This window comes from Sciurus carolinensis, chromosome 4 (assembly GCF_902686445.1).
Source record: "Sciurus carolinensis chromosome 4, mSciCar1.2, whole genome shotgun sequence".
Taxonomy (NCBI): domain Eukaryota; kingdom Metazoa; phylum Chordata; class Mammalia; order Rodentia; family Sciuridae; genus Sciurus; species Sciurus carolinensis.
In genome coordinates this window covers 143,238,693-143,310,781 of record NC_062216.1, presented here as the reverse complement: position 1 = coordinate 143,310,781, position 72,089 = coordinate 143,238,693, and the positions used below count along the sequence as shown (strand labels likewise).

Below are 72,089 nucleotides of genomic sequence, written 5' to 3'. Positions count from 1 at the left end.
TATGATATGGAAAAAGCTGAGGGAGAAGATGTAACATATCCATACCATAAAAATGATAACTGTATGCAGCCATGCATATGCTAATTAGCTAGATTAACCATCTCCCAATGTACATATACCTTCAAACAAAGTTTTATGAACACACACAATTTAATCTGTCATTTACAAATATAAAGTAAAAGCAATTTCTTAATTTATACTAAGATCTTTAACCCCCAGTGTCTGCTCTCACACCATTAGGTTGATACATTCTTCCCTTTTACCAGTTTTTTTTTTATAATCAGAACTTGTTTTGTGAGAATGAAATCAGCACAAAAACTGTTAGATGATAAGAAGGGTTTCTGGTGCAAGGCCCTGGTAATTTAATAATGCTTTATCTTTACCATCATACTAGCTAATATTTATTGAGCCATTGGTTTCTCAAAATATCTCTATGAGGTACAATTATACACCTGCATTTCAATTGGAGAGGGAGTGTGAGCAACCTGCAAGTGGTAAAGTGGGAATTCAAACATAAGACCTGGCTCAAGAGTCCTGCTGCCAACAATTCTGCTTGGAGCATAGTCCAGTATACTGGTTCTTGGGATGGACAATACTTTCACTGAGATTGCTTGGACAGCTCCCCTATTTCTCTTTCCTTTTCCATGCTTCTCTAGCTGGAAAATGCCTCTTTGATTAAGGCATTATTTCTTAGATATGATAATGCTATCTATCATGTTTCAGTGAAGTTTGTCAGGTGTCTTTGAATAACTCTCCTTAGTTATTATTAATGTATGAGGAGATCTTAAACCAAAACACAGTAGGTGGTCTACATTCAAGAAAGTTAAATTTGGTTTTACCATTTCAAGGAATGTAATTTGATGTCACCCATTTGGTATATCAAGTTTTCACATTAAAAAAAAAATCAGATTTTAGGGTTTCTCTTTAAAAGATCAGAATCTTAGAAATAATAGATCCATTCCATATAGGGACAATCTGCTAAAGCTATGCAGGTCTGCATATACTTTAGTATTACTTGCTTTACCCTGTCAGATATTTCAGTCAGCAACTCTTGACATATAGTTTCACTTGCAGGAAAATAGCCACTGCTATCACGTCATAAAATTTTCTGTAGGTTTAAAATATGTTTTTAAATATTCATATCAAGTAGCCTGTAATCAGAGTACATTATTTATTTAAGCATTCTCATATTAAAGTACATTCAAAATATTTATTTAGCCAGGAACAGAGTACACACCTATCATCCCAAGGACTTGAGAAGCTGAGGCAGGAGGCTCACAAGTTCAAAGCCAGACTCAGCAACTTAGTGAGGTCCTAAACAATTTAGCAGGACCCAGACTCAAAATAAAAAATAAAAAGGGTTGAGAATTTGGCTCAGTGGTTAAATGCCGCCAGTTACAATCAATCATATCATATATATATATGACATAAATATGGCAACCTACTATAATTGTTACCAGCACAGCTTTAAATCTCTGCTCAGCCTCTCAGTAGTTTTATGACCTCAAGGAAATTCTCTTCCCTGTTCCTAGCATCCCTTATTTATAAAACAGCGATTTAAGATGAGCCCATCTAATAGACTCCTACAAGTTTCAAGAAAATGCCTGACATATAATGAGTGCTTGTTAGACAATTTATTTCTTACTCTTGCACATAATAATACAAAAGTGTACTTTTTGTTCACTTATGACACTCCTGTGGATGAAACTTTTAAAAATAGAAACATTAAGTAAAGCATTTAAGGACATATGTGCTTTAAATTTTTAAGATAGTATGTTTCCTAAATAGGGATTTTTCAATTCAATACCCATCAATAATATATACCCTGGTAAATACTGAGGAATACTACACTTTTAAAATGTGAAAAATTTAATGTTTAAGAAGAGATTTGTCTTTGTTGTTTTATTTGTCTTTCTCTGGCATTTAGTGAGCCTAATTGTAATACAAATTGAGTATCCTCAATCTGAAAATCTGAAATGTGAAAAGCTCCAGAGTCGAAAACTTTTTAGTACTGACATGATGCTCAAAAATTTCAGATTGTGCCAGGCACAGTGGCACATGCTTGTAATCTCAGGTACTTGGAAGGCTGAGACAGAAGGATCACAAATTCAAGACCAGGTTCAGTAATTTAGTGAGACCCTCGGCAACTTATCAAGACTCTGTCTCAAAAAAAAAAAAAAAAAAAAAAAAAGAGAATTTAAAAAGGGAAAAACAACTGGCATAGCACCACCCTTGGATTCAATATAAATTTGTAAACTTTCAGATTTTCAGATAAGCTATACTCAACCAGTAAAGTCAATGCAAGTAGCTCAAAAGTTGAAAAACTCCAAAATCTGAAATACTTCTGGTCCCAACAATTTCAGATAAGGGTTATACGACGTATAGTTATTTAACTTTGTGTGGTAATGTACCATGAATTTGTCATCTTAAAATATGTATTAAGTAAGGCAGTTTGTAAGAGTCAAGTGTCTGGGAACAATTCGGTTGGGTGGTTTTATCATAAAGTCTCTCATGAGATTTTGGTTAAGATGTAACCTAGGGCTAAAATTGCTGAAGGAACTAGAGTAGCTTACTGCTATAGTTTGGATTTAGAAGGTTCTCCAAAGGCCCATGTATGAAAGGCCTGGTCACCAACCTGTGGTACAATTGTGATGTGTTGCAAACTTTAGGAAGGAGCCTACTGGAAGGAAGTCAGGTCAATGGGGGAGTGCCCTTGAAGAGGATATTGCAACTCTCACCTTTCTGTGCTATTTTAACTCTCTGACTACTATGAGGTAATTAGTACCCTTGCCACATAATCCCAACATAATGTACACAGGCCCAAAGCAAGAGAATCAAGCAACCATGGACTGAGAACTCTAAAAATCATGAGCCAAAATAAGCCTTTTCACATATTAAATTTATTTTCTCAGGTATTTCATCATAGTGACAGAAAACTAACTTGTTTGTCTTAAACTAGCTCAGGTGGCCACTGTCAGGAGACATCAGTTTTTCACCATTTTTATCTCTCCAGAGGGTTTTTCACAGTATAACTTCCCCCAGAGCAAAATAGAAGGAACAACCTTTTTCTAACCTAATATTGAAAATGATACACTGTCCTTGTGCCATATTCATTATAAGTGTATAACTAACATCTGTCTATATTCAAGACAAAGGGAATCAAAATTTACCTTTAGGAGGAAAGAACATCAAAGAATATGTGAACATATTTTTAACACCTTCCTTAATCCTTCTGAGAATTTTGTATTCACACCTATGGTAATATTTAAATCAAAGTTTTTACATTTCTGCTACATATTAAAATCAACATTACCATATTAAAATCTAAGTCATTGGATTGGTACAGCAATATAGTTACATTTTTTATTTCTCCTATCAATTCTATAAACTCTTGTATTATCAGGAAATACAGCATCATTTCAAAGAAAAGTTAAAAAATGTGAACATCTTACTTGAGATTTTAACTCTTTAGCTGCTCTGTTTGTACTGTTTGTTATGATTTAGATATGAGGTGTCCCCCAAAGCTTACATGTGAAACAAAAGGTTCAGAAAAGAAATGTTTTAAAAGTCTTAACTCAATCAGCAAATTAATACCCTGACTAGAATTAACTAAGTGGTAACTGAAGTGGTAGGGCGTGACTGGAGGAGGTGGGAATTGGGCCATGGCTTTGGCATTTATATTGTATCTGGCAAGTGGGAACCTGTCTCTCTGCTTCCTGACCATCATGTGAGCTGGTGACTTCTGCCACACTCTTCTGCCATGATGCCCTGCCTCACCTTGAGCTCTGAGGAATGGAGCCTGCTATCTATGGATCCAAACCTCTGAAACCGTGAGCCCCTAAATAAACCTTTCCTCTAGGTATTCTGGTCGGGTCTTTCAGTCACAGCAGTGAAAATACTGACTAAAACTTTGTTTTTATAGGTTTTAATTTCAAAAATTAGGTGCACAAAATCAGATTTGTGATCACTAGTGAGTCTAACAATCTCAGATCGCTGGAGTACAGAAAAGGTAACCCTGAGGTCACAGGACCATGGATTACTTCCAGGGTCACACGTCACTTCCTAATCTACACTCACAAACTTGCACACTTAGCTATATTTCGCCAGTCCACAGAGACTATATTGTGAAAGGTTTCTGGGATGAATCTTTTGTCATAAGGCTACGGGTTTTTCTGTTAAGTCCTGGTGAGAAATTCTCAATCTTTGAATTCTCTTACAGTTTTATTAGTATTCAAATGTACTAAATATCATTCAAAGAAAATTTTATCAAAGGAGATATGATTTACCTTTAGTAAGTATATTTTTTCAGTCTAGCAGGACACTTCTATTTATTATAAAATTCTATAACATTGAAACTCAAAGGGAAGGTGTGTCCAAGACCCAGAACTTCCCAGAAGGATTCTAGATTTAAGTGCAAACTTGTTTGATTATTTCTGGAACACAAAGGGATAGTAAGAGGACTTTAGCTAGTTTTTTTTTTTTTTTTTTTCTCTTTCCCAAAGGTCAAAAGGTACTGTGGTGTTCCGCAAGGTACTTCTCAGTCCAGGTTCATCTGCCTCATATTGGTGATGTGTTAGTCTACACGGGCTGTCATGAGAAAATATCACAAAGTAGCAAAAACAATAGAATTCCTTACAGTATTGGAAGCTAGAAGTCCATGATCACAGTGCTTAAAAATTTTCAGTTTGTGTTGATGGCTTTCTTTGTGGCTTATAGATAGGAGGCTGACATCTGACTGTGTCCTCACGTGGACTTTCATCTGTGTCTCGCTGGTAAGAGAGAGAATTCCAGTGTCACTTCCTCTTTTCATAGAGATAGGAGTCCTATCTGATCAAAGCCTCATCCCTATAATTTCATTTAACTATAATTACTGCCTGAAGGCTTTTTTCTCCAAATGCAGTCACACTGGAGTTTAGGACTTCTTGTTGATTTTGACCAGAACATAATCCAGTTCATAACAATTGGTATTAATGCTTTGATACACATGAGGCTAATATATTCTCCACATCATAAGGAAAGAAACCTGGTATAGTGGTGAATTTAGATTACATCCACGAAATCTTTAACAAGTTCAAAAAGGGAAACAACTCTAAACCCACTTCCTATCTAAACTTACAAAAAATTAAAGAAATGTTTTTCAAAGGCTATGTGATCCATGATTATTAACATCTACAAAATGACTTCTCATAATGTGATTTTCCTCAACCCTTCTTAGTTTGATTTCTTCTTACCCTCCCCTACATCACTGCTACACTTTATACATTCTTGATTCAGGGAATGATATTTTATATCATAGTTTTCCCCCTTCATACCTAGATTTTGAAAGTCAGACCTGTGCCTTTTCATCTTTGAATAGCAGTCTTTTAATTCACTGCCTCACATACTCTAGATGTTCAATAAGTATTTATTGTATCAAAGAACAAATTAGATTCAAGTCAATGTGTCTGTTAAATATGAATCAAACATAAATTGTAAAGAATAATGATTTCCCATCAAATTCACTGATTCTGTTTCTATCTTTTTAACACTAATAATTTAATTACTTTAATATTTGTTAACAATTGTTCTTTGTCATCACATACTTTCTTCAAATTCCTACAGAATCCTATTTCAAATTCCAACTCATGTAATGCATTTCAAAAAGGAAAACCCCACATAAAATTATAATTTTTGTGTTAATATTAGAAGCAACCCCCAGAGTTTTAAACCAATAAATATAAATCCTTTGTGAAACTTTTAAATGTCCAGAATTGAAGAATGTTTGAATTATTTCTGCACTGCACAGATACTAGCTTCCAACACATTCTTTCTGGCACCTTTGTTTCTGATTCTCTGCAGCAAATCTCTCTGTTTGAATTACTTAAAATGGTGTTTAATATCCTAACTGAAAACCTGTTCCATATGCATCTATATTTATTAAAGGAGAATTCTGAACCATAAACTCAGTCTTCAATACATCAAACTGGGAAGAATACATTTCTAGTGATAAGAACACTGCACATCTCTATAAGACTTCTATGTTTTTGAGAGAAATTCAGTAGTGTTTTCTGGTTTCATAAACTTTTCGATTAATTTTATTTTTTAACTGAAAAATTATAATTTCACAATAAATGAGAATAAATTTCAAAAGTCTCATCATAAAAATTATAGGTGAATATGGTGAATGATAGCTTGATGTAATCATTACATAATGTATGTATGTCAAAGCATCACATTGTACCCCATAATCAAAATTTCTTGACATTGAATTAGAACTATATTTTTTCCTTATACACTATGAAGTAGTGGTGAGATTTGAACCTCAGGAATTTCAATATCACAAATTAACTGAGCATATACAGAGTTGTATAATTTTAAAAGAGAGGACCACCCCAGGAGAGTTGTGTACTAATCTTAATAAGATATAAAGTTTGGAAATTAATTTGTTCCCTTCTGGATTCAGAATCCTTGGTAGAAACATGAGGCCTTGAATGGATAAATTCTAAAGTCTGCTTTAGTCTATAGTTTTTAATATTGTTCTACTTCATCAATTCAAAGTAAGCTATAACTGATTTATGAACACAGTCAGCCAGGTCTGTTCATGTTTCTACTCTATGCAAACACATGTCCTTGAGGAAGTACATTTATCTCTGGGTCTCAGGTCCTTTATTTATATAATGAAGGATTTATGTGGAATGTGTCTATGATTCTTACCAACTGCAAAATCACCGTTGATTCTAGTTTGGCTCTGATTTTGCTTTGAATAAATTTTCATTCATCACATGGCTGTCAACCTCAATTTTCTTGACCATAAAATTCTGATAATATTTTCTTTCCTACTGACCACACCAGGATCAAGTAAGATATCACATGGAGAAATATCTCGTATAAAACACAGATGACATTATGGTATTACTTACTATGGCAGGTGAATGCATATTTAAAGGTATTTATATATTCATATGCCCATATTTAATTTTATTAAGCATCTATGTCTCACAACTTTCAAAACTTTCTTTGTAGTTGAGCAATTTCTAGCAGAAGCCAGCCTTATATGGATTTGTCACTTTTATCTCATTAGATTTAATAACAACCGTGGCTACTAAGTGAAGAAATTTGGCCTTTTATTTAGGACACAGGTATCTGACCAACACCCAACGAGTCAACTATTCAAATACCAAGTTTAATTAATTAGAAGCTATATTTAATGGAAGTACCTATTGAAGCTGGATGAGTAATTAGACACACTGGCTATGTAAGTCCTACAAAGCTTAGGAGTGTCATTCTAAACTTTTATAGAGAATCAAAAAACACTGCTACTCTAGAATCCTAGAGCTGAAATGGCATCTCTGCTTCTGGGCTTTACCCAAAACACTCAACTTCATTATTTTTCCCTTGTTTAAAACCTCTTGGGTTGTTTATTGTGTTAAGTTTTTTGAGTTCTTTATACATCTTGGAGATTAATTAGTGCTCTATCTGAGGTGCAGGAGGCAAAGATTTTCTCTCACTCTGTAGACTCTCTCTTCACGTTATTGATTGTTTCCTTTGCTGAAAAGAAGCTTTTTGGTATGAATCTATCCCCATTTATTGATTCTTGATTTTATTTCTTGCACTTTAGAGTCTGATTAAGGAAGTCAGGTACTAAGCTTGCATGGTGGAGATTTGGTTCTACTTTTTCTTTATTAGGTGCAGGGTCTCTTTTCTAGTGCCTAAGTCTTTGATTCACTTTGAGTTGATTTTTGTGCAGGGTGCAGTTTTTGCTACATATTGATTTCCAGTTTTCTCAGCACCATTTGTTGAATGGGCTATTTTTTTTCTACAAGGTATGTTTTTGGCACCTTTGTCTAATATAAGATAACCATATTTATGTGGGTTTGTCTATGTCTTCTATTCTGTATCATGCCTATTTTGATGCCAATATCATGCTGTTTTTTTGTTACTATGGTTCTGTAGTATAATTTAAGTTCTGGTGATGTGATACCTCCTGCTTCACTCTTCTTGCTAAGGTTTGTTTTGGCTATTCTGGGTCTTTTATTTTTCTAAATGAATTTCATGACTGCTTTTTCTAGTTCTGTGAAGAATGTCATTGGAATTTTAATAGGAATTGCATTACATTTGTAAAACACTTTTGGTAACATGGCCATTTTGACAATATTAATTCTGCCTATCCAAAAGCATGGGAGAGCTTTCCATCTTTTAACGTCTTCATCAACTTCTTTCTTTAATCTTCTGTAGTTTTCATTGTAGAGGTCTTTCACTACTTTTGTTAGGTTGATTCCCAAGTATTTTAATTTTTTGAGGCTATTGTGAATGGTATAGTTTTCCTAATTTCTCTTGCAGTGGATTCATCACTTCTGTATAGAAATGCATTTGATTTGTAGGTATTGATTTTATATCCTGCTACTTTGCTGAATTTGTTTATCGGTTCTAGAAGTTTTCTGGTGGAGCTTTTTGGATTTTCTTTATATAAGCATGTCATTGGCAAATAGTTACTGTTTGAGTTTTTCCTTTCCTATTCATATCCCTTTAATTTCTTCTGTCTGATTGCTCTGACTAAAGTTTCAAGGAATATGTTGAATAAAAGTGGTGAAAGAGGGGATCCCTGTCTTGTCCCAGTTTTCAGAGGGAAGGCTTTCAGTTTTTCTCCTTTTAGAATGATGTTAGCCCTGGGCTTAGGATAGATAGCTTTTACAAGTTGAGGTACGTTCCTACTATCCCTGATTTTTCTAGTGCTCTATTTTGTTCAGAGGTTTTTCCGTGTCTATTGAGATGATCATATGATTCTTGTCTGTAAGTCTATTGAAAAAATAACCCAATCAATAAATGGGCTAAATAACTGAACGGACACTTCACAGAAGATATACTTATAAAAAAAAAAAAAAAACTGTTCTTTAAAGATGAGAGAAATGCAGATCAAAACTATTCTAAGATTTCATCTCACTCCAATTAGAATGGCAATTATCAAGAATATAAGCAACAATAAATGTTGGCAAGGATGAGGAGAAAAGGTACAGTCCTTTGGTACTGCAAATTGGTTCAACCACTATGAAAAGCACTATGGAGATTCCTCAGAAAGCTTGGACTGGAACCACCATTTGACCCAGTTATCCTACTCCTTGGTTTATACCCAAAGGACTTAAAATCAGTCTACTACAGTGACACAACCACATCAATGTTTATAGCAGCTCAATTCACAATGGTTAAACTATGGAACCAAACTAGGTGCCCTTCAATAGATGAATGGATAAAGAAAATGTGGTACATATACACAATGGAATATTACTCAGCCTTAAAGAAGAATGAAACGATGGCATTTGCTGGTAAATGGATGGAGCTGGAGAATATAATGCTAAGGGAAATAAACCAATCCCCACAAACCAAAGGCAGAATGTTTTCTCTGTTAAGAGGATGATAATCCATAATGGGGGGTCATGAATGAACTTTGGATTGTGTAAAGGGGAGAGGGGAAGAGGAGGGGGTGTGGGGGTGGGAAGGACTGTGGGATGAGGCAGACATTACTACCTTATATACATGTATGATTACACTACTACAGGTGTGACTCTGCACCATGTTCAGCCAGAGGATGGAGACGTTGTGCTCCATTCGTGTACGATGTGTCAAAATGCATTCTACTGTTATGTATAACTAATTAGAGCAAATTAATTTTTAAAAATCTTGTTTTTTCTTATTTCACAGCTCATGATGCAGAAAGTATTTAAAAGGTTTTGTGTTAAATGCCTCATCCATTATAACATTTAGACACAGTTTCTCTTGTCATGAGAAAATTTAAGAAGGAACTGCGGAAGTTATATACTCTTTGCAGGTAGAAATAGTAGCTCTGTAATTCAACTGAAGTATTCATTCACCACTAACTTTTGATTTTTTCCTACCTTCTGATATAGACAACACTGCTTTCCTTAATTCCTTTTGTAACATCCTGATTGTCTAAGGATTTTCACACAAGTTTTGGTCCCAGTGTTCTTGCCAGCTCTGATTTCTGAGTTCTTCCCTTTTATGCAAACAAAGGAGGTTATTTATTATTTTTCTTTTAATTGGGAATGGGGTTTTGAGTAAATCAGATAAACTGATTTTAACAAGCTATCTAGCTTGTTATTTCCTCACAGATCACCACGTAAGTGGTGACAGATTGGCTCACAGTCAAGTAACCGTGTGTAATCCAAGACGCAGAATCGCAGCTCTGCTGTTCTTTTTTACGCAGGCCCTGGGGAAAACTGGCTCATACCAGCACAGATGCCGACGATAAATATACTAGTGAACCAATTTAATCATTAAAATGTGCAGAGGAAATTACTAGTAATAAGAATACATCATATCTGTATAAGACAGATTTTTAAAAAGAAAAAAAGTCCTATTAAACTTGCTTTTAGTGAAAAAGATGCGTTATTTTTACTTTTTGCCTTTTTCAGATCAGAAAACTGAGACTGAGAAAGTTAAATAATTTACCCAAGGTCTCTACTAGGAAATGGCATGGCTGTGATGTGGATCTTCAGCCTCTCATGCTTTAACTCCTGTTCCCTGTCACATGTTTTTTGAGAAGTACTGCATGCCACAGCCCAAATTGGTAAAGCTCATATAATAAAGAGCCTTGAACACCTCGCTACTTTGTACTTATTCTAAAAGAACCTAAAAGGATTATATAAATATATATGTATACATATGTATATATGGGAATGAAAATGACATTTTTCATTTTTATCATGTATATTTACATAGACAACATGATAAGATACACATGTCACAGGAAAGCAGGGAACTGAAACACCCAACCTTGCTTCTTGTGTTCCCACTAAAGAAAATTTAGTCAGGCATCAAAAGTCATGCAAGAGCACTTTATTCTAAGTGAAAGTAAAGAGAAAGTGAGGTGAAAGTAAAGTAAAAGCAAAATGAGGGTTCAACTCCTCCTTCATGTTGGGTGGTGGAAGTTTTGACTTCAGTTTTGACTGTCATGGTGGCCATCCTATTTAGGAGGGCTTCATCCACAAGTTAATCCCATGTTAATGTAGGCACTGGAATCAATAGCTAGTCAGAAGTTACTTTAGTGAATCTTCCTTCCCACATAAATAGAGACACCTTTAGCCATAATTCCTAGCTTCACATCAACATCAATGGACCCTGTTAAGAGTTAATCCCAATAATCCTTTTCTTTTGACGTATTTTCCCATTAGCTCCTTTGCTTCTGTTTATTTTCTACAAATTAACTACCACCTTTGCTTTCTCATCTACTTTGGAAGTAGTTTAAAGAAGACCCTAAAATAATTTAAAGAATACTTGTGACCTTGCCATGCATTTCACTGCTCAGTGCCAGCTACTACCAAACACACATATAATAAAATGATTACTGAAGTGGGACAAATAACATATGTATCATCTCACAGAGTTACACGTCTCCCTCTGTGGCAGGAGCAGTTATAATATACTTATGTAGCAAAATCCTGAATGAAATACACTGACTGTAGACCTCTTGTTGTACACAGACCTCCAGGCTTGTACAGTCTATGTGCTATGTAATGGATGCCTTGTGTTCTTTGTTTTACCTCTTCCCATTCCACCCCTACCACTTTTTTTTTTTTTTTTTTTTTGTGGTGCTGGGGATTGAACCCAGGGCCTTGTGATCAAGCACTCTACCAACTGAGCTATATCCCCAGCCCTCCATTCCTGGTTACCAGTAGGGGTGTTTTTAAAAGATTACTTTTTATAACATATTGGAGGAGGAGGAAGAGGAAATGTTGATGTAAATGGTGAGAGTCTGTGTTAAGATTGTGTGCTCTATATTGTGCATGCATAAGATCTAGTCAATAATTTTGCAATTGACTTGTCTGAAAGGAAGTCATCTTTTCTTAATAGAAACAGAGGTTAGAACCATCCTGTAAAAAATGAACTAGTCTAAGCTGGCATTGTGGCTCAGTGGTAGAGTACTCCCCTAATGCTTGAGGCCCTGACTTGTCTGAAAGGAAGTCAACTTTTCTTAATAGAAACAGAGGTTAGAACCATCCTGTAAAAAATGAACTAGTCTAAGCTGGCATTGTGGCTCAGTGGTAGAGTACTCCCCTAATGCTTGAGGCCCTGGATTGGATCCTCAGAACCATTTAAATATAAAATAAAGGTATTGTGTCCAAATACAACTAAAAAAAAATGTTAAAAAATGAACTAGTACAAGAATTTACACATTTATTTTCTTGGTTATGTGTTCTTCTAAAGGATTTTCTATCAGAATATGTTTTAACATTGTTTAGTTTTTGATACCAATTCAACTACAGATTAAATAGTCAATTTAATCAAGGAGAATGTTTACTTTTCATTATTAAGTGTAATATACTGTGTTCCATTTTGATTTTTTAAATGTTAATCTAAATATATAAAAGAATATTTATTTTCTATCTCTTATACTCAGAGATGAGCAAAAGGACATTCTAACCATATTCTGTCATCAAACTGTTTTCAAACATTTCGTTTTGGAGAAAGTAGGAATCATATAGCTGAATAATCATCATTTTTTAAGAAAGATTTCCTATTGTCTCATAAAGGACTGAACTAGTCTCATAATTTTCAAAGTGCAATTTACCAAAAGCTGAAATGTGTGAATGTTATGTGAATATATGGTGGAAAAGTGTCAAAAATTAACTTATGAATGAAAGATCCAACAACTGTAAAGCTGGTTTGAAAGAGATATAATGCATAGATAATAAAGACTGAATGCTGAGATAAAATTATTAGATATTATGAACTTGTTTGATATTATACATGAAAACAAAACCAAAACATTTTGGGTTAACTTTTCTACTGCACAAAAATCATACATATTGCTCCTGAACAAAAAATAACTTAGAACTTACTCATTCAATAAATGGTTGTTTTACAAGTTAGCATCATTCAATAAAGAGTTTAAAAATGCAGTATTTTAGAGTGTTGTATAATCTTTGAGATAGACTATTAGACAACACTCCACTCCACCATTCAATCCTTTATTTACCTTATTTTCAAGTTTCAGATAATTTTTCTTAACACCCTGTACCTGTAACAAAATACTTAGTATTTAGGCTAATTCTATGTGTCAGCATTTTCTATGGATTATTTAATTTAGTTATTAAATGAATATCTATGAAAATAAGACTTTTTATGAAATGAATTACTTCTTTGGGAAAAATACTTGAGAGAAAAAACTTGAATAAAAGTTTGAATATTTTGAGGTTATTGCTGTACCTGGCCAAATTTTTTTCTTAAAAAATGACATGACAATTTATACTCCTTATACCAAGCATTATATTCTGACCAACATACTGACAAGAGATGAGCATAATCTTTTTTCAAAATCATCATCTGTTTGATTTTTAAAAAATCTCATTTCAATTTAATTATGTAGTATCCGATTACTAGTGAAATGTGACTGTTTAAAGCACGGTTTTCTTACTTTCTTTGAAATTGTTGTTTGTTTACTTTCTATTTAGGAATTAGTGTCCATGTTTTTCATTTCTTTCTGATTTTAACATCTGAAGGACAATAACCATTTGTATTTTCTCCTGCTTTATTGAGGTATAATATGTACAATAAAAAGTGTATAAATTTTATGTGTACAAACCCCTCTGTGTTTAATTCTTACACATCAAAGAGCTGGTCATGAAAAGAATTAATAGGATATATTATGTGAGGGATAACAACATCCTAAATGAACCTTATTTGTGATAAGATGAAACTCAAACCAATATTATGCTAATAAACATGTAATACTGTTTCCTCTATCTCCATTAAAACTCTTTTATTGAAAAATTCAATACACATAACATATGCAAATGTGTTAATAAGGGTGGAGAACCAAAACCAGAGAAACACAAGGATATTTGCAAATGGAAAATTCTTTGCAAACTAGTGACTGCAATAATTACCTTCATAACTAAATAGTATAGCTTTAGGGGATTTTATTTTGAACAACATAAGAATAACTGGGCAAACTTCCATAATAGCTTAAGTCATTTTTTGTAATGTGCTAGCAGAATTAAATGTAGAATTGAAACAAAAGTACAGCCAAGATTATGTGGTTTTGTTGCATATAAAGATACACATGTATATATGTATACATACACATATATATGGTATGTAAAATGCCTATGTTTTGTTAATATGCTTATATACATAAACACAAAATGTGATTACTACTTCCGGTACTGTAAAGGTTTTCTCTGGTACCACTGACTATAGGTCTATCTTAAATGTATATGAATTTGTAGACTTATTCTGCCAGGAATATAAAAACATAACAATTATAACATTTGCTTTTGTAATTTAACTCCTAACTAGTTGGTCATATAGATACATATATATGTATATAAAATTATAAAATAATGGATTTTTAAATAATAAAATCACATATAAACAAAGATATATTAAGAGAAATGTATAAAATACAGGGAACTAGAAAGGAATTATGATAATAATGAAAAAAATTTTTTCTGAGGTTCTGTAGACTCCTGTTTGAATCAGTGGTTCTAAGAATTATAAAAGACTTTGAGGTCACATTTCATTTCTGTTATTGGGGTTAGCGAGGGTGGGGGGTGGCTAGCAAAGAAAGTATGAGCCATTTAGGTGCTTTGCAAGGTCCGAGAGCCTCACCAGCTTGAAGTGTTGCAGAGGAGCCCAGACCCTGGGTTTCCGTCCCTCCCTCCTCACCATCAGCCACCGAAACCCTTGATCAGAAGCGCGGCTGGGTTGGCAGCAGGGGCTGCGGGGGGCGTGGGGGAGGCGGTATTAGCAGGGGCGGAGAACTAGAAGAAAAGTCCTGGGAAACTCTCCGGGGCTTGGCGCCTGGACCACGCTTTCCCACGCGTCGCAGTCTAGGGCTCAGGGTCCGCGCTGCGCGGGGCCTCTGGCACCCTGCCCTGGCCGGTTCTGCCCTGGCTTCGCGGATCGTGGGTTCGAGCACCGGAGAACCAGGTGGAGCCCGCGCCCCTCCACCTGCACTGCGCACTTGAGTTCCTTGAAGTTCTCTCTCATTTTTCCATTTGAGAAGCAGGAACGGACAGTTCGCTTTTTATCAAACTCCCAGGGGCCTAAAAGCCCATAAAATGCCCAGTCGGACGGAACCCCCCGCGGGTTCCTGTGGCAGGATTATGACCAGTCAGCCCTGCGCCCATAGGTCTGTCAATCTTTGGAAGATGAACTTAAGAGAAGTGGAGTTGAAGGAACTCCTGTAATCATGAACTCAGGAGCTTAAAATCCCAAGTGGTCTGTGAGTCCACCTTGATCCATTCTCCAACAACACTCTACTTTAACTTACTTTATTGGCACCGGGGCAGGGGATTTTTGCATGGAGTGCATAGGCAAAGACTTTTTGGCCCTAACCCCTGCCTGCCATGATCAGATTACATTTCACAGAGGGGAGCTGACTGAGAGGTGGGGGTATTTACTTTTAAACCTTTTATGTGTGTTCACCTTGTGTGGTTGGGTGTGGAAAGCGGGGGAAGGGTGTTTCCAAATCGAGTGAATTTCCCATTCCATGGGTATTACCATGCCTGTGGGGTTGGCAGTTCTTAAAGTTTAGCTAGTCTGCAAATAACTACAGAACACAATAGAATTCCCCTCCCTTCCCCTCTTCTCTTTCTCCTCTCTTTTCCTGCTTCCAAACGCCTTCTTCAAGGCTGGAGCTGGGCAGGTCTCCAGAGGTGCAGCAGCCACAACAATCCCGCAGTTCAAAGTTAAGCAGCAGTTGCACAACTTCCAGCAACTCTCTCAGCCGACTACTAATGAGCTGAAAGCCAGGAACTTCTGAAGAGGTGAAGAGGAAGCTTCCAGACCTCCTCCCTTCACCCTAGAAATCCAGATACTCCAACCCCAGCCCCAGTTCACTGAGATACAGTTCTTGTTTTTCCCTTGCCGGATAGATCATGGCTCCCTTTGGAAGAAACTTGCTAAAAACTCGACATAAAAACAGGTAAAGTCGTGGTGTGTGTGTGTGTGCGTGTGTGTGTGTGTGTGTGTGTGTGTGTGTGTTTTCATTTAATTTCTGAAAAACTGCTTTTGTAGCACAAAACGCTAAGGACTTAGATCTAGTACAATATCTAGCTGGTAAGGATATTTTTCCAGTATTGATGATTGCAGTAGTCAGCATGAACTAATAAGTGAGTGTTTTTGACTCCCTTTTTCCCTTTTGGTCTTTTAATTCCACAGCTAACATCAGTATTATCTCTTCTTGCTCCCTGAACATTTGAGGGTAGTAGAATGACGTTTCATTTGGCCTGAACTGTAGAATATTGTATAAAGGGTTAAAATTTTAAGGTAGAACTAGGATTCATAGCCACTTATTAGAATGAGAAACACTGCTGCTGAAATAAATTCTGAAACAATGCTTTGGTTTCCCCTGGGAGAGGGGCATTCCTGAAGCCTGGAAAGTTCCCAAGTAAAAATAGTCTGTAGAGAAACTTTTTGTGAACTGATTCTCTTGAAAATCTTCAAGAAGTATAGGTGGTTTTAGGCACTAAAAAGGGATTCCAGTAGCTGTTTGCCTTAATCCTTATTATTACTAGTTTACTTTGATTTAATTTGATATTTCAAACCTGCAATGCCCACAATATAAATGTGTACTTAAAACAAGTGTTTGTGTGGGCGAGCGCGCGCGCGCGTACACACACACACACACACACACACACACACACACATACACACACACACTTTTCTTGGGTCAATATGTGCATTTAGGTCCTATGAAACAGTTTAACTATGACTCAAATACTACATTTTTATGCCAAAACAAGTGAGAATAATTTTAGAGGTGAGTTTTATTTTTTAATACAATTTGTTTTGGCACAGGGGCTTTGCTGATATGCTTCTCTCAACCATGCCTGTCTGTACTTGTCATAATTTGCCTAGCGTAAATTTAAAAGGATACAATTACATCGTAGGAAATGATATAATTATTTTAAAGTATCTGCATGACAATATAGTGAGACACTTTAAAGTAAATCTTCGTATTTTATTTTGTACACAACTATCTATTTTAAAAATTCTGTTTCTTCTAACCCATTCCAAATGAATTGATCATTTGAGTGGTTAAATTTCCTTAAAAACTCAAATAGCCATAGTGAATACTGTAAAACTTTCTAAACCAGTATTATTTGATAATAACATGATCATATATATGTTATTTATGAAATAATGCTTTGTTATGCATTTTAGAATGAAAAGGTTTGAGTATTTTCAAAAAATTAATAGTGGTTATGCAAATATGTTTGTGTTTTAATGACAATGTACTAAAAAATATTCCAGAATAGTCACAACCAAAAAATTCTTTTAGGTGATTTTTCTGTAGTGCTGTTATTGTAGAATTATTTTGGCATCTGGTTAAATGCCATCAAGATATGTAAATAGTTACTTTGGGAAGTTTATTGTTTTATAAAGCAAATTGTGTTTCTGGTAAATTGGGTGCTCAAAGTTTTATTTGTGTTTTTTTTTGTAAAGTTTTGAAGAATTGTCATTGGTATGCCAGCGAACAGTGCGATAAATTTTGCATGCTCCCCAGTGACTTTCCCCTAGAAAAAGTACATAACTTCACTTTCATTACATCAGTATTGCCACCCACCACCTATTCTTCCCATAAAACTAGCTATCATTCAAGGAGGTGAGTACTCAAACATTGTTAATCTGATATTTTCTGTGCAAAATTATGGAAAGGTAGAAAGAATGAGTTTCTCTGAGAAAACAGAAGGTGATGTTTTATAATGAATGCAAGTATTTTGGCAAAGGTGGTTGGTAATATTGCAGATATTCTTCAACCGCTGTAATAAGTGGTTGCATCCCTTTACAGAGTTTTACTTTCCTAACCAGTAAGAAAAATTACAATCCACAGCTGTGGCCAAGAACATAAATATATAAATATTTCAACTTAAGCAATGGATAATTATTAGGGTGTATTGAAATAGAATTAGTGTATTTTTGTTTGCTGGTATTTAGTATTGCTATCTATGAAGTCTTTTTTTTTTTTTTTTTTTTTTTTCACCTTCTCAAAGTTAAAACTATAGACCAAAATTAGTTACATTGTTCAGTTTATCCATTTCGGTTACCACATTCCATGATAACTAAATAATCCTACTTCAATATAGAGAGCCAAACATTTTTTCTGAACAATGAATTATTTGCTCTTTTACCAAAAATGTAACTGATGATAAAACAGTTATTTGATAAGTGCTAATGCATTTCATTATATATAATTTGTTATAGGATACCAAAGAACAATTTGAGTAACATATTTATACTCTTGTCATACATAACTTGATAAAAGAACACTTTGTATTTTATATTTTTATATTTATCAGCAGGAAAAGTGCACATTGATGAAAGGAATATTGGAAATTTGAGATCATAGCATTTAGTTTACTGAATTTTTTTGCTTGTCATTTCATTTTCGTTCACTTTTGCAGTGATATAAATTCCCCAAGATTCAACTTCATGAGATAGTTCTGTAATTGTTTTTATAATAAACAGATGTTTGAGAGTTTTAGAGATGAACAAGATGGAAATAATACTTCAAGGATGAGGCATGAGAACTCTTAAAAACAAACTAGAAGGCTTGCAGAGAGGGTGGGTCCATATGTCTAGACAAACCTATGTTTTCATGCATAGGACAGTGTCTGCATGTGGAGAATCTGTAATACAGTTGTTTATTTAATTTTGTAAGTGAAAATTATAATTTGCATTCACACTAGAACATAGTAATTATTTTATTCCTTATTCATCATGTGATGCAAAGCTGGCATTATATAAAACTGAATGTTTTATGAAGGATTGATGGACATTTGATATAATCCAAAATGTAAAATGTGATCAAATAATTCAATGAATTTGGACATGTGGTGAATCTTACACTATCAGATATTTTATTATAAATTTTAGAGGCATTTAATTTAAAACTACAGAAAATAATCTTCAGAAGACTAATTTTTGATCCCCAAACATGTTGAGAATAATACATGGTCCCAAAATAATTGAATTTGAACATACAAACTTTTCAGGCTTTTTATTTCAAACTTTCATATAAATAAATGGGAGCCAAGCTAAAATTTTTTGTTTATAATCAGAGTTAATCTCTTAATAGTTTCTAATTATAGTAATATTTAATTGAAAGAGTACAGTTTTAAGAGGGTCTTTTGGTTGTAGGAGATAAGATTGTTTACTGTGGTTCTAGAATATTAAAATATTCTGTCACTAAAACCTGAACAGATTGGTATATACCAACATATTGGTTAATCAGTCTTTTGTTCAGCAAGAATAATAAAAATAGTGGAAACCTAGATATCATTTTCAACAAACTATTTGAGTTTCTGAAAGTGTATTGTAAGTCACTAAGCAGCCATTGTTTCCTACCTGAATGTCAAAGAAGTAAATAATGAAGCACAGATTCATTTGATACTTGACATTCGTGTGAACATTCAATAATTGAATTGATTATTAACCTATTTAACTATTCAAAGAGACTCCATTTGCAAATGTGATTGTTTTTATGTTAGATTTTATTTTCAAGGTAGTAGTTGCCTCACAACTTAATATGTCTCAAAAGCAATCACAAACTTTTCTTAAAGTTAAGAAAACTGCAATGTCACTATAAAGCTTTTTGAAACACTTAGTGATGACATATGATCCCCTGGTGTCTTAACTAATAAAATTGGGGGTTGGGGGGACAGGTGGGCACAGAAAATTGGTTAGAACTTTTGCCAAGCTTTGCTAGAAACAGAAAATTAACATAGTGAAACAATATCTCACATATTTGTCAGAAATTTGAAATTAATTTATTATGTGATTAGCAAGATAAAAGAGTCCTGACTACAAAAAGATGTAATCTAGTTTTAAAAGGCCTCCATAATAATTTTAAAGTACTATTTCAACTTCTGTAGGCTTTGGCCTCTGTAACATCATGTCTTTCCTTGACTTTTCCTTAACATAAGGATATATCTGTCATAGGCTATACCAGATGTCTTCATAATACCAACCCCAAATTAAAAGGACCCCCCAAATGTACTTGTTATTATCTTATAATGAATATATTTGAAATAGGTATTGCAGCTGCATTATTTTATAATTAGTGAATAAAGTTTGCATTAAAATTTTCTTTTGAATGTATTTGAACATATATGGCCAGTTTTTCTTTTTTTCTTTAATCCAGGTGCATTATAGTGTCACCATAAATAAATCATGTAGTGACTGCTTCATCAGAAGTAAGAATTAACTTTTGCGGTTAGGGTAAAAGTTTTTGGCAAGAGGAATTTCTTCTCCCTGTAATTAGAAGTATGGTAATTTATGAATTCCGCAAAAAAGAAACATCATGTACTATTTCATGTATGCTTCAAATAAAGATTTAAAGTGTTTCCAAACCTGGATTAAGAAATGCTACATATTTCGGTATGTAAAGATTCATACTGCTCTGGAGTTCTTGAAAGATATTTGCCCTGATGATACCTAGTGATTTAAGTAGTTACTAGTTGGCAGCAGACAGAACCTTTGGGGATGATGACTAGAATGCTTTATCCCTGGCAAAAATTATTCCAAAAACATTGGCAGGGATGAGATTAAGCTCCAGATTAAAACTCGTGTTGCACTCAAAAATACCAAAGTCAGCTGAAAATCTACTATGTAAGATGTATTATGTGCCATACCAGTGCATGGCACTTGTCAAGGAAAGAAGTTCTTAGATCAATTTTTGGAAACAAGTTTCAAGAAGTTTGTAACTGTTTAACAATTTAATTTAGAAAATGTTTTCTGTAACTTAGAAAGTTTTGATGTTGTTTGATTGCTATGCAGGTCCAGGAGACTTATTGATAGCTCTAAGTAATTCATAAAAGTGTAGCTCTTTTTTACTTATTTTTTTTAGTTCTGAAAATAAGAGAAGTTGAAGTAGGGGTATGTGTCTGTCTCTTCCAGATATTTGTGGATACCAGGCTTTGACAAGGAATCTGTTGTCTCTAGCACATTGGCCTTCAGTAATGAGTCCTCATGATATCCAAGCCCTGCATATGTCAAAGGGAAAAGTTTGACACCCTTATGTGTTCTAATCTTCTTTAACATATACTTGCTTATGGTGTTTTTAAGGACATTCAAATGCGGCATTGGTAGAATACAATGTTTATGTCTTAAGAGTTCATTGTTTACTATTTTTAATAGATTTTGATTCCTTTACTGTGAAACCAATTGTAATATACCTTCTAGAGAAAGTTCCTGAATTTGTTGTGAAGCAATTACAAATAAAGGTGATCATCCAGTACAAAGTAATTATTCTATCTAAATGGAGTTGGTTTCAGTAAGGTATTTAGTACTTACCATGGTAAACAAGATTTTCAAGAATAAGAGTATTCAATGGGAATTAAAAGTTCTAACAAGGAAAATTTTCTTTAAAGGTTTATATCTGCAAGCTGGAATACCCTCTGTTTTTATAAATAAAGTAACACAAGATTCCTATAAAAAATTCTTATTAAGTTGCATGGCATGGTGGTGCATTACCTATAATCCCAGAAGCTTGAGAGACTGAGGCAGGAGGATCCTGAGTTCAAAGCCAGACTCAGTAACTTAGTGAAGCTCTAAGCAACTCATTTTTTTTTTTTAATTTTCTTTTTTTTTTTTTTATTATTGTAAACAAATGGGATACATGTTGTTTCTCTGTACATGGCGTAAAGGCATACCATTTGTGTAATCATAAATTTACATAGGGTAATGTTGTTTGATTCATTCTGTTATTTTTTTCCCCTTCCCCCCACCCCTCCCACCCCTCTTTTCCCTCTATACAGTCCTTCCTTCCTCCATTCTTGCCCCCCTCCCTAACCCTAACTCTAACCCTAACACTAACCCCTCCCACCCCCCATTATGTGTCATCATCCACTTATTAGCGATATCATTCGTCCATTGGTTTTTTGAGATTGGCTTATCTCACTTAGCATGATATTCTCCAGTTTCATCCATTTGCCTGCAAATGCCATAATTTTATCATTCTTTATGACTGAGTAATATTCCATTATATATATATATATATATATATACCACATTTTCTTTATCCATTCATCAATTGAAGGACATCTACGTTGGTTCCACAATCTGGCTATTGTGAACTAAGCAGTTATGAACATTGATGTGGCTGTATCTCTGTAATATGCTGATTTTAAGTCCTTTGGGTATAGGCCAAGGAATGGGATAGCTGGGTCAAATGGTGGTTCCATTCCAAGTTTTCTAAGGAGTCTCCACACTGCTTTCCAGAGTGGCTGCACTAATTTGCAGCCCCACCAGCAATATAAGAGTGTACCTTTCTCCCCACATCCTCACCAACACCTGTTGTTGCTTGTATTCTTGATAATCGCCATTCTAATTGGGGTGAAATGGAATCTTAGGGTGGTTTTGATTTAAGCAACTCATTGAGACACTGTCTATAAATAAAATATGGAAAAGTGCTGGGGATGTAGCTCAGTGATTAAGTGCCCCTGAGTTCAATCCCCAGTACCAAAACAAACAAACAAACAAACAATCAAACAAACAAAATTTTCATTAAGTATAGATAAATGAGAACAGGGACCTTACCTGTCTTGTTCTGGGCTAGATAACCAGTGAATAGGTGCTTAAGAAATACTTGATAAGTGAATAAAAGAATTCAATATATACTCTCAAAATATAGCTGACCCCATACAGTACTTGAGTCAAAGTGGTAGATCAATATACTTTTTATTAAATGGGAGCTTGGGTTACTTTAAGGATGAATCCATAATTGCAAGACTGACCTCTCATCATCTCTCTTTCCAGGCTCAACTCCTTACCTTCAAATACTGAAGGTCGTACCTGACAAAAAGATGCTATGGGAAACTTTACTGGGTTTCTGATTAGAAAAAAGCAAAAAAAAAAAAAAAAAAAAATTCAAACAGGAGAAATGTTACTAGTTCCTGTCTGGCAATGTTCTTACCTCATTTCAGGAAGACTTGGATAGAGCCATGTGTGTATGAGTGAGGTTTGGTGGATGCAGTGTGTGGCCACCACAGACCCCACTGCTACACGTGGAACATCTACCCTTCTTCTGAGATTAGAGGAAAATATGATCAGGAAATATCTATTATCTCACATGAAAGGAGGATTTACATTCTCCCTGTCAGATTTTTAGTTATAGAACAAAGGAAAAGTGTTGGAAATAGGCAAAAAATTTCTGTCTAAGAAGTTGAACTCTCTAGTGGCCTCGACTTCCGGGCAAACCCCAGCTATGTCAGTACTAGTTGTGTGCCCTGGGGCAAATATTTAATCTTTCTAATACAATAACAACAATAATTATAACATACAAAGGGAAGCCCAAATTTTACAACATTTGTGTGTGGAGAGGGAGCTTGTATTCTTGTAAAAGAATATACAAGTATCAATTTTTTTAAAAAGTCTAAATACATTTGGGGCTGTGGAAAGTGACTATGAAAATGAAGATATAAAGAGCTAGACTATGAAAATGAAGCGGCTTCATTAATTTCAGGCTAGATATACCTTGACCTGCACTTCTTATAACATGTATTGTTCTTGTGATTTACAGAAAGCAACTCATTTGATATTTTAAAAAGTGCTGTGGGGGTACTATGATTTCTCCTATTCCACTTATGAGGCAACAGTGCCTTAATGTGACCCGGAGCAAGTGCAGTAATTAGTAAGCGGCAAAAACAGGATTCAAATTCATGTTCTAAGTCATTATCTTCTTGTGGTCTACTTAGGATTTAGTTTTCTCACCTTATAAATAGAGTTACTTCTAAAACATTAAGTGTTTGTAATAAACCTGATTATGTATGAAAGCCTTAGCTTAGTCCTACAACATAATACAAGCTCAGTAAATAGTCATTCATTATTCAAGTCTGTTTTGATGCAAAATGCTATGAAATATATCTCAGTTTTTGATACTTAATTATACTCTGATATCTGGGCCTTTGAAATCCAATGTTCACTCGCTAGAATTTCTCTATCACCACTGATATCTTTAAACTCTAGATATAAAGAGATTGTACATTTTTTAGCATAATTAGAAGTGAGTCTACAAATACTCTACACATTTCTTGGAACTTTGATGAAATACTTGAATTTCAACAGCTTTTAGGTTTTATTCTCATACCTCTTTTGAGCCAAATTATGAGACCATTGATAATTTTGCAATGTACAGCACAATACATAGTACAGCATAGTTACAAATCAGATTACTGGTGTTTTTGTATAGTTTTGATAAAAGAAAAGATACATTATTAAAATATTTTAGTTTCATATTTATATTATAAAATGAGAATGTAAATATTTCATGTCCAAGATTCTATGATTTTAAAATATCCTTTGCTGAATTGACTTAAATTTTATTTTATCACTTTTTTCTTTCTGAAAAGAACTAAAGAAAAACTGGAATTAGAAAACAGATTTTTTTTTTTTTTTTTTTTTTTTTTTGTAACTTTACCAAAAGCACTGGGTAATGACACATAACCTCCACCAAGAAAGTTAACATTATGGTGAAAGTCAACGTGTTTATTTACACGCTTACAAAGGTGTAATTAGCTTATAAATGATAATATGTGAGAATTTTTCAGTGTTTAATATTTGCTAAATCCTATTCTAAGTTCAACAACATAAGTATATGAATTTTATGGAACATAAAATTGTTATTTTATTTCTTTAGGATTGGGAAACTGTGTCATGTGTACTGTACCAGACATGCAAAGGCATAACCCCATTCCTAAGAGATTAAACTCCTAATTGGAGAAAATAGCATTATAGTTAAATAGCTCATGCATAAACTTTTTTTCTCAAACTCACTCTTCCGTGGGAAATGGTCTTTGACAAGGTCCATAAAATCATAATCTTTACAGTACAATTAAGAAAATGAGAGTATAATCTCTTGGAGTTGTGGAAGGCTACTCCTCTGTAGAGCAGGCGCTCAGTAAGTGGTGGTGATAAACTCTAACTCAAAGTCTAGGAGAGAAGACTAAATGGAAGTAAAGAAAAATAAAAGGTGAATCTTCATAATTAGGAAGTATTTATTAGACACCCACAGGTGACAGGCTTGGACAAGAGAAGGGAACACAACGAAGTACACAAAAATATGTAGGAGGGGGCTGAATCACACACAGCAAAGACTGACTCAGGTAGGATAATCAAAAGAGAAAACCTAGGAACTAGGTAACAATACGGTCAGTTTGGCAAGCATCCATAATCATGGTTGGGTGGAAAACCATGTTGTACAATTAAGGTTGCAATGGAAGTGTTTAGGAAAAAATCAGAATGTCTTTATATAACAGTGTCAGATTTAAAGTCAACTGTAGTGGACTGTTCTTCATTCCAATAATAATATTAAATTGTTCGGTTTATCAGACCAAGGAATTAAGTTATTTGATCATTTTATGACTCTTTTGAATTTTAACTTGTTAATGTAGATGGTGGACCAACTTAAGCAAATTTTCATGCCCACCAGTTATGGTGCATGAGTGATAGAAGTTTGGTGTTTGAAGCTTATTGATATTCCTCATGGTGATGAATGGAACATTTTATGACCACCTCAAATATCTTTAGTTACTTGTATATTGTTTATTTTGATCTCTTTCAATTGCACTGGGATTCCCTACAGTTATGGTTAACAGGAAATCTGGCAAACAGTAGGAGAGCATTAGTTTTGAAAGACCAGTCTCCCAGCAGTGGAGCCTGAAGATATTTATTTTTAGCTATGCAAATAAGACCTCACAGTTGCCTGAAAACTTGGAGAGATGCTATAGAAAAACCATGGATAAATTTCATGGAGTAGACCTATAGTATCTACATTTACTTATGAAGAAAAGAGTGAACAATTTTAAAAAAGCATGAAAAGCTGTTGAGGACCTTAGTATTTGTCTTTTTTTTTTTTTTTTTTTTTACTTCCTGTCCTACTGTCATAGAGAAAGTCATTTTTTCCCCAGAAATATTAGAAATGTCATAAAAGTTTGAAAAAGTTACTTTTCTCTAAAGTTTGATCATAGTAGTTTTCCTTGTAATTAGGAGAACTTACTATAATCACACTTTAGAGGATTAAGTTAAATGATGACTTGTGCAATATAATGCTTTACACAGTCCATGCATACTTTGGTCTTGTTTTTGAATATATTTTAGCATCTAAAAGAAAACGGTTAGAGCTATCCTGTTTTCTCAGATTTGTGATCTACATGTATATTTAAAAGTACATACATATGCCTACATATATTTATATATATATATTTATATTTCCCTTATTATGATGCAAGATTATATGACTGATGATCCAAAAAATCTAAAAAATTAATTGAGCACTACATTTTGGAGTAATTACAAAAGGTTAGTGATAAATCCAACATGGAATATGTTTCTCGTGACCTTGATGATTAACATACACACAAAACGTGCATAAATAATTTAAAAATAACTTTTTTGAAGTGTCCTCATAAAATTCATGTATTCAGTGCCAAATATTTATTTATTTTGTAATATACACCACATTATTCTAGATCCCAGGAATAGAGACAAAGACAGTAGAAGTTTCTACTCTCATTGAGCTAAGTGTATAGTGCAGCGGTTGATGGACAATACAAAAACAATAAAGGTATGAAAGTATTTAGATAGTGATGATGGCTACAAGGAAGGAAACCAGAGTGATATAATGAAGAGTGCAAACTGGTCTGAGTAAAGGGGACTTTTCAGTTAAGACTTGAATGAGCAGAAGGAATCAGCTTGTAAGGCTCTGAAATAAGATGGTTTTAGGCAGATGGAACAGAAAGTCACTGCTATGGAACCAGGCCTGGAGTCGTAGAAGGAAAGAAGAGCAATAGGTAGAGGATCTAAGACTAGGAGGGGGAGTTGAGGACCTAGATGAGGGTATGGTTATTTAGCTATTTGTGAAACACAAGGAATGCTGATTATACTTTAAATGCAGGGAAATCCACCAATGGGTGCTTAGCTGGGGGAGTAGACGATTTTTTGATTTTTGAAAACTCAGCCTGACTACTATATGGAGAGGTAACTACAGTGGGACCAAAAGAGGAAGAAAGGAACCCAATCTAGAAGCTATTGTAGTGGTTTCAGCAAAGGATGACTCCTTGTGGGATGACAGTAGAACAGAAGAGAAAGTGGCAAAATGGATGGATCCACTTTGGAAGTAGAATCTACAGGATTTTTTAATGAATGAGAAAAAAATTAAAAACAAAGATGGTCTGAAGTTTTTGACTTCAAGAACTGTGAAGTTTACCAACTCTAAATAGGGAGACATTAGTACCAGAGCTGATTTTGGGAAAAATGGGTGAGAAATTAATGATTCTACTTCAGCTTTGTTATGTTCTCAGATGCTTACTAAGTATCTAAGTGGAGGTGTTTAGTACAATATTGCTGGCTGAAGTTCAAGACCAGAGATATAAGTATACCGGTATGTTAGGCAACAAAGATGGAATAGTATCTCTCTACAGGTTTCACAAAACAGCAGCAGATTTAGACCTGAATGAGATGCAAGATTTGCATACAAAAAAGATGAGAAAAAGAACACTGCACAAAGAAAAAATAGGAAAAGAGACAGTGTTTGACACTATCAGTGTAGTTTATGGAAAGCCAGACATTATTTTATTTTTGCACTAGAAGCCCTAAAGAGCTGTGAACGAGAAAATAATACAATTATTATATAACCTTTTAAACAATTATCTGGATGAAATATATAGAAAATATACAGTAGAGAAAGAATGTGAGTAGGCCAGTTAGGTGTAATTTAAAAAGGTCTCATATAAAAAGTGAAGAAGATTAGACACAAGAGTTAACATGGAGGCAGAATTTATAAGAATTCAAAATTTAATGGACAGGGGTAGAACCAGGATGGAAAAATGAATCAATGATAACTACAATTTTGGTTCTGAATAACTGAGGATATAGGTGTGTCATCATGAAGAGCAGGGAAAAAAATGGCAAGGATAATATTTGTAAGAGAAAAACATTGAGGTGACGAGTGAAAAATTTAAGATGTCTCTTGAATGTTTCCAAGTATTCCACCTTCAAACACCTGGTGTTTGGACATGCTGCACCTGAGATGGGACTTTGAAAGCTGCCATTCATCCAGCCTACTCCTGTCCCTACTCATATCCATATGGGGCTGATTAATATGGAGCACACCACACCTGTAGTGGGGCTTTAAGGGCAAAACACACTGGTTTCCAGTCAGGGCCTTCAGACTGACTAATCCTGTGTTAATCCCACTCAATGGACATGAAACAGCCTTCCTTTTAATGATTCTTTAATTATTACCTGTGGTTGAAATTGCTTCTGCATAACTTCTATTAGATTATAAGTCTCTTTTGTGTAAACATTGTTATTTTACCTTTTTTATTTCCTAGAGAACCCTATATAGAAAATTTTTTTATAAATACTTAAGTTTAAGAAAATGTTTTATTATTTAAAAAATAAAGTGTATATGGTTTTGGTGCAGATAAATGATCAAAACCAAGAATTCTCAAATCTGGGGGGTTAAAGTTCACATAATAAGTATTTTAGGTTTCGTTAGCAATAATGTCACCATCTCAACTGCTCACTCTGTCATTGCAGTGTGAAAAAAAAAAAAAAAAACAGACAATCCATAATGAAATGGGCATGGCTGTGTTTCAGTAAAACTTTATTTACAAAGACAATTGGTGGAACAGTTATAACTAGGTATAATTTTTCTGATCCACTTGATCTAGGTTAATCACAGTAGATTTAAACTATATTTATGTAGACTTTTATACTGAGAAATTTCCTTTATTTACCTCTTTAAAACTCCTCTCCTCCTCCTGTCACTCTCTTCCAAATTACCAAAAAAAAAAAAAAAAAAAGAAAAATAAACAAACAAACAAACACTTACCCTTATTATGTTGAACCTTTAGGTTCAAAATGAAAGATTTGTCCAGGACCTGACTGGAAAACTAGTAAAAAGGAAGCATTCTGCTGTTGTGAAGTATGCCCTCTTTGATTCTATAGAAGCATCAGAGTGGATTCTTATATCCATCTGGAGTCAGGATCTGGGGTTATTCTGGGGCATTCAGGGAATTTTCCCAGAGGAGGCAATATTTGAAGCATAGGAAGAGTTAATCACAAGGAGAAGGAGAAAAAAAATGACTGGTTCAGGATAAGGAAACAGGTTGTCAAAAAGCCTAGAGTCAAAATATTAAGCATTGCAGATCCAATCTAGCCATTAACTGGGTGATATATATGACAACAAGCTAGACCTGTCAGATATTGGCATGGGGTAAGGAATGACTAAATCCATGTATATAGTAAAGAGTTCTTGGCTATAAGTTGAAGGGGTCAGATCATGGAAGAAAGCCTAGGAATGGGGAAAAGAAAGTGAAAAGGGAGAAAGAAGAAAGAGATTTAAAATGAAAGTCTTGAGCCTCATTTAAATATTTTAATCCAGCAAAGTACAAACCTAGATTTGTAGTTTAAAAAACAGCAGGCTAGTAGTCTTGTAGGGTACAAATGTGATGTGGGTAATATTTTATAATTTTGTGACATGTAATAGCTTACTACAGTAATATATAATAAACCATTGTCTGAATTGTAATAGTAAAGATGGTGATGAGAGCAGATATTTTGGACATTTAATAGAAAGGATAAAATAGACATAGTGCCTGTTTGTTAAAGGCAGATGAAAGAGACAGAGGAGAGTCCAAATAGACTTCCAGTTTCAAGTGTTGGAAATAGAGGGAGGGGTTAGTGATTGTCTTCAGTAAGAGAATATCAGGAGATAGAATAGTTAGGAATGGGAGAGAAGATAATGAACTAGTTTTGATGTGTCAAATTTGAGGTCATCCTGGTTATGCAAATATAAATATAAAGATATAAAAAAGGAAATTGGAAATATGGGTCTAGAGTTCAAGGACAAATAATTAAACTTGGCAACTTCCTCCAATTGTTTGATGTTGTGAGTATTGCACTCACCAAGAAGAATGTGTGTAACAAAAGTGAGCCCAAAACTTTGGGTTCAGCAGCTATACCCATTATCACTTACACCATGGTAAAATACCTCCAAAATTAGTTGCTGAAAACATTAACAATATTTTCCATGACTCTGTGGATTGGCAAGGGTGTTTTTTCTGCTAGTTTCCTGGACTCTCAGGAGCAGCTGGTTAGCTGAGAACACAGTTTACTGGGAGCACAGTTTGCGGGTAAAACAACTGAGGAGTTGGGTTCTCCCTTTCTCTCTATGTGAGTGTTCATGGCAGGCTTTATCATGAAGCAGCAGGTTCAGGACAGCATCCCAAAGGGAGAAAGCAGAAGCTATGCTTTTTTAAAATTTGGACTCCAGAATTTGTACAATATGGCTTTTGCCACTTTCTTCTGGTCATCAAAATCTCAAATTCTACTAAAGCGGTGAAAAAAAAGAGACCCCTTTTTTTGATGGAACTACAAAGAATTGGTGTCCATGTGATTTTGTCTTGCCTGACACCTATACCTGTTGAATATGTGGAAGAAGAAAGTTCCATCTGGGAACTGGGGAGGAAACTGGAAAAGTAAAGGAAGAATTGCAGGAGAATGGTTTCTTCAGAGGCAAGGACCAGAAGGCCAGAAGAATGGGAAGAAGGGTCACAACACTTCATGTAATAAAGAGGTCAAATCAGATCAGTTCTGAAAATGACTACTGTTTGGCAGTTAGGAGGTTCCTCATAACCATAAGAGAGGGGTCTACTTGAATTAAGCAGGGTAGTGGTCACTTTGTTATGAATTTGAGTCCTTGGAAAGTATTCAACAAAAGAGAAGGACTATGGATTGCTATTTGAATTTGTGAATAAAAGATATTTAGGGGACCAACTGGTTAAACCAAAGGTTTTTAAATGTGACAAGATAATAAAAAGAATCAGAGCAAAAGGAAGGAAATAAAAAGAAATTTAAGGAAGGATAAATTATGAAGTAAAGTCTTAGAGGAGGTAGAGACAGAAAGATTCAGATCATTGAAGATTCACATCATTAAAACCTGGGGAAGAATAATGAACATGCAATATTTTTGATATAGGTGACTGGTGTCTCTTAACCATAAAGTTAGGTATCAAAACTCTCCCTTTTCTTAACAAAATGATATGACAGGCCCTACCATACTCTCGTATCTATAAATTATCAATTTGTAGTTACTCTTTAGGATATTTATTTGTGGTTAATGTGTAAAACTGATTATTTAAGATAAAGTTTCCAACTAGAAGTTATTGTCGTTTCTTATAGAGTGTTCAGAAAATGAAAAGCAAGGATAAAGGTTCTCACCCATGTTTTCAGTTCTCCTCCTGGATAATTCAAATTCCTGCTCATTTCAGGTGTTATTCAACAATGCCAACATATCTCAGAACTCATTTAAAAGGTGAAGAGCAGATGGCTGCAGGCAGATACAAGCTTAAAATCACCGTCATTAGGGAATATCTTCCACTATGAAAGCAAACCAATTATGGTTTTGGCTATCCAAAGGAAAACTAATGCTAATAGTTAAAATAACTACAGCTATCATTAAATGAAATATTTAATGATAACTTTCCTTTTAATAGATATGCTTTGTTGTTATGAAATATTTCTCTACAAAATATAAATGAGTAAGGAAACTTTACATACTTGTCAGGTACAGGCACAGGTGATACCTAGAAGTAAACACTAGAATTTCCAATGAGATTAGTTTCTCAGCATTCCATTTGGTTAATACTACATGTTAAATATTTACATTTTGATTATAATCAATTTCCGGAATTTGAACCAAGGGTTTAGTTTACTTAACCTCCAGGAGTCTCTAATGCACATTCTTTACACATTCCCTTCCCTTCCTCTGCTTATGGGAATTATATGCTTTAGCTACTCTGCGGTTGTGGAATGTCTGGGGTTGTTCTTATCCTGCTTGACTGGTTTATGCTTTTACTTCCTAAAAAATTAGACTGACATTACTAGAGCATGAAACTGGCAAATACACACACATGCACAAACACACATCAAATTTTAATTTTCAGGTAATCTTTTACCATTTTATTTTATTTATCAATTTTTTACTGTCCCATTCTTCCACAGAAAAATTGATTTTCTGAAGGGCTACAACTTTTGAAATGCTTTAAAATATTAGAAGTATGCATTTGAAGAAAACTATTTTTTAGCACTACTTTTCACGCTTCAACTATCAAAACAATGATTTGAATTTTCTTAGTGACCTAGAGAAAGATCTGTATTATTAATGGGTGAAGCTTCTATGTTTACCTCTTCTTAGGACTGGTACTTCTGTGACCCAAAAAATGTTGCTTTTGAGAGCATTTGCTGCAGAGTGGGTCAGATTAAATGGAGTTTGTTTGTGGGTCAGAGCTTCCATGTTATTTGCCTGCTTCATTAATTTTAATTTTGATTAAATTTTATTCTCTGTGTGTGTGCATTAATAAAAGGCAATCAAAATTGTCATTTAACATTGCTTCCTTTTTTGGTGTTGTTCTGGGGATTTAACCCAGAGGTGTTTAACCACTTAGCCACATCCCCAGCCCTTTTTATGATTTGAGACAGGGTTTTGCCAAGTTGCTTAGGACCTTGCTAAGTTGCTGAGACTGGCTTTGAATTTGCTATCCTCTTGCCTCAGCCTCCCCAGGTGCTAGGATTACGAGTGTGTGCCACCATGCCAGGCTTACATTGCTACATCTAATTCATGTATAGCATATTTGCTTTACTTACAATGACTTTAATTTTCCTGAGGTGATCATGATGATCATTTTTCTAAGTACAGAAGACAGTGAAACAAACTTAAAATAGAATTAAGAGGTCAGTGCCACTTTTAAAGGTTGGGAGCAAGTGGGAACATATCATGCTTTAGAACTTAATAAAAATAGATAGTACGAATCGCCAAAACTTTAAAAAGACTTACAACACTCTCCTGAATTGTTAATCCATGTGTGTCTTTTCAAAGTTTGTAATGGTTTTGATAAAAGAACCCATCAGCATGTTTTATAGAGAGCTATATATAGTCATGAGTTGTTTCAATAAGAGAAAAATTTTAATTTCTTATTAAATGTTGTGACTTACAAAGAAACAAATGCTGTGTTTCGTTTCGCATAGTAAAAAACATAACTGAATTTGTGTGTTGAAAATGTTATATGTAGATCATGAATTTTCTGAAATGTGCCAGGAAGGTCAAATAAGTCTAGGAAATATTCTACACTAGTGTCCTTTTATATATTTTTAAAATTTTTTTAGGATTAACAATAGCATATTAAATCTCTCAGAATTGGCAAAGTAAAGAATTTCAATGTGCTTACTAATGAATAGGCAAACTTTCTGTCTGAAGGGCTAGATAGTAAATCATTTAGGATTTGTGAGCCATAAGATCTCTTTGTCAACTCCTCAACTTTGTCACTGAAGAGTGAAAACAGTCAGAGACTATACAAAAATGAATGAGCATGACTGTGTTTCAGTAAAACTTTATGAACACTAACATTTAATCTTATGGTTTTCATGAGTCATAAAATATTCTTCTTTTGATTTCTTAAAACATTTAAAAATGTAAAACAAAAACATTCTTAGTTCTCAGATGGTACAGAACCAGCCTGTGGGCTAGATGTGGTCAAAGGCCCATAGTATGCTAACCCTTCGTTAGTCAAATATTTTCAAAGTTTATTTGAATGTAAAAATATTGACTTAACACAAATTTACTGCAGTTGACAAGTCTAAATAAAAAATCAATTTACCAACTTATGTCTTCCAATTTTTAGTTTTCAAAACTAGCAAAGACATTTAGCTTTGTATGTTTGGATGTCTGGACAATGCGCCCACTTTTACAGGCAATGTACTGATGTATTCACAAATACGAACCTGGGATTGCAGTGGTCTTCACTGAACCACAAGGTCTTCTCATTCCCCTTTCCTTTCCTCTTCTCCACGCTGCTCCTTCCCCCTCTTCTTTCTCTCTTTTTCTTCTCTTATTCTCCTCCTTCTCCCTGCCCCTCCCCCTTCCCCTTCTTTATCTTCATCTTTCTGAAGAAGAAAGGGAACTAGCAATTACTAAGTGCTAATTGTATATGAATCACTGGTGCAGGACCTTCATGTATAATATCTCATTTGACATTTATTACAGTCCTTTGAATTGTGTTATTTAGATGAGAAAACTGAAGCCTAGGAATATGAAATATCTTCCTCAAATAATTTTTAAATGATTGACAGTCGGTCTATACAAGAATATGATACTGTAAAGAATAGTTACAACCATGGGGAAAGAGTTCATACTTTAATTTTAAATAAAATCAGTAAGTGTGAAATGATCTGTCCTTATCTGTAAGATGACAAAATTTTGGTATATCCTTTCTTTTCTGTGATGAGGATTAAGTAAGCAAACAACATAAAAATCACTTACAATAGGGCAAAGGATATAGAGAACACCTACTAAATGTTGGTATTATTAATACTGTGACATAGAAACATCATGTATATGAAAAAGGTATAAGGAAATCAATATTGTCTCTAGGTCCTGTGATAAATAGGTTACTTTGAATTTTCTTATTTGAAATCATGTTTTATTTATGATAAACTTTATAGTATAATTAAGAATGAGTTAAATATCTTTTTAAAATGCTTAGCTTAACAGACTATGGGCTGGATGTGGTTAAAGGTCCATAGTATGCCAACCCTGTAGTTAAAGTCCATCTGAGTCCTTCAATTTTACCACATTATATTTTTTTTTAGTTTCCAAGTACTATGGAAATGAGAAAAACTTACCTCTTGGAGACTTTGTTTAGCTCAATTTATATTTTTAAAAATTGGATCAAAATTTTATCCAGGCATCTTTCAGATAAACTGCAAAGTAATTTTATGGGTGATTCTTAAGTATGTAGAAAATCTCAAAACACCAGAATTCTGTGGATGAAGGAGTCTCCTGATTGCCAAGAAAGTACATCTTTCAATATTGCATTGATCTGCATGAATTTATAATATATCAAAGTAGACGATAAATATTCTAAGTTTTTCTTATGATGCACAGTCTTTTTTTTTCTCAAAAGATTCATATTAGATTTATTTTATTTTCAGGAAAAAAGCTCGTGAAATATACCCATCACTGCATTAGACTTAGTGTCTGATCGGTGGTCTGATTCAGGTTAACTCGTTTATCCAAACTTATTTTTCCTCACTTATTAACTGGAAATAGCATTGAAAAAGTACTTCATTTAGTGCCTCTTTTTCCTAATCTGTATAATGGATTGACAACAGAAACCTATTTGATAGGGTTGTGATGAAAATTGAGTTTATGTGAATAAAGCACAAAGAACAATGGCTGGCAATGTACTGAGCATGTAATAAATGTGACCTATTATTATCCAGTGTGCCCTTTCACCTGTCCTCCACTGCTCTTCTCTCTAATCACCTCACTTATTAAGTACCTGTTCCTCAACTACCAAGCCTACAATAATCACATTAACCCACAAGTTCAATGGGTCTGCCTCACAGACATGATTCAAATCCAGCATCTTTCTTCCACCTTAACTCCTTTGAACCTCTTATTCAGACTGACTTTCTACAAAGGATTGTTAGAACTAAGCGCTTTGAGACAACTTCTATGTCCTTTGATTATTTATATAATACAATTTAACTGATTATTATTTATCTATCTTCTCATAACTTTTATAGCACATTTGTTCAGCATGTATTGCATTACTTGTCTAATGTTTAATATAGTCCTGAGCTCTTAAAATCTTTCTCTAGACATATATATATATATATTTTTTTTTTTTTTTTTTTTCTCTTCCCAGCCATAGGACAATGTCTTGGATATCAAGATATTTTTATCTTCCTTTTTTTTTTTATCCTCAGTATTCATGCACTTTTTGTAAAACTAAATTCCTATTACAATTGAATGTTGAAGCAAATTATAATAATTTATATGCTACAATTCAAAATGGATAATATTTTTGGAGGTAAACTAACTTATAACTGATTAAATTGATTTATGTAGAACTTTTTTAAAAAATCAAAGATTTAAGCATTTATCCTTAGCCAATTTCATCTCTAGATTTTTTTTATTTTTGCATCATACTTTCCTTTTATTGGGAGGCCAATCATTCATGCTATACACAATTACACACATTTCTTATCTAATAATGAAATTATAAGTAATTTATTAGATTAGTTTTAATTGCATTATATTAGACTGCCTTTATTCTGACTTGTTTTGCTAATGCTCTCAATTTCCATCCACTTTCATGCCAATGACAGAATTTCATTTTTCTCTCTCACTAAATAAAACTCCATTGTGTATACATACAATATATTGTTTATCCTTGAGTCACAATTTTTAAGGAAATTGATTATGAGTTAAGAAAATACTAGGGACACAATTCTCATTCCCTTATGGGATAAGAATTTGGGTGAAAATCATTTATTTACATTTTACTGCAAGGGTAAAACCATTCTGTGACACTCTCTCAGCTGAACTGCACAGTGATAAAAATTGTAGAATATTTGTAACACTTTGTATCCATCAATCAGAAGACATGAATCACCGGATTTGTTCTTTTTGGTGGGGGTACGATGTTGTTTCCCAATTCATGTAAATAATGACTTTAAGACATTATTAGATTCCAGTTTGTCTTCTGAACAACCAAAGCACGGAAATGTTATATTCTGTGTAGTTTCACTGCTAAGTATATCACAAAGCTGTCTGTGATTTATCTGATCCTGTTTTTCATGCCTACAACTCACCCAACAATGACTAAATGAGACAAGATTTTTAATTTCTCTGTCATTACCCACAGTTGTCTCTGGGAATTTCTCTCCCATCCTCTAAAGACTGTAGGTATTGTCTTACCCTCCTCTTGCCCTAAACATTGAGTGCCTAGAAATCACTCTTACTAACTCCAGTCTTTTCTTGTCCCTTCTACCCTGGACAGAATATGTCACAAGAAAGGAATAAGAAACGCAATGATGATCCATTCTGCTCATGCCCAACTCCTAACCCACGCTGGCATTTCACCAGTGGCCTTGTCCATGCCCATCACATAATATTATTCACACATTTTCTGATCCACAACCTACACCCCATATTTAGTAAACAGATGTTTACATTCTATTTCTAACATTTTATTTTCATTTAATTTTTGCTGTATTTTTTGTTGAAGCATTATTTTTGTACACAATTGTGGGCTTTGTTTATACATTCATTCATACATGCACACAGTATCGTGATATAATTTGGCCAATATCATTCCCCAGTATTCACCCTTTCCTTTCCCTCCTCCCACCCCTAGTACCTTTCTTCTGCTCTACGGATCTCCATTTGATTTTCATGGGATTCTTCCACCCAACTTTCTTTTCCTTTTTCCTCTCTAGTTTCCACATATGAGATAAAACACATGACCTTGACCTTCTGACTTTGACTTTTTCCGCTCAACATAATGTTCTCAAGTTCTATCCATTATTCCTGCAAATGGCATGATTTCATTTTTCTTTATGACTAAATAAAACTCCATTGTGTATATAAACCACATTTTCTTTATCCACTCATCCTTTGATGGACACCTAGGCTGGTTCCATTGTTTGGCTATTATGAATTTTGCTACTATAAACATGGGTATGCATGCATCACTATAATATGATGATTTTAATTTTTTAGTAGAGCAAAGGGAATAGGGAGAGGAGGGAAGGGAAAGGGGAAGTACTGGGGATTGAATTAGAATGAATTATATTCCATGCTTTTATAATTTTGTTGAAATGAATTCTAATGTTATGTATAACTAAAAATAATTGTTAAAAATGTAATTCTTTAATTGTTTTAATTCTTGTCCCTTCTATCCTTCTGTCCCTTTAGGATAAACACTGAGGTGTGGTACAGTTGGGTCACATGGTGGTTTCATTCTTAGTCTTTTGAGGAACCTCCTACTGATTGCCATAGTGGTTGTGCTAATTTTTAATTCCATCAACAGTGTAAAAGTTTCTTTTTTCCCACAATCTCTTCAACATTTATTATTGTCTATGTTCTTGATAACTGCCTTTCTGACTGCAGTGAGCTGAAAACCAGTGTAGTTTTGATTTACATTTTCCTAATTGCTAATGATGTTGAACATTTTGTCATATATTTGTTGTCATTTGTATTTCTTCTTTTGAGAAGAGTCTGTTTAGCTCATTTGCCTATTCATTAATTATGTGTGTGTGTGTGGTTTTTTTTTTTTTTTGGTGTTAATTTTGTTGTTTTCTTTGTAGATTCTATTTATTAATCCTCTGTCAGAAGAACAGCTAATAAAGTTTTTTTCTTATTTTGTAAGTTCTCTCTTCACACATTTGTTTCCTTTGCTATGCAGAAGCTTCTTAATTTGGTGTCATCCCATTTATTAACTCTTGGCATTATTTCCTGAGCTTTAGGGATCCTATTGAGAAAAACGTTGCCTGTGCCTCTATGTTGGAGTGTTCACCCTACGTTTTTCTGCTAGAGGTTGCATTGTTTCTGGTCTAATTTCTAGGTCCATTCTAAGTTGAATTTTGTGCAGAGTGAGAGATAAAGGTCTAGTGTCATTCTTCTACATGTGGATAACTAGTTTCCCCAGAATCAGTTGTTTAAAAGGCCATTTTTTCTTTCATATATATTTCTGGCACCTTTGTCAAGGATGAGATGACTGTGTCTATGTGGGTTTGTCTCTGTGTCTTCTATTCTGTGTCTGTTTTTATTTGGAAGATTTATTAGTCTGTCAATCTAAGTTTTTCTAGAACAAAAATTTCCCTGGATGTTTGTATTTTTACAATATTGAAATGCAAATAACAACATTTCTTTGAACCAGCTCTGAGTTTAACAGGAAGTTCAGTTGGGCTACATCAGTAGTAATAACCATAAAGACTGGCTATTTAATGAAAAAGAACAACAAAAACAAAAAAAAAAGTTTCTATATTTTATTAAATGTCTGCTTTCCTCAACAATTATGTAAACTGCTTGAGATCCGCAATTTTCCCCTTTTACTTGTTATTTTTTCATTTCATGCATGTTTTCGTCAACTTTTTCATTACTGTGATCAAGGGACCTGACAAGAACAACATAGAGGAAAGGCAGTTTATTTGGGGCTCAAGGTTTCAGAAGTTCTTTCTCCTGTTGGGGTCAAAAGCTATGGAGTGGGTTGTCTGTTAATGACCTTTACCTATTAGAAAGCCAGGAGTACCACTAGGCCTGATGTGAAAACTGAAAATGCCTACACATTACCAAGTTTCTCCTGGAGGGCAAAGTCTCTCCTGGGAGAGGATGACAGAGAATCTTCAGTTTAAAAAATAAATAGTAATAGGAATGAAGCAAATTCTTGTCAGTGTAGCTGGCCAGGACTCAGATATGCTTCCAAAGCTTCACAGTACTTTATTCTTCAACTGATGGAGGCCTCCATCATGTGGATGTGTAAAAGTTCTAACTCTGATTTCTAAGCATGAAGTCGTGTGTGTGTGTGTGTGTGTGTGTGTGTGTGTGTGTGTGAGGGCATGCTGATACACATGCTAAGGATCAAACTCAGAACATTATACATGCTAGGCAAGCACTCTACCTCTAATCTACATTCCCAGTCCTCAAGTGTTGCGCCTAGTTTTAGGCACTAAACGTATTTCACTTAGAATCATTCCTGTGGATGATAGCATTTACTATCATACTTTCCAGACTGGCCTAGGAAAGAAAGAATAGTTAATGAAACTCTGGAAAAAATTCATCCAGGGTTCTAAATATTTTTATTCACATCTATAGATTGCATTTCAGTGTTCATAAAGAATACTGGGTTTGAGAAGTATATTTTAGAAAGTAATTATTTTTATTAACAGTTTAATGATTTTTGAATGTAGGATCACTATGATAGAGTTATCCTGCATTAATACTTCAAATTTCAGCTAGTGTCTAATGTCTACTATGTTCTAGAAGGAATGTTGCTCTTTGATTGATTCTCTTGTGTTCCAACTTCAATGCCTTTTCCTCTGGGCAACTGAATGAAGAAGACTGAATTTTATCCATTTATCTTCATTTTTCTTTGCCTTCACTCAGAATCACTTTTCTATAATTCCCTGTTTCATTGGATCTTCAATTTGGCATTGCAGTGTCATAACTTGATACATTTTATCTTACAAACTTCAAGATTTACATTGTTAACTTATCCCCAGATGCTTTGTGCATATTAATAACTTGGTGGATAATATGTTGAAAGAATAATAATTGTACAAATATTGCATTTTTAATTGAAAGTCAATTCAGTTCTCTAAAATTAATTATTAAAGGAGAAATGTTTTTAATTCCTGATGATAAAAAACTAATATAAAAATTCTCATATTTAATTTTACACTATTAGTTCAGAGTGAACATGAAAAAGCACCTATAAATGTTAAGATTGCATTTAGCATTTACATCCACTTAATTTTACGATGAAGATATTTCAAAATGGAAACACATAAACAATAAGATAGTAGAACAGTAATCAGGTATATACATATCTTTTCAAGGAAGTATGCACATTAGCACAAGTAATTGTAATCAGAGAGTTATAAGTCAGCAAAAGATTAAAAACATGCTTGGTTCATTTATGATGCAAAGTATTTTGGAAAGTTAAGAAGGTAAATATTTATGGTTTTTAAATGTCTCTTAAAGGGTTATATTAGTTGTGTGCATGCAAAAGAAAAATTAGTTGAAACAGATGGAAAATATCATGGAATAGGTTAGAAAATATTGCTAAAATAGTATTATTAACTACTATTGTGAGTTCACAAGGTCTACTGAGTAAGAATACAAAAACATCCTTCTCAAAGTAATAATATTGGTAATTTTATTACTGTAGTTAAACACCTACATTTATACCATGTATTTTTTACAATTGTCAAAGCTCTTTTATTCTTTCTATTTGATATTTGTGGTAACCTTTCATGTTAGTGAAAAACATGCACATTGCAGCATTACAGTTTCTGGTACAGGGGATTTGAAAAACTTATCATAATTGAAAATGTCTGTTAATGATGGTTAATATGAAATAAAAAATTTACATTTCAAGTTTGGTTATTTCCACTATTTTTGCAAATATTTACAAACAAATCTCATAGTGAAGGAATTAAATGAGTATATACTATAAAATGTGATTCTTTATTTTGTTCATGATACATATTAATAATTTCCAAAAATATTTTATGATTATAGACTTTTTAAGTAAATTCAAAAGAAGTATGCTGTTACAAAATTATATTTATGTGAGAACAATATATATTTAATATTATCACATTTAATATAGCATTAAAACCACACATGTAAGAATATTATGTGCATGAGATATGCCATTAATATATACTACATAATTATACCTCTAGTATAATGGGTTTGGAATCTGTAATAAACTCTGTTGAATAACATTTTAAATTACTTTTAATTCAGTTTTCATTCACCAAAACATAGTAAAAGATAATTGCATGAAGTAGTTATGTGTTGCTGGGAATCAGTTTAGATATGACTAAAAGAGTAATTTTTGTTATCAACCATTTTGAAAAACCCAGCTAGTTCAAATCAGTTCAAAACACAGCTATGATATTTTTCAATTTTTCAAAATATTAATTTCATTGTAAAATTCATTGTTTTATTGATTATGGTGTGTTAATTAGAACTAAAATATAAGATACCCTACTTAACATTACAGGAGGCAATATCTTAAAAAGATATTGTTATTAATTAATCATTTTTGCCTGCTTAAGGTAGACATCCGGTAAGTTATCTTGTTCTATGTGATAATATAGATAACTGAGTCAAATCTTACTGGCCAGATAGTTTATCCAAGAAACTTCATGTATAATAAGATGTTATGAATGCAAGTACTATACTTTTAAACTATAACCTGACTAGATTTTGGCTTATGAAATTTCATATCTACTTACAAATCACAGGAGTGAACAGGTATTCAATTAAGCTAATATTCCAAATTTAACTGGTGTGAATTAAATTTGAATGTGGTGATCACTTTATTATAAATATATAATTTTTAATAAAATGTTTTTAATCTATAACACATAAGTATTACATCTTGAATCCTTTACCTTATATAGTTTTTTATTTAACATATACTTGGATGTCCACCTATTGGTTATTCCTTCCTAGGATATGAATAGAGGACCCCTTCCAGAGCCACTGTCCATATTAACCTTACTGTCTACAATCTCCTTGTCCCTGTTCCCTCAGCATTACAAACTCAAATACTTGAGACTTTGAATACTTGGCTTTATACTAGATGTTCAAACGGAAGAATAGTAGAGTTAAAGGAAGGTATACTTGTATTTTACCTAACAGTGTTCAAACTGACTTTGAGGATAGCTGAGGATATAGTAATTTTATGGGAAAAACTCATATTTAATTCATTTAAAAAAATAACCACTGATGTAATCCATTCATAAGTTGGGAAATTGTTATAAGATGGTAGTCATGATGGCTATTCTAATATATTTTGGGGGATTAGTAGTAGGCTAGTATCAATGCCAGAGCTGGAAGGAATGCTCCTACTTCCTAACTTTGTCACATTAGGCAAGTTGTTAGCCACACCTTGTCTCAGTTCTCTCATCTGTAAAACAGGGATGATATTTGTAACTACCTGATTTATGTTGTGTTTAAATCAGAGCTTATGTGTCTCAAGCACTAGATCTGAATCCATTGGATAAGAACTGTTTATTACATTCTATTACATGACTAACCAAATTTTCTATTCTGTTTGTATCTTCAATCTTTTCGTTGCCTGTGTTTGTAGATGTTACTACTTTTAATAGAAGTAAAATTTCAAGTAAAATAGGAAGGGAACAGCTTCTTTAGTCCCAGTTCTAATGTTAAATTATTTTATTCACCTCAGATGACTAAGTTTGCATGGAGCTGTAATCAAATCAAAACTATTATTTCTTTACAGCAATGGTGATTTATTATTTCTAAATCAGCTTTATTTTTGCTTCCTTTCTATATTTTTATTTGATTTTTTTTTTAAATGAAATGATGCTGAGGGCCTTAAGTCTGTCAGCTTAGTATTTGGGCATCACTAATATAACAAGAAACTTAGCACCAGAACTGACAGTAAATGAAGTGTTTTCTTCCCAAACATAGCACCGTTTCCCACAGTATGGCAGAGATACTGTCCTATAAATCACACGTGTCTGTATTGTGCACATTTCCCATGACGGTGCCATCCACAGAGGAGGAGCTCAGGGAATATTTGTTGAGTGAGTGGATAGAAAGTCAGAGCCATATTATAAAATAACTATAGTTTTCAAAATCCTAAACCTGCTATAAAGTAGACTCTAGACATGACGAAGCATATACAAGTTGCGGGAGATTTTATTGCCTAAATTCTGTAATGAATGGTCATTACTTTTAAATGTGTTCCGTCAAGTGACAGAAGTTTTGAAAATTACTTGGTTTGAATAATCATTATAAAAATTCTCCAAAATATTTAGTAATAGCTGTCCTGAAATATGTGAGGACTCTGTACAGACTTCTAAAAAATTAAAAAGGAAGATTTGGAGCCAGTGAGACTGTGAGGTTTTTAATAAAGGCACCAGTTGTTTATATGTAACATGGAATTAATAACACCTTTCTTGACTGTGCATCACGACCAGAGTACTACTTATCTACATGATTTGAAAACTAACAGGTCTCTAGGGGAGGCCACAATATAGACAAGAACCTGGTCCTTACAGAGCAGGAAGCATCCTAATTGGAATAAGGGCCATGGAAGTATCAAGAAATTGCCACTTGTACCATTATTGTTATTCTACTATTCAAAAGGGTTTGCTGCTCACTGCTTCTCAGTGTTCAGAATTTCAGTGTAGGGGTGAAGAATTTAAGTCATGTGTCATCCATAGCTATGGGGTCCTCTCTCCCCATAGAAGAGAACAAGACACAGGGATTATCTGAGAAGACAACAGTAAGACATTTTGAATATATAAGAGATTCATCAGCTAAAGGGAATGCCGAGCCCAGTCAGAAAAACTTTATTACTGCATCAGCTCAGGAACAATATTATGCTTTTCAAAAGGCACAGAAGGCAACATATTCAGGCATGCTTTCTTCCATGATTGGTCACTGGAAGAAGTCCTTCCCTGACCAGCTGAGTATTCTAAGGGAACACTTTGTTTCCATTGGTGTCAGAATGTATGTGATAAAGTTCTTTTAAAAAGTAGGATTTTTTTTCCAATTAAATCCATGTATCTATCTAAATCATCACATTTATAAATTTGTTTTTAGAGTATACTGGTGAGGACTTCAGACCTTCAAACCTGTTTTCTTGATTGAATTTGAATCCTCATGGTCCCACTATGTGACCTTAGGCAAGTTGCTAACATCCCGAGTTTTTTATCTGTAAAATGAGATTAATGTTATTCCTTACACAACAGAATTGTGACAATTAAATGACTATATATATACAAGCATTGAGGACAGTGTCTAGAATATTTTAAATGTTTTATATTTGATAGTGTCTATATTCAATGCTATGTATTTTATAGGAATTTTTTAGTTTACCCTTAAGCACTAAAAAATAGCATGAAGATGTCTTTGGTTTAAACATAACAACTAATAGCAATATTATCTAAGGTTGATATTTAATTTTTAATTTTAAATAATTTTTAATTTAATTTTACTACTATTTACAAAAAGTAAATATGAAATTAGTTTTAATTTAACATACAGTAAATGCAGAGTCTGAGTACTATTTTTCAAATCATCCAAACAAGTATATGCCTAATTAAATAATGAAAAAAAAATTACAGTAATTTTCAATACTGCATACACACGATTGAAACATACCAAAGTAAGGATTTACTTAGAGATAATTTATGCTATGTAGTCATAATATAGACAGTAGTGGGTATCAGTTACTTTGAAAATATGTTTTTTAGAACATTTAAATGTACTAGTTTTGTACTATTGTACTATTTTTCAGAATATAAAAATAATTTTAACATCCCAAATTCAAACCTACTTATTTTACTTCTCAGAATCATTAAATGAGGAATTACAAACACTTGGTATCCCATTTACTCCAAAATATATTATTATATTCTGAGTCATTGAATGCAAAACATTATGTGAGAGAACATTTACAATTCAGCATGGATTGTAAGTAACCACTTATAAGATTTTACCGGCTATGATTGAACACTTCACTTTTACTGGATACTCTTCATTAGGAGCTAGACCTCATCTTTTATATTTCTTAGTGTTGTTGATTTATTCTTCCCCCTTTAGTAATCACTTGTTTCACTTCAGGAGTAGCCAAAATGTAATAATTAGTTCATTTAAAATAAATTTGATAACATAGGATTAGTCACTATTGCTACTAAAATATAACCCTATAAATTCTTAGTGGTAAAGATTTTGAAACCAGGAAAATTGTCTTTGGTACGTATTTCATGGAGTCATTTGCTTTGAGGGTATTATATAAATAAAGCGATAAATGAGTTTGACTCAACTTTTACAAGAGAGTTTCTACTCAAAAACTCTTATGTCACCATAAATCATATGAGAGTATAATTTATTTCATATCTCTTGTTTCTTAGCACTCTTTTAAAAATGTATTAGGAAAGACATAGTCAATTTGATTTATAGTCATGATGGGAAATACGATCTTGAAAATTCTCTAATAAGTATGGCTTAGAATTCGTGACACTTCCTTGCTTCTCTTACTCAAGGAAACTGTTTTCCCCTCTAGAAAACTATTTTTCTCCTCAGTTCTGTGGCTTGAATATGGTTTGTCCCCCAAAACTTCATGCAGTAGTTTAATCCTCAAAATCATGTGCTAATTGTATTAAGAGAGTGGAAGCTTAATCTATCTGTGGTGCTTGAGATAGGTTATTGGAAAGTGATTAGGATTAAATAAGGTCGTTCTGGTGGAGTTTCTGTGATTTTATTTTGGTGGCTTTATAAGAAAAGAGAGCAAGACAACACATAGACATGAAAGTTTGATATCTCTTGCCATATGATTCTCTGTGCCACCTCCAGAGTCTGTCAAAAAGAAGATCATCATCAGATAAAGCCTTTAGACCTTGCACCTCCAAAGCTATGAGCCAAAATAACCTTATTTTTTTAAAAGTAGCCTGCCTTAGGTATTTTATTATGGTAAGGAAAAACAGACTAAATACATCCTTTCCCAGTTTTATAAGAGAAAGTACTATCAAAACAATATGTGTATGTATGTTCCAACTCTGACCCCTTCCTACTATGTCTGTTGCTAAAACTCTGCTCCAGGAAACCATCATCTTTCTCTTAGACTGCTTCAATAGACTTCCAGCTTTGCCTTCCTCCATCTATTTTTCTTTCTTTTTTTTTTTTAATATTTCATTCCACAAGCAGAAACCAGATACATGAAAAATATACATAAGGTCATGGTTCTCCTTTGCTTAAAACTTTACAGTGGCTTCCCATTAATACTGGAACAAAGTCTGATTGCCTGCCTTACTAAGTTCTGCAGTATGCGCCTTTTCTTTGAACTCCATTGCCAGTCATTTGACCTGTCCCTCTCACCTTTGTAATCATTAGCATCCAACTAGACTCAGGATCTTTTTGTTCCTTGAACACACATAGTGATATACTTATTTCTGTTCTTTCTCCCTGGAATTCTTCCCTTAGGTTTCTGATTAATTCCTGTATGTCCCTAATTAAATGTTATCTCCATAGAGAAGTTTTTCCTAAGCTCTCCAAATAGAGTTCTTCTTCTAAGACATTTTCTACACCTTCATCCCAGTTTTCTTCATAGCATTTACCACTATCTGATCTCTATCAGTTACATATTCATGGCTATATTTTTGTCCTTTGTTTATTACTCTATTTTTAGTATCTGCAGATGTATCTGGTACATAGTTGGCATATATTAGACACTTCCTGAATGAAAGAATGACTCTTTTCACTATTGGACTGTTTTTGCTTTTATGATCCAATATGATCCAGTATCATCTTCCTTTCTGTTTTTGTGATCCTTCAATTTTTAGTCTCCAGCAAAAATGTTCCTATTTTATTTCCTCTTATTCGTCTCTTCTCCAATTACTATCTTAACTCTATCAAATCTGACTGTGAATATATTGTGGTTAACTTGTGAAAACAAAAGTAGCTTCAGTTTTTTGTATTTTTACAGACTGCATTTTGATTCATTGTATACAAATGGAGTACATCATTTCATTTCTATGATTGTACACGATGTAGATTCATACCATTCGTGTAATCATACATGTACATAGGGTAATGATATCTGTCTCATTCCACCATTTTTCATACGCCCCCCTATTTTCCTCTACAGAAAGTTCCTCCAATCTTCTCTCATCTCCCACCCCACTACAAGTGAAATAAGCCAATCCCAAAAGACCAAAGGCCAAATGTTTTCCCTGATAAGTGGATAATTCTTCAGTTGTCTTTGATGACAATTTGCTCTTTCGAGGACCCATTAGGACATTAAAAAAAAAAAAAAAAGAAGATCCTTTCCACAGTTATTGTTGATGGTGGTGGTGTTCTTCTTCCCCCTCCTCCTGCGCCCTCTTCCCATCATCATCATCTCCTCCTCCTCCTTCTCCTCCTCCTTCTTTTTCGTCTTCTTTTCTGGGATTAAGTCTTTTGAATTTATATAGTCAAAGTCTCAAAGTGTGTCTCTCATTAAGTGTAAAATCCAAAAAGGGTATTAATGTTAAATTGTCTTTGTGAGTTTACACACGTGATGACAGAAATATAAGGTGCTTTGTTTTTCTTTCAGATCTCCAACTAAAGACATGGATTCAGAAGAGAAGGAAATTGTGGTTTGGGTTTGCCAAGAAGAGAAGATTGTCTGTGGATTAACTAAACGCACCACCTCTGCTGATGTCATCCAGGCTCTGCTTGAGGAACACGAGACAGCATTTGGAGATAAGCGATTTCTGCTGGGGAAGCCCAGTGACTACTGTATCATAGAGAAGTGGAGAGGCTCTGAACGGGCTCTTCCTCCACTAACCAGAATCCTGAAGCTCTGGAAAGCATGGGGAGATGAGCAGCCTAATATGCAATTTGTTTTGGTTAAAGCTGATGCTTTTCTTCCAGTTCCTTTGTGGAGGACAGCTGAAACAAAATTAGTGCAAAACACAGAGAAACTGTGGGAACTCAGCCCAGCAAATTACATGAAGACATTGCCACCAGACAAACAAAAAAGAATAGTCAGGAAAACTTTTCGGAAGCTGGCTAAAATTAAGCAGGACACAGTTTCTCATGACCGAGAAAATATGGAGACATTAGTTCACCTGATTATCTCCCAGGATCATACTATTCATCAGCAAGTCCAGAGAATGAAAGAGCTAGATCTGGAAATCGAAAAGTGTGAAGCTAAGTTCCACCTTGATCGGGTAGAAAATGATGGGGAAAATTATGTTCAGGATGCATATTTAATGCCCAGTTTTAGTGAAGCTGAGCAAAAGCTAGACTTGCAGTATGAAGAAAATCAGATTCTGGAGGACCTGAGTGAAAGGGATGGAATTGTACAGCTGGAAGAACGACTGAAGTATTACAGGATGCTCATTGATAAGCTCTCCACTGAAATAGAAAAAGAGGTAAAAAATGTTTGCCTCGAAATAGGTGAAGATGCAGAAGGTGCAGCCACTGGCGAACTGGAAAGCCCTAATTTAGAAAGTGTTAAGGGTGATTTGGAGAAAAGCATGAAAGCTGGTTTGAAAATCCACTCTCATTTGAGTGGCATCCAGAAGGAGATTAAATACAGTGACTCACTGCTTCAGATGAAAGCAAAAGAATATGAACTCCTAGCCAAGGAGCTCAATTTGCTTCACATTAGCAACAAAGATGGATGCCAGCAACAGGAAAACAAAGGGAAGGAATCCGAGGTTGCCAACAGCAGTGGGGAGGCTCCTCCCTTTACTCAAAGGGCATTTAACATGTACACAAATGACACAGACTCGGACACTGGCATCAGTTCCAACCACAGTCAGGACTCAGAAACAACTGCAAGAGATGTGCTGCTGTTGTCTACATAATTCAAATGGTTCTTTCTGACCTGCCTTAATGCTGTTCATGTTGGTGTAATTTAGTAGGAAACCATTTTAAAAATAACTTACTAAAAAAAGTGTAAGGTATTCAGTCATTAATAAAAACTAGTGAGATTCGTTGTTTGTTTTTGGTGTAAGATTTCCAGTGTGCCTTTAATTATAATAGGTTCATGCAATGAACTGTGCATTAGGAATGCAGCAGAACTAGCTTATTTAATGGGAATTATTCGATAACCTCCTATTGCTTCTATAGAAAATGAATTATAAAAAATGTTAAAACAATTCCCAACATTACACGAAATATTGAAACTGTACACATGAAGAAGTAAAATTAAAATGTGCTATAGTATCTTTTTCCACTTTTTATAAATAGAATGTTTAAATCTGTGATGTATATGACAGCTATTATGTTGTAACTGCATTCATGCAAATTTTGGTTTTTTTAGCAGATTTTATAACTTATGTCTGTCATTTCCTTTATCCTTCTACCTGTTTAACCCTGTGCCACAGGTGGCTCTTGGGACTTGTATTCGTCCTGGCAGAGGATCAGAGTGGATAGAGATGAAGCCAGGCTCATCTGCATAGAAAGAGTGTTTTTTCTAAAGAAACATATTAAGAGTTATACATTGGCTTTTGCTGTCTGGTAATCTAGGTCTTCTAATCAAAGCAATGTTGTGCGCAAGTTCATTCTTTGAGTGATGTATAGTGTCAGATAAGAAATCAAAGAGCCATAGTAGTGTTTCTTTATTCTGTCTACCTAAGTTGAAGCGATTAAACTAAGTTGAAGTGATTCAACTTAGGGTTCCTCAAGTGGGTAAAATAACGTTCTGTATACCAAAACTATTAGCATTTATCTCTGCATACATAGAAGAAAACTCACATGAACAAAAGACTTATTCTGTATGCTATCACCCAAATCTGTCTTCATAGTAATTTATCTGAGGCCTTAAAAAAGTAAGGTACTTAAAAAATGACTAGCATCATTCCAAGCATTCTAGTAAAAATCCATGAAATTGAATGGATTACATTTGCTTGCCTGATTTTAATTAGGGATTTACTTTCTCCCTCTTGCCTTTATTTCTCCTTCCTTGTTTCTCCTCTGCCTGCTGCCTGCCTTTCTTCCTCCTTTCCTGACTCCATTCCTCCCTTCCTTCTTGCCAATGAACACATGAGGTAATCATTTGGAAAACCGTTTTATCATTTTTGTACTAGTAATTGAGTCCTTCTGCAGTTTATTTTTTCTTTAGCTGACACTTGCCCTAAATGTCCGGGTATGTAAGTAGAAATGTTATTTTGTGTAGTTTAATATGTGGATATTGGTTAAGATGCCCATTACTTCCCATTTCTTTCCTTTTATCATACCGTAGTACAGGTTTTAAATCAGTATTCTTTCCTTTGTTTCCACTTTTAAAGTTGAAAGTATTTGATTTTTAACAATTTTATTGATGAAATTTTTTTATCTTGTTCTTTCATTCCTCCCTCCCTCAGTTTCTCCAACCAACTTTGAGAAGAGATTTAGAATTTCCATAGTGTTAGAATTTTCAGGAACATGTTAACATTTCTTATATCAAGGTTTTTGTAGGCCATATTAGATGTTGGCTGGCAAGATGGGAATTTAGGTTCCATGGAAATAGTTATAAACATTAATTAATAAAGCTAACATGGGCTTTATTTTTTTAAGAAATAATCGAATCATTCCTATAAAAGAAAACTTTACCTGCCTAGTAACTATTAAGTCACTAAACAAAATGGTAAGCTATTGACATATTCATTGTTCACTGCTAGGGATTAAATTCAGATCATCATAAATGATAACCCAGTTGTAAAGTTGTTTTCCTACAATGAAAGTAATCCCTTTGGATTACTCTTGTGTTTAGTGAGAAAATACAGGAACACTACCTATCTCCTTATGTAATCTCTCTAGTTACTTGAATTCAAAAGAGGTTCTGAAAAGAAATAAGACAGGACAGATAATTTCATTTTAGAAACAAGTAACTTCTATTTGTATATTACTAAGTACAACGATGCTTCAAAAGGTCAATTCTTCTATATTTTATAGCAAAGAATGTTTAAAACTCTTGGTAAAAGGCAGAATTATTGATTTTTAATTTCACTTTAAAATTTTGATCTGATCTTTAGTTACACAAATATGTCCGTGCTTTTCATCATTATAATATTAAGCCATTCATTAGTTAGTAGGTTAATTTCTAATTTAGAGATATGTATTCACATATTAATACCAATAGAAATATTAAAATTTAATGCCCTCATGTTTTTATATTGTGGTATTCATTGTTAAATAATTTAATAATGAATGGAGTTATGAATACAGGATTTGTTAAAAGTTTAAGGCTTTTATTATTGATAGAGACTTTAAAATATTTATAAATTCCTCAGTATCATGACAGGTTAACCATGAAATGGTTATATGTAGCTAGAAGAAGCAAATCAAACCCAATTACTTGTTCTACACTTCTCTAACTAGACCTGGATTTTCACAGATGGTACCTTGGTCATCCTTCCATTGAGGATAACTGTTTTTATTTTCTTTTTTCTTCATTCACCATCTACTGAAATGCTCCCATTTTCTCCGTGCTTAAATGTGCTCTTTTCCCTAAAAATGTTTGTTGCATTCCACCAGTTGTAATCTCTCATTTCTGAACTCATGAATGTTTTAGATGTGCTTTTCATTTACTTCAGCATTTATATTCTACCCTGGGTTGTATTTATTTATGTGCTTATCTAATTCCCCTTCCCGAGATAATTTTTATCATACTATCTTATCATCTGTCTTGCTAACTTTGCTCTCTCCCACCAACTTTACCCCCTCACTCAAATTTATAACTGAATCGCTAAAGTTTAGAGAGGTGTGACAATTGTTGTCTGTAATTCTTTTACAAGGTAAATGACTGTGCATTTTATGCATAAATATGCATCTCAGCAGGCATAAACCATCAACAGGAATTCTACCTATAAATTTTGGGAAATAGGCACTGAATCTTTGGGTTATTATGTTTTTTCAGTGTGGCATGATTGTTCATTGTATTGTAATGTGATGTTTCAATACATGTATAGATTGTGCAATGTTCAAAACAGAGTAAGCATTCAATTTTAATTTTATTTTAATTCATAGAAATGATTTAAAACAACTTTAATACTATCTTTTTAAATAAAATTAATTGCAAGGCTATAGGATTTTTCTCAGCATTTTGTACTTAATAAGAAAAATATGTAGAGTTGGGTTCGAAGTGATGAGACACAAAAACACTTTGAAGTATCTTAAATAAAATATATATATGTTATTTCTCATTATACAAATAAATCGTCCCTCATTAGTGTGTAGAAGCTATTCTAATCTGTTAGATTTTTATTTTTATATTTATTTAAACACTTTGTGTATATAACAAAATATATTTCTGTGGCTACATTTTATAATTTTTCAAAATAGATTTACTGTTATCTATTTAAATTTGTTTACCTAGTGGCAAAAGAATATCTTGTAATTTTGATGTAAATTTTTTAAAAATATGAGGCTATTTCTTTTCATTGCCTGACTGGATTACTAAACATTATGGGACAAATATAAAATATATATCATTTCTTCAAGTTGTTACTGATTCAGAATAATAAAAGAAATAATTTTACCTTATCATGTGATATTTTCTTTTTGGGTGTGTTAATTTGCTATAGTAAAAATAAATTTGATGCAAAGCTTGTACTATATAATTGCTAAGCTCACGCACACATTTTATTTTAAGATCAATTATTATTTCATGACAGTATGAACATATAGCAAATAAGACATAACAAAACTTATTGGGTTTCATTGTAGGGGTCTATCATGGAAGAATGTCATAGCTTTTATGCTGATTTCATGTCTTTGTTTTTCTTGTTTTGTTTTTGTTTTTGCTTTTTTAGAATGAAATCATTTAATGTGATTTAATGTCAAAAGGAATAAATCTTCTCTACTAGAATTCATTTTGTCCTTTTTCTTATATCTCAAAATAAGTCTTCAATTTTGACTTGTTTGAATAACTAAATCACAGGAGCCATAAAGAAATTCACTGGTTCATTCTATAAATAACCTTGAAATTATTTTATTAAAGATTATATATAATGTCCAACACACAGGAATAAGTTAATACTATTTTATAGGTCAATATATTCTCAGTAGTGAAAAAAAATGAGCAAGTCAGTTTCCTAAGGTAGATTTAATTTGTGTATTCAAAAGTGGTTGGGATAAAGAATCATAATTTTTAAGTTTACAATTGATAAGTTCATTCATATCTGTTATGGTTTAGATATAAAGTGTCCCCCAAAAGCTTATGTGTGAAATAATGCAACAAAGTTTAGAGTTGAAATGATTGGGTAATGAGAGCCTTAACCTATCAATGCATTAATCCACTTGAATGAATTAGCTGGGTGGTAACTGTAGGCAGGTAGGGTGTGGCTACAGGAGGTGGGTCCCCAGGAAGCCTGCCTTTAGAGTTTGTATTTTGTCTGTGGTGAGCATAGCTCACTCTGCTTCCTGGTTGCCATGTCCTGAACTGCTTTCCTCCACACCTTTCCACCATGATGTTCTGCCTTACCTCAGGTACCAAGCAATGGAGCCAGCTGTTTATGGACTGAAATATCTAACACTGGGAGGAGCCTCAAATAAATGTTTTCTCCTCGAAAATTGTTATCCTCAGGTCTTTTGGTCACAGCAGCATAAAAACTGACTAAAATGTTATCAGAAAGTGAACAAATTTCAGTGATTACCTTACTAATTCAAAATAATTCAAATATTCTATTCTTACGTAGACATATCAGACACCTTCTACAGAAGGGTGCTATAGTACATTTATCTCTCTATACATATGTATGTATAGAGATATATTTAATTACATAATTGTATATAATGAGAATGGACTTTCAGGTAATTATTTAAAAAAAGGTCCATCACGAAAAGTACCTCTCCCTTCTGTTGCCTAGATGCCCAAGTATCCTGGTTCAGACATTACAAATGTTAACTATTATTTATGAATTATATGTATTTACGTATGTACATTTTTATATTTTTCACAAAGTGTTGCTGACTATACAGACTGTCTGCTTCTTGCTCATTTTACTTAACACTTGTCTCATTCTGATATGGGGCTGTTCTGGAGACGGTTCTCTATTGTTCTATAGAGATTTCTTATCCTGTTTGATGGCAGAAGTTTCCTGCAGTTCTATTGCATCAATTACAGAATTCATTTAACTAGTTCTCTAAATGTCAATGGGCATTTAGATGGCTTCCAATCTTTACTATTATAAATAGTGTAACCTTGTTAATGAATTTCTAGGATGCTAGATTGCTAGATATAGAAATATTGCCCTAAATGGTGACAAATGCATTTTTAATTTTAAGAAACATTGACAATTTCTATGAAAATTCATTCTCTATGACCTGAGTTGAAAATGTACTCTTTATACCCACACACTATGTTCTTTGTTTTGTTTACTTGTATATTTTAATGCAAAACAAATTTCAGTCATATAGTTGAATTTATGGATTAATAACTAATGATCTCCCTTTTTTTTTTTTTTTCAGTACTGGGGGTTGAACCCAGTGGTGCTTTACCATGGAGCTACATTCCCAGGTCTTCTTATTTTTTATGTGGAGATAGGTCCTGCTAGGTTGCTCAGGTTGGTCTCAAACTTGCAATGCTCCTGTCTCAGCCTTCCAAGTCTCCAGGAGTTCATTTTTTGTCATTTTTGCAAAGGCTTTTACACTATATGATAAATAATCTTAAAAATAAATTTCTCCCATGCTTTTTTATAGTACATTCATATTTTAGTTGCAAATTTTGGAGTCATCTGAAATTAAATCTTTTTAAAATGTTTGAAAATAAGGAGATAAAGAGCAATAACTGGTTTTCTTTATATGATTCAAATTTATCTCATGTCACCTAGTGAATAAGCTTATCCCATTGTTTTAAAATGTCATCTCTTTTGTGAACCAAATTCTGTTGTGTATTTTATCTATGACTGGGCCATTTGCATCACCCTCTTAATTTGACTGAGCTGTGTAATCACGTTCCAGCATTATACTGCCTCACTTGTGAATTTATAAACCTTTTAATATTTAGTGTATTAAAATTATTTATATATCCTTATTATGTTTTTTAATATTTTTCTATTGCCTTTTCTGATTTTGCAATATTTGCTATCACCTTGCACACAAAAATAATCTGTAGATACTCTAAGTTGGAATCATTCTACATTTATAGCTACCTTTAGGGAGAACTCTCTCTTTTGATGCTGAATTATTGTCTGAGAACACTATATATTTCTTCTGACCAAGTTTTCTATTGTGTTCCTCAGTAGCATTTAAAACTTTTCTACATTTAGTTCTTGTAAAAAAGTATTAGATTTTTAGTTTTTAGGTTTCTTACCTTTTGGGTTTCAATTATAAATGAAGTTTTCTCTCCCCATTAGATAATTCAACTAGTTCACGCCTCTTACATGAGGAAATTCTCTGTTGGTTGCTTGTTTTAAGCCCATACATTAAAACTGCCTTTGATAAGACTGTAACTAGAGGGAAAAGATCAAATAAAGCAAGAAGTTCTGGAAGTTTGACACCATGCTAAAATGTACTGCCCAGGGGAAAACAGGATATAAATATTATATGTATATATATTTGAAGACATAAAGTTATTTCAGTAAAAAAATTATATTTGATCCATTGAATTGATCAACTTCATTGAATGTAATGAATTTGGATTACTCTCTTTTACTCCCATACACACAGACTTTCTTGCTTATGATATTTTAATGCACACCAGAAAAATAAACTGAAAAAAAATAGAAAGTCCTATGAAATTTTGAACAAACTACCTTTGTTTACCTCGGAAAAACACACCTTTTTTGGCCAAAAATATTAAGATCAAAAAATCTGAATGCAAAGAAGTCTAATATTTTTACTCCTCTGTGTATAATAGAATCTGTGAAGTATAACTAGTTTTGTTGTAATGGCCATAAGATAGATGAAAATAGAATGGCTGTTAATGTTGCACCATTGGTCAAGCTAAATGGCTACAAAAAGAATGTTTACATAAGAAAAAAAAATTAACCTACATTGTAACCTACAGGGTTATTTGGCAGTGGCATTAGTGAGGTTTTGCTTGAAAAGTTTTTTGAATGCCAGAATTTCTCATTCATTGTAGAATATTTAGCATTCCTAGGTCCCTCATGCTGTATTTCATTATCAACTAGGAACCCTCATGTTTAGGGACAAGCAAAAATGCCTTTTCCTCACTCACTTCCCAAGCATCCATTAGAAGCCACTAGTATAAATTTGCAAACAATTAAATAGTATGGATGTTGAAATATTGCTAAAAGTAGCACTTAAGTTTAAAAAATAAATTTAATAAAAGAATCAATGGCATAGGCTGTTAAACATTGAGTACAGATGCACAGAACATTCCACATAAAACAAATTCAGATCCTTATAGGTCAAATCCAATAATAACTTAAGAGTATGTGATATAAATATAGAGATGAATAATTAAGAATTTTAAAAAATATTTTTAGTTGTAAATTGACACAATAACTTTATTTTATTTATTTTTATGTGGTGCTGAGGATCAAACCCAGTGCCTCACATGTGCTAGACAAGTGTTCTACCACCGAGCTACACCCCCAGTCCTAATTTAGGGTTTTTAACAGAATAATTTTCACCATTTCCATTTGTGAGGAATTCAGGCAGTTCAATTATCCATTGCCTTGATCATCTCTACTGAATGTTTTTACTAAATAATGAAACAATCATACCAATTTCAAGTACTACACATTGGAAAGCAATTTGGGAATACTGGTACAGTTCAGCAACCTTCATATTCACAGCTTATGGACAGTACCTCTATAGTCAATAGCAAATAGCAAGAAAATATCACAACATCTGTGAAAACACATATATATGAAAGTACTTATCTTTAAAGATGATAGCAAGCTACAAGCCTAGTACTAAAATGTTAGGTAAGTCGTAGGACATTATTTAGGTTACTTCAAATTATTGCAGTTTGTAAATGATAATACTGAGGGTTATTAGACCATAGAACAAAGAAAAATATTTTTAAATAAATTGATTAAATATTTTTAAATAAATTAATTTTAAAATAAATAATTAATGTAATAGAAACTAAAATCTTGCATAGCAAGAAGCAAATCTATATGGAAATGGAAATGCATAATGGTTTGCTAAGAGATTTTATACTAAAGTGATGATTTAGGACACAATATGTTCATTTTTCACCATAAATACTTCAAAATACAGAATCTTTATCATTTAAAAACAATATGAATATTTCCTGCATATGATTTCCTTCTGCCTTTCTTATATTTTGCTAAGACTCTTTTAAGACTATTATGGGCATAAAACACCTACAGAGTGATGAGTAATGAATAACAAGGAACCTGCAAACCTGAATGCTATAAACAAGCCATTTGAATCTAGAAGTCAGGTTCATACCTACAAAATAATTTTAATGAAGGAAAGAAAAAGTAGAATTAGTTAAATTATCCAAGATAATACTTTATATGGATTTGGTACATGCTCAACAAATATTACATATTGCATAACTATTACATGTTTAAATATTAAATATTACATATTACATCTCTATTCTTTTTATTTTATCTTTGTGTAGGATATTTTATCCTCATGTGGGATAGTCTACAAGTGATGAAGGAGGGAATTAATACTCACAACTCTGCTTCTCCCAGCATTTTATCTCTCATTTCTTTCCAAATTAGTTAGGGTGGGGCTGTACGGGTGTTAGCTTAAACCTTAACAGACAGGAGTTATGGATGTGTTAGCAAGTATTCCCGAGTGACTGAGAGAGCCCATTGACTTGGAAAAAATGCAAAAGTCTCTAGAGTACTAACCCAAAGGTGATCTGGAAAAAAGAACACCATTTGTGTTTCCAGAACAGAAAAACCATCCCTGGAAAGGGAGAGAGGAGGATAATAACCTTCTTTATTTTTATCTTTCCAGTATCTAACAAGAGATAAATACATCATATTTGCCAAGGAATGTTAATAAAATGAGACATGTACCGAGGGCACTAGCACAGTTTCTAGAACACAAAAGTTGTTCTCTAAATTTTGACTATTGTTATTGTTAATAATAAAAGTTCAACTTCTACCCATGTGTAAAATATTACTTACATATTGAATTTAGAATAAGCATAACCTCTTTTCCTTCTTTTTCTATCACATAGCACAGATACACTGGTACTTTTAAGTATGCACTTTGAAATTAAGGTTTTTCCATTCCATATTGTAGTTTTAAAGCTTTTTGTTTTTTCCATTCTAAGTAGCATTTGTCACACCCAGGAAAGAGATTAGGAAAATTTTATATCTTTGCAAAACTAAAATAGATTTTAAATTACTCATCAGCATCAAATTTTATATATGTGAAGACATTTCTCTTCTAGTAAGTACAGGTGCATGACATTGTGGTTGTTGGTTACTTTGCTGTTTTTCAGGTTCAGCTCTTTGACCAAAAATCTAAATTATCTTTAGGAGAAAGAATCCAAGGTGGATAACAGAGGTAAAGATCTCTTTTTCATATCTGCATATACCAAACCTGAAATCATCTTCCAAATGATTATAAAATACAGAAATGTCAAATACTCTGAGGAACAGAAATTTCACTTGGGCTGCAGGTAATAACTTTAATTGGGATTTATCATTCAGAAGTAGGACAGACGGAGGAGGACTCTGTCCTGAGTTGGAGATTTAAATTTTAGGTCAACCTGAGTCATGAGTCTTTCAGAGAGAATTTCTGAACTCGTCTCCACAACAAACCACAAAGGATGCCTGTTGAAAATAAAGATTCCTGAACTTCACCCTGGAGAATATGATCAAGGAGGTCTGGATTGCAGCCCTGGCTTCTGTGTTTTTAAATAGCCACCTAAATGATTCTAAAGCAAAAACATTATTAATTCTAGCAGAACTGAGGACTGGAGACTTTGCCATGCTGAGATAAAGTGGTAGGAAGAACAAGCATTCCCAAGGGGACTGAGAGGGCTCATTGGCTTGGGAAAAAAAAACAAAAAACAAAAAACAGAAGACTCTAGGGTCCTGAGCCAAAGGTGATCTGGAAACCAAAACTTGTTCAAATTTTCTCTAGAACCTATAGATGCTCAAGGACGGAAAGCTTGTTGTCTTAAATAGTGCTTAATCTAAAGTGAAAATTTTGGATAAAATTAGGATATTATGGAAACATCTACTATTCTATGAGTACAACAGATTATTTGTGTGCCTTATGGTCTTTTCCTCAAGTACACCATTAAAAGGATAATAAATTGTATGAAGTGTTGTTTTTCTTAGTGCAAATTATATGCACTTTATTCTGTAAAATAGCTAAGACAGATCCCCTTCAAGAACCCCAGTTCAAACATAAGTTTCAGTATTGATTATCTGTGAGGATTTTAGGTCAAATTATTCAACTTTTTTTTGCCTGAGTTTTCTCAACTGTAAAATTGAGCTGTTGATAAAATCTGAATTTTTGAGATGCTTAAAGAATAAGAGATGTACCATGAAATATAGCTTCCATTTCATTTGGTATACAGTGGAGTTTCATTTTCATGGTAGTTATTATTAATATAACATTTTTGTAATTTTATTAGTCTTAACTCTCTTAATTAAAAAAAAAAAGCACGTGTTGTTAAATTTATATCAAAAGAAATATAAATTCCCAAGGGGTTGAAAAGTAAGCTAGTCCCATAGTCCTTGCTGTCAGTTCTTAGGGATTATTCCTAGTATCCATCTGTGTATGCTACTGTCATTTCTGGGTATTTATAGAATTCATACTATGACATAAAAATTTACACAATGTGGACTATGGGTAGAGCTCAGTTATAGAGTGTACACTGAACATTTGCAAGGCCCTAGACTCAATTGCCAGCACCAAAACTGATTCTCTTAGCATATTTCATTATAGTCCAGCATTGAAGGAAAAAAGTGTATGTGTGAGCAAGAAACAAACAGAAATAGAGATAGGAGATGAGATATAGTACAAGTCTTGTAAGCAATGTGTGTGCATTTCCTTAAAGGATAACTCCATGCTGCTATTTGATGTGGGCCAACAACTGAAAGTTTTGTAAAACCAAATAAGGTATGATAAAGGTGCACTGTATTTGATCTTTAAAAAGATTTACTATCCACTGATCAGACAATGTAACTAAAGTCAATAGAAATTGCCAAGTATCTCAGAATAGATGAGAAAATTTTCAAAAACAGAGAGATTTGTTTGAATTACTTATGTGTCCTAAAAACTCTCTCAGGCGCCAAATGACGGTTTGACAAAAATATCTGAAATTTTCAGGAAAAATTAATTTCTTGTAATATTTAAACTAATTTTGTTAAGAAATCAAGTTATAGCTAAAAAAAGAACTACAGATTTTTTTTATATTCTGTTTTTCCCAAAATAAAAAAAAAAAACTCAAGTTCATAAATATATATTAGGAAGGCCAGTATTTTATACTCATGTGAAGTAGTCATAAAAATGTTCAAAGTGAACTAAAGCAACTTAGGGATTCTTAACAGGAGAACTTAACTTCTAATACAACATAGAAAAATAAAGTTATGTAATTGTTGGTTAAAAATACTATAGCATGTACTATTCCCTTTATTAATAACTGCTTTGAGAAGTCTGCATTATTATAAGTATAGTACTGTACATTTTATTATTGCAATAGACATTTTATAACAGAGAACTTCAAGTGACATAACCAATTACCAAAAGAGACATACAAAATGTTCTAAAGGTTTTTTAGTATATAAATGTAGCAGGGAAAAAATAAATTATAATGCAAAGGAAGACTTCATAAAGGCAAAGGTAAAAATTCATCCAAATTGTTTCTGATAGTAAGTTAGTTTAGGTACTTACACAGAGTATAAGTACACTCACAGTGGAGTAGAGAATGGGAATTTCTAAAAAGAAAGTGAAAATGGAAAAAAAATTGTCAAATATGAAAAAAATAATCCCATAATATGGATTTTTGAGCCTCAGGAAGTGATGTTAAACAGGTGATTTCCTGTGAGAAATTACCAACGAATTTTGAGGTATTATATTTTAATTTAATTTTTCCTTTTCTGAGCTCCATTTACATGTCATTATCCTCAAATTTCAATAGTATTCTTGCACTTAAGATATTGCATTAATAATATTTTGGAGAATGCAGAAGAGGATTCTAAGTCTATCCACTGGACAAAGTAGAGGTGAGAGACAAAACAAACTCAAGGAAATAAAATGATGAGCAGAGAAAAAAAAATAATGTGGGAGAACTCAGAGGATAGGTGAAGTGTAAAATATGGAAAAGTTAGTCAAAATGAATCAAACACATAAATTAGACCAGAAACCTTGCAATTTCTGGAAGAACACATGAGTTCAACACTCCATCATATTGCTGTTGGCACCAACTTCCTTAAAAAGACCCCTGAAGTGTAAGAAATACCACCAAGAATCAATAAGTGGGATGACATCAAATTAAAACCTTCTGCTCTGCAAAGGAAACATAAGTGTGAACAGAGAGCCTACGGAATGGGAGAAAATCTTTGTCAGCTGCTTCTCTGACGGAATTAATATACACAATATATAAAGATCTTGGAAACCTTAACATCAAAAAAATCCCAAATAACCCAATCAATAATGGGCAAAAGAACTAAACAGACATTTCTCAAAAGAAGAAACACAAATGGCCAAAAAATATGTTCAACAACTCTAGCAATCATGGAAATGCAAATCAAAACTACACTACAATTTCATCGCCCTTCCATCAGAATGGCAATTATTAAGAACACAAACAATAAAAAATTCCGGTAAGGATGTGGGGAAGAAGACACATTGATACATTAATACATTGTTGGTGGAACTGAAGACTAGTACAACCACTCTGGAAAGCAGTAGGGAAATTCCCCAAAGGCTAAGAATGTTATCCCACTTTTCATTTTTGTCCAAAAGAACTAAAATCAGCATGCTGTAGTGATATAGCCACCTTAAATGTTTATGGCAGCAAAATTCACAATAGCCAAATTGTAGAATCAACTCAGATGCCCATGGATAAATGAATAGATTAAAGAATTGTGGTATATATACACAATGGAGTTTTACTCAGCCATAAGGAAGAATGAAATTATGGCATTTGTGGGTAATGGAAATGGAGAATATCATGCTAAGTAAAATAAGCCTGAGTAAGAAAATCAAGAGTCAAATGTTTTCTGGAGTATTGACATCATAAAGACATACAGCAGATCACTATAGTAGATACAGAGATAGACTGAGAAGGGATGGGAAAGGAGGGGAAATGCAGAATGAATTTTTTAAAATCATGCTATGTGCATATATAAATATACCACAGGGAATTTCACCAATAGAAAATAAATTAATAGATGAGCAAAAGGAAGATTAGGAAAGTAGAAAAAAGAGAATGTGGGGAGGGAGGAGGAGAGGGAAAGGGGGGTTATGAATGGAATTCCATTAATGTATGAATTCATCAAGATAAACCCAACTCCTGTGTATAACTATAATGCTTTCATAAAAGAAATATAATTTTCTGGATTCTGGATTCTTTATTATTATTCTTTTTAGCATATGGAGGTTATAACTGCCATATAAGCATACAAAAATTTTAAGTCATTTGGTCTAAATTTAATTCTACTCTGCAAAATAGGCTGTTTTTTTGGGGGGGAATATCTCTATCTATCTATCTCTATCTATCTATAAGTATATATATATGAAAAAGTTACTTGCTTTCTTTTCTTACATCCTTCTTTTTATGCTTATACAGAAGGTTCTGTGCAATATGCCTGCTTATTACTGGTGAATACAAATTGCTTCATTGATAAGAATCTCACGAAAAAGTGAAACTTTACAAACTTTAGTCTTTAAAATAAATGTAATTAGACTCAGAAAAATGTATTAAACCAATGATTTTAAAAAGATGTTTGTCTTCAACACCAAATACAAACAAAATACATTACTACTATTTGTAAACAGAGCTTTCAAACACACCCCAGAATTTTCTTTTTAAAAGGAATATTTGCCTTATCTCAGTGAAGTAACTTGCTATTTATTTGAACATTGTTTGAATCACTACAAGACACTAATAATTCCAAGTCTTCATGATTCTTGGATACTATAAAGCCACACCTGTAGGTTGGTATCAAATAGAGGCATATTTGTTAAAGACTTGGCAAACAAAACTGAGGATGTAAATATAAGTTAACAAAACTCTCCTAATGTGATTTCAAAAAAGACAAAATGTAAAACCTCCAAAAACCTAACAGAGGAAAATAAACATGGAGCAAAAAGGACAGAAGCATTGAATTTCCCTGATGTTTGATAATCCTAGGAAATATTGGGGAGATACATTTATTCCCTATAGTACATAAGTGTAGGACTTCAAGTGTTTTTATCTGAATATCAGAATGAAAGATAACTCCAGAAGGTCAGAGAAGATGGGGATATAGACAGATCTCAAACTAAGGCAAAACAATTTTAGAAAGAAACAAGTGACATTTAAATCAAGAGGTATTTTAGAAATGAATTCTACATATTAGTTGGGTTACCTACAATCTTTAGAAATATTTATTGCAATTTTTCAAATTATCTGTAAATAATTATCATAGACATTTTTTCATCTTCCTCTGATTATTACTTCAGTTGAGCTGGATTGGAGGTAATTTGTGATTCAGTTTTGACATGTAAGGAGTTACATTTTGGAGTTGGAGAAAACACCAGATGTGACCTTTATCATGTTACAGTTTTGAAAAGATTATTTTAGCAATCAACATGGAGGGGATATATATGATAAAAATCCCATTCATAGTGTTAAATGATCATTTTGGCAAATTAAGTTTAGCACTATTTATTTAAGCAAAGTAAGGATTCATAAATTAAAGGACACCATGCACCAGGTTGAGGAAGCACTCCCAGTTATGTAGATAGAGAATGTTTATACAGAGAAGAAGTTGACATACAGAACCATCCTGATTCCTTACAGTTCAAGAATTGCCTTATTTATACACTCTTAGCAGTTTCCTGCCTATGATTGGCTGAAAGTTTGGTTGCTGTGATTGGTTAAATTTCAGTTACTTGTTACAAGATTATACTCTGAAAATAGACTCAGTTTATTTACAAATAAGATTAGGTTACAGTCTACTACATAGAGAGACAGATTTAGGTCAAATTTAATTTAATTTAATATAACAGGAAGATTATTACATGATTATTATATCACACATTAAATATGAATGCAATGATTGAAAACAAAGAGTTTCTAAATTAGAAGACGAAACTATCTGCTCATCTTGAATTTAAAATATTTCGGACTTTTCAGATAGACACGAAGAAATAAATAAGCGACTTTCCATATATAATAGAATTAGAGTGTAATTTAGGAGTTGAATACTCAAAGTCTTGATGCAATGATGTGCTGTTCCAAATAGTCTTTGTGTTTTGTGAAGGCCTCGATCGCCCTAGAAGCACAGTGGAAACCTCCCTGTCAATCTCAGTCTCCACCTTACTGCACTGAATACAGCCATCAGCTATGCTCACGGGTGGTCACTGCTTTAAGCTTTACCTCACTATCTTACATTCATAATTAGAGGCCATGCTTAGAGTATTCATCATTCCTTGTAGATACAAATTAAATGAGGCTTGAAGAGTGTATGTTTTCTCCATGCTGAGTAATGAGTTTTTATGCATAATGAATGCCAGGGGAATTTCTGTAGATGACTTGAACAAGAATATACAAGTCAGGGGAAAAAAGAAAAAAAGATTAGATATATCTTTCCCAGGCAATCAGGCTAGATGTCACATATGTAAATCACCCTGGCTTCTGCTTTCTCCTCCTTTTGCCTGCATTTGGGGAGAATTAACAGTTAACTTCTCTAGAATTGTTAACCAAATGTTAGTTATCCAAATCGGACTTCTCAGAATATCCTTAGACTCCTCACTCTGTGGTATGCTCTCATTCAGTGTCACCAGGGCCCTTTAACCTTTGACATCTGTGTATTTCCCCCACTCTCCCTCCCCCCAAAAAAAACCTGTTTGTTTTTTTTTTTTTTTTTCCTATAGTAGCCTTTTTTCACTTGGATCAGTGAGAAATTTAACAATTCATGTAGTTCAAACCTCTCAAATTACAAGAGTAAAAGGAATTGCACACAGCTTAAGTTTTACAGGTAGATAATAGTAGAATTGTTATTGAGGTTTAGATACCTGAATTCTAATCTCTCCACAGGTGATTTCGAAAAAATTGGATTCCTCACAATGTTGGTACTACTGGATCACTTGCTGGCCCAATTCTGAAAATAAATAAATAAATAACCTACCCAGATGCAGCTTAATTATAATATTTTTCTTAGTGTCATTTTATTCTTTGGAAGGAAAAAAAAAAGGAAACAGAAGTGACAGAAAAGTATCATGTAACTCCAAAAGAGCTTAAACCAGGAACTGAATCCTTCCATAACTCACACACTATCCAGAGATTTTCATGTAAAGGCGGGGTATCATGTTTTCTTTACTTATCTGTCTTTCCATCCTCCTTCATTGGAAATACAATGATAACTGACAAGTATTTAATAAAATTTGACTGAATTCAGATTACATCAGTCATTTGATAACCAGTTGCACAATTAGAAAATATGTACTTTCTCACCTTTCTGAACATTTCACATTTTTCTGTATATTTACTACAAGAAAATCAGCAACTGTTTTTAAAAGAGTGGAAATGGAATAGGTTTCTAATGTTTTATGTATTGGGCATCCTTTATGTAAATATAATTTCAGACATAACTTTAATTTTAAAATGTCTCATTGGTGTCTGTTCTTATATCACAGGTAATATATCTCAGTACCTGTCGTCCATGATTTATGAGCACCTAACAGCAATGTATTGCATTTAAATAAGTAGCTTCCTTAGTTAAGAGTTTTCTTTATCACAGTGTTTCCTCAGTGATTATATTATTCACTCCAAGCTTTATGATGGCAGAGATAGAAGAGCCTTCTTTTCTGGAACCACATCAAGAAAATTATCTCATTCATTCATTTGATCAACAAATGTCTGTTGCTAGCGGCTCTCAGGTTGTCGGTTTTTAAATCTTTGAGAAGGGAGTAATACAGTCATATTCCAGAGGTCCTCTGTGAAGCTGTCCTATGCAGCATGAGTCACTCTGCCAAGTCAGCCGGCCTGTTTCCCTCATCCTACCCTTTCTGCCACTCCCAAGGGACACCATGGGAGCATTCATGCTGGGTGAAATCTCCAAACCAATTTGTTTATTCAGGTTCTCCCATTATAACCCATTATAGAAGATAATTAAAAGTTGACTGTACTATAATTATAATAAAGACATCTTGGGATTTAGTCTGAAAGTTAAAGCATACAACTCTAGGGATGGGTGAAGAAAACTTGAATAGGCCTGAACTTCAGGTAGTTTATTTAGCAGAGAGAGGGAGGGAAGAAGAATAGGTAATAGCATGTAAACTAAATGATAGAAGAACAAAAAATCATAACTAATAAGAGTTTACGGGTGGACTCTACCACTTGCTGCTTTTCTTCTCATGTGATAACATCCTATTGGATGTGAAAATAACAAAATCTCCCTTACAAGTTAAGGTGTTCAGGCACTGGTTTGGTAGCAAACTTCCAGCACAGAGTGTAGACTACAAGACAAATTTCTCCTGTTTCAATGGGAAGCCAGTCGCTTTGTACAAAGGAACCTTCTGTTACCTATGTTGATCAAGAGTTCAAATCCCCAAAGAACTTCAAAATCAACATGACTTGAAGATTTTGCTGGCAGCTTCCAGAAAAATTATGAATATTCTGATTCTAACAGCTGCAAGAGGCATCCGTCTTCAGCTGCATTACACTGTCAACTGCATGACACAGGAACAATCCATGTTTTTCCAAACAGGAGACTAAAAGTGTTCTACTTCCCTGGCTTTAACCATAATCTTTGGTGGGTTTGAAGAAGATTATTTTACCTGAGCCAGTGGCAAGGTCTCTGCAAGGCCTTCAGTTTTGGTATCGTGGGAATATGCACATTCATAGACTCTTGTAAAAGGTAATCAGTTACCTTGGACCAGAAGATGGTTCTTCGTACATTTAGTGGACATTATGTGCTTCATAGACAAATGACAATTAGAAAAAGTCTTCTGTCCAGTAAAATCAATATAGTATGAGTGATATATTTGTATGTTTCTAAACAGCACCTGACCTTTGCATGCTTTCTGCCCCCAAAGACTTAAATCGATAGTTTATTTTGATAACACTTATCTTCCAAAAACCTAAACTTTAAATCAAACAAAAGCAAATAAAAAATGACAGCACAAATATTGCAAATTCAGGTTAACTCTATGGAGTTTTTAATAATTTAGTTAGCATGCACAATCATGAAAGTGAGAATCACACAGTATTTTTCATTTTGCTGTTTAAACATAAGCTGCATGCCTAGGGTGACATGGGACAATCCTACCTTATCTTATTGGTTATGTTTTAGAGCAACACAAGAGATTCTCTTGTTGAATCTTTTCTTTGAAAGCAAAATGAAGCAAAACACTGAAGGGGAAGAAAGGAAATTGCAAGAGTTAATTGAACATTTTAAATCTGGGAAAAACACATTGGCACAATATGTAGTACATATGATGATCTGACCTTTTTATTATTATTTCCATTAATTTTTTTTTTTTTTTTTGCAGTGTGGGGGATAAAACACAGGATTGTAGACATGCTAGGTAAGTGCTCTATCACTGATCTACATTCCTATGATCTCACTTAAAATGTAGTACTTTGAAGGTTTATAAAAACTTCAAAAAGCTTCATTCATACATGATATCAGCACACAATATCTCATGGAACACAGTTAAAGATAATTTTCTTACATTTTACAAGCACATTGTAGTTCTTTTTCTTTTTCCCCCAGAACTTCCATGTGTTTAACATTATAGATGTAGAAAAAAAAATAATTCTTTGCTTTCCTACACTATGTGTGCATTTTGATTTTCAAAAAACACTTAAATGTCCATCTTTTCCTTTTGTTTATCTTTCCTTTCTTTGCTTTGCATTCTCTTTTTAAATACTGAGTTACATGTTCTGTTTTTACTTCCAATTTCTGCCACAAATTAGAAGCACCCATGAAATCCTTCACAATTTAGTTAATCTTTGTTGGGTGCAACATTTTGCTTTTTTATTTCAGTAGAGATTTCATGATTTATTTAGTAATATGAATTCAATAAATATTTGATAAGCCTGCAATGAATATAATACATATTAAGTATGCTGGTGGATACAAAAGAAGTATGATTCAAGACAGGAATGCATTCTCTAAGAGCTTATTGAGGAGGTAAGAAAAACAACCATAAAAGAGCTGAGTGATGATAATAAAATATAACATGATAGAAATTTAAGGAAGCCCTTATGGAAGCAAGAATCAATTAGGAAAAGAATCTAATATTATTTAGCTAAGGATTTTGCAATCATTATCTCATTTCAATTTCACAACTCTTGAAAGAGAGATTATCATCTCGACTTTATAGATTAAAACAAACAAAAAGTTGAGGTCAGAAGAGGATAATCAAATGTTCCATAATAAAACAACCATATTTTAAACTTCACTTACGATGTCAAAGATCTTATCTTGGTCTCTGAGTGTCTTAGAGAATTATATGAGAGAGAGAAAAAAATAAAAAAATAAAAGATCACCATAAACAAAGGAATACAAAGATGAATGAAGGAGCAAAAATTTGAGAAGCCTAGTTTCAATGAACTTGAATTTAATTTGATTAGGCAATGAAATAATCAAATTGTTTTCTGAGAATATTATTCTGGAAGTGTATGATGAATAGTAATATTGCTAAAGTCTATTTGGGACTCAATGAGGCATTTTTAAAAGGTGGCTGCAGTTGAGATTAGGGAGAGATGTGAGAAATACTTCAAAATTATGTGTAGAAAATTATTTAAAAATTTGCATGAGAGTGGAATAATAAAAAGTGACCAAAAATATAAAATTGTAAGTTGATTTGTAGTTTATATAATTAAGAACAGATAAAAAATTAAAACTATTATTTACTGATTTGGCAGCCTTATTAGAATGGAAAAAACAGTTGTCAGGAAAAAATCCACCAGCAGGGCCTTGGCTGTTCAATATGACTTTAAACAGAGAGATTGTGAAAATTCCAATACCTAGACTACACTCAGACCAATAAAGTCAGAATAACTGGAGGTAGACTAGTCATCAATAGTTTTTAATTCTTCCCAGCTTGCAGCCACGGTGGAGTAGCACTGCCATAGAGGATGTGATTGAAGTCATGAATACAAATGGGTGAGATCACCACTTAGTGGGGTCTATAAATACACACAATAAGTGCTGAGTCAGCAAAGCAGACAGAGATGAGTCCCCAGACAGGTAGGAAAAACTTGATACTTACTGCAAGATGTTAAAGGCCAAACAATAGGAAAGGATACTCAATGGTCCCACTGTTCAAAAGCAATTCAAATGGAGACTGAAAGTTTTCAGGTGCACTGATAAGTAAATTAACTGTTGAAGAAAGAACCACTTTCAAGAGTGCGGCGAAGATCATATTACCATGGATTGAGAGAAGCAATGTTGAAAAAGGAGAATAAGTTCATGTGAACTAGTCTTTGGAAAAGAAGTGGTCCGGGAGCTGGGGAAGAAAGAAAAACCAAGGAGTTTGTTATTTCAAATTATGATAGACCTGTGCACATTTTAAAATGAAGAAAAGATCAGAGGTTCAGAAAGGTTGAAGATGTATATAAAAGGAAAGATTGATGAAATCAACTGCTAGAAAATGTAGGAGACAAAGAGACATAAAATGCAGGCAGAAGATTAGCCCTGGCAATAGAAAAGCTTTGTTGCTACAAAATTAAGTAGGAAGAATGACAGGATTCTCTGAAATTCAGAAGACAAGATTATTTTCTTGTTTCAAGACAGGATAAGCACTCTCAGAAAACTCAAGAAAATGTAAGTTTATGTACAAATTTTGGTAATGTTATCAATAACACAGAGAGAGATTTCATAGCAGCAGGAGGCCTTGGTGAGAATGCGTGAGAAGAATTTATTATAAACCTCATTAGCATAGTTTTGACATACCTTTCAATAAAGCTCTGTGCTTAGTGAAGTTGGGTATAGGATAACTGTGAAATAAGATTTTTGTTTGAATAAAAAATGTTCAGAGACTGACAAGAAATATAGAAAATAGAAGTATTTTATAGGACTAGTAAGCATATTTTAAAAATCACCAAACCTGGAGACTTAGTTGGTTATGTTGATAAAGAAAAGCCTAAATGGGGAAAAGAAGAAAGTGCATTGAAATACTGAGATGTGCAGTAATTGGGAATTGTTTGTTCAAGTAAAGAAGAAAAGAAGTGTTTTTTTCTTTCACTAATCTAAAAAAAAGAAATGAAGAGTTCAGGCCAGGTTTACAGTAAACATTCAATTACACAGAGATTTAATGCATTTCACCAATAGCAGATAAAGGCCCAATAAACACTTCCTTTCTAAGATGAAACTGCCTTGTATTTGAATACATGACCAGGGTAACTCCACATCTTGTACAAACACAAGAATGGGATCCTAAGTAGAATTAGTTATACTCTATGTATGTATAATTTGCCAAAATACATTCTACTGTCATGAATAACTAAGAAAAACAAAATTTTTAAAAAAATATTATAAGATTCTCTATTTTCAATCCTCATTTGCTGAAAACTGAACATGGTCCATTTGACACAAAGTTTCCCTTTCCACTGACCTCCCACTTCCAGTTATGGAGGTTTTGAATTAGAAGTTTTAGATTGAAAATGCTGACTTTGACTTCTAATTTGTAATAATTTTAGTTATAACCAACTCTTTCCCATGACCAATGTTTCCTTGAGTGTCTTTTTTTCAGAAATGTCTACTATTATATTGTGAGACAAATATACTAATTGAATTTTGCTGAAATATAATAGTAACCCCTAAAGCTCTGGTGATATTTGGTGCTGTTTCTTTGAAATGCAAGGTCTTAGCTAAATAAAAGAGGAAAGGTTTACTTATCACTGTGGAGAAAATTTTTTGGAGTGCATCAAAGGAAAACACTGTGAGTCACACACACAGAAAAAAGTGATTATAAAATTAGTGAGAGATTATGTGGGTAAAGAATTATCTCAGAGATGTGCCAAAGGGCTGGGGAGATAGCCCAGTTGGAAGAGTGCTTGCCTTGCAAGCACAAGGCCCTGGGTTCAATCCCCAGCACCACAAAAAAAAAAAAAAAAAAAAAGAGAGAGATGTGCCAAAACCAAAATAAATAGAATAAACTGTCAAAAAGGCTGCAAGAGAAATAAGAAATGGAAAGTTCTACAGAAAAGCAGCTTCTTTTAGAACCAATAAAATAGAAAATATGGAAACCAATGGAATATAATAAACAAATCAAATCATGTTTGAACTTTAGAGATAATATACAATAAGATATTTCTTATAACATCTCTTTACATTAAAAAGAAAAGATTTAAAAAGTTTTGATTGCTCAGATCTGGGCAATGATGCTTTTGAGAGTTAAGAACATTTTATTTTGGAAGAAACTATATTTTGCTAATGATAAATTTCTCTTCAATCAAAAATAAGCAAATAAAAAAGTCTTTAGGAAATATCAGAAAAATTACTTCCAGTTCTAAGCATATATAGATTTATGCAAAATTATGTAATTAATATTAGTTATCTATTGTATATAACAAAATTCCAAAATTCAGAAACAAAAATAATACAAATTTGTTTTTTCATAGGTTTTGTGAATCAGGAACCCAGAAACAACTTAACTGGTTTTTCTCCTTGAGAAATTCTCACAGGGTATAATCAAGATGTTGCCTAAGGTTGCAGTCTCACCTAAAGTTTCAAATTGGAAGACTACTTTCTCAAGATCACTAACCTAAGAAAAATATAAATATACATCATATTTACTTTAATTATACATATAACTCCTATTAGAGAAATGGTAAAATTTATTTAGAATGAAGTCCACAAAGTTTGAAATGAAAGTGATTAATGACAGTAGTTTGAAACAATTATATTCAATTGCTACAGAGTAAATTATAAATGCCACTATTCCATTCACTTTTTCCTTGTAATTGTCTATT

At 33.4% G+C, this 72,089-nt stretch overlaps 1 protein-coding gene across 1 annotated transcript; it reads left to right on the top strand.

The window, feature by feature from the left end:
- The first annotated feature begins 15,689 nt into the window (after positions 1–15,689).
- Rassf9 (Ras association domain family member 9) lies at positions 15,690–52,880 on the top strand. The gene is made up of 2 exons (XM_047547967.1): positions 15,690–15,922; positions 47,655–52,880. The coding sequence occupies exons 1-2, from the start codon at positions 15,876–15,878 to the stop codon at positions 48,913–48,915; spliced, it is 1,308 nt and encodes a 435-aa protein (XP_047403923.1). The 5' UTR covers positions 15,690–15,875; the 3' UTR covers positions 48,916–52,880.
- Positions 52,881–72,089: the final 19,209 nt, after the last annotated feature.

Bases quoted from the DNA above. Each gene is read 5' to 3' on its own strand.
- Rassf9 (XM_047547967.1), top strand. From the start codon at position 15,876: ATGGCTCCCTTTGGAAGAAACTTGCTAAAAACTCGACATAAAAACAG. The intron at 15,923-47,654 runs GTAAAGTCGTGG...TTTTTCTTTCAG, and splicing joins AAAACTCGACATAAAAACAG to ATCTCCAACTAAAGACATGG.